Here is a 72,089-nt window from a genome sequence, read left to right as displayed (position 1 = left end):
TACAGCCCAATCACCTTTTCAACAACTTTTCCCCAAAAGGGAACATTGGAAATAGATCAGAAATTATCCAGCACCATTGGGTCCAGTGATGGCTTCTTGAGGAGAGGAGAGGCTGGACCATCTCTTCCTTAATCACAGGCAGGACCACACTTTCACTTATTTTCCAGGAGGCCTTAACCAGCCAGGTGGGACATAGATCTAATACCCAGGTTTAGTATTCAACACTCATAAAGACACACTAATGAATACAATTAGAAATAATTGTTATAAATCACTATTTGAAAATTATTCTATTCTTGTATGTAGATGAAAGTGGAAGGAATGCAAGATAACTTTGTTTTATACTGGATGTGTTGGAGTGAATTTTATGTAATGTAACATAAACTTTCTCAATTTGGTGTTCTTCAAATGGAAGTTACAGTCGACCACATCTGAACAGCATGTCAGGAAAGGCTCATGGACAAAATGAATATGTCTGAATCAACAATAGCAGCCAAATCATACACGAGGGTGTAGCTTTATTGTCGTTCCCATAAGCGATGCAAAGTCTAGGGATGCCAGCTGTTAAATAATCCTCTTATCCAAATATTAAACTCATAGGGACAAACCTACATAGTTGATTGGGAAATGCTATTCAATTGTTGCATAAGACAGTAATTCCTCATTTGATTCAGACACTGGTCTGGCATATAGCCTGGGTGTGGTGTGAATAAGCTTCAAGCTTATGTACACCCTCTTCATAGAATGATGAAGTTGGAAGGGACCTCCAAGCTACTGAATCCAAACCCTCCACCATGCACAAGTCCAAATGGCTGTTTAGCCTGCACTTGAACATCTAGTACAAGTGAGCCCACTACATCACTGGTTATTTTGTTCCATTTCTGACATGCTCTTGCTGTTAGAAAGTTAGAATTGTTTAAAAATAAAATCAGAATCTGCCTTCTTATAGCTTAAAGCCATTCTTCCATGTTCTGCCCTTTGAAATGACAGATTATAGGCCTAAGGCTTCTAATACTTTCAAATACTTGAAGTCCTATCATACTTATTTCCCACCTTCACTCCCACTGTACCAGTTTTCTCTTCTCAAGATTAAACATTCCGAGTTCCATCTATCTCTCTTATGAAGAATTTTTAGTCCTTTGGTCATGCTCGTTGCCCTTTTCTGAACTTACTCCATATTATCTACTCTTCTGAAAAGTGGTGTCCTCCTACCATCAATACAATATATGCTATGTGATCAGTTCCTTATATCATAGATTCCCATGAGTTGTTACCATTGTTTTACAATGAATGAATGAATGAATGATTAAGTATATTCCACATGTGATTGTGGAGGGGGGAAGATGGGTATATTTGTGATATCCACCTGTAGGAAAAAAAAGAGCATCTCCAATAACATCCCCTACTTGACTGCTATGGACATCATTGATCTGAACTAACCTGGAACTGTGGGATTTGTAAATCTCCATAACAAAGAACTCCTACCAAGCTTCAATTCATACAAATGTGTCCTTTTCTGAATGAATGGTGTCCAGAGAATAAGCACACAATAAACCACATTAATCAACTCCCTGCCCCAACCCCTGATTTCCCTTGTTAAATCTCTGTGAGGGTATGATCTAATGCCAACAAACAGTTTGATTTGTCTACTAACTGAAGTATGTTAGGTTTTTTTTATACATACACACACATATATAGTACATTTATCACATTTATATAGCCATCCATCTCACTCAGAGTGACTCTGGGCAGCGTATAACAATAACTTTTATGAGTGTGAACAAGAACTTCATGAAGCATTGATACCATAGCTCAGTGGTAGGGCCAATGCAAAGCTGAACACCTCTGATTTATAGGATTGGAGGCAAGAAAACTGGGAAAGATTCCTTTTAGGCCTCCAGAGAGCTGCTGTTGGTTGAAATAAACACTGGGTCGAGCAGAGCCTAGTTAATGTTCAATTTTCCTTTAATTAATAAATGAAGAAATAAATAAGGACAGGAGTTGTACTTGACTTTATTCAGTGTATAAAGTCACTGGGGGAGAAAGTCTTTTCCTTGACCTTTAAAGGTGTTATCTCTTCCACAGCACTTCCTGGAATGCAGTTTTGACTTCAACATCATTTGGCCACATGGGCAGTGTGGACAGTACCACAGAAGACTCCTCTGTGCAGGCTTTTTTAAGAATAAAAGAAAAGAGAAATGGAAGACCTGCCCATTTCCACAACTACCTCATACAGTGAATAACTGAAGTCCAACACCCTAAAATATTTATTTCTAAAAATATGTTATTAAAAAATCTATATACAAACAATCAAATGAAAATTATCCAGCAAAAGCAAACTATAAAATAGAGTAGAATTTACTGATTTGCAAATCCCTATTAGGGCCCTGAACTTCTGCCTCAGTCCTGTTGTGATGGTGCATAAAACTCTCTAGAACTTAATGTGTTTAATTGTTTGTATTTAGAATCTTTTTCCAGATCTTCATGCTGAATCTGCGGAAATGGGAATGTTCCTTCTACAGGGATGAGAATATTTAGGGCAAGACCAGTGTGCAGGGCACCAATTCTCACACATATGTATTAATTTTGGATGCCAGAAAAGGAGCTTAGTTTAATATGCTAAGAACTGCATCACGTAGTTGCAACTCACCTTAGCAACTTTATAAGTGTAGGCAAACCTGATTTGGCTTCTGCATATTGTACAAAACAGCCCTAAAATGCAGGGCTCAGCTTTGGCAAAGCTAAAATTAAATTTCAGTCCCACGTACAGAGCCACTGAAATAATATTCATCATCCTAAGGTAAAAAATGGTTTTCATCACTGTGACATCCAGATATGTGGATACCTACATATCCTACTCTGCTATAGAGAAAACTGATTCAGTAAACTTCATGAATTGCACAGTGTTCTCCTTGGAAAACAGAATTGCATAATATGTTGTTATACTACTGCACGTAGTAAAAAAAAAAAAAAAACTTGGGTCACGGAGCCAGAAAAAACAACACATGAAAGGACAAACTGACTACAAGTTCGCCGTTTTGGATGGAGAAGGGTATCTGGCAAGATCCTGCTGCTTTTAGCTCATGTGTTTTTCATTTGATTTAGTTCATGTAAGGTTCTTTCAAGGAGAGGGAATAGAAATGCAGTAAATCTCTGTAGGAATCAGAGCTGTGTGAGTCTGAGAAACTTACTGGGCAAATCAGCTTGTTTTGTCCATTAAATAAGAAGGGTTTGGGAGCCAACTGAGAACTTAATTAAAACGAATGCTTGTGTATGAGTGTATGGAAGGGGGAGATAGCTGAATCGAGAATTGGCATTTGAGGATATGGAAAAGAGGAAACTTTACAGTTTCTTCCTTTTATGTAGTTCTTTTTCTTCTCTTCATCCAAGACAACCCATAAAAATGGAACTATTTGGAAATCTTCCATCAAGCCTTCTGTTGTCTCCTCACTTTCTTACATTTCCCTGATAAGATCATACAAATATACAGTTGGAAAGAACTACTTAGGTCATGACATTCACCTTCTGGTGGAGGCAGGAATCCTCTCTTTTCCAGCAAACATGTATAAAGTGTTGCAGATGTTCATCTCGACTGATGAATGCCTATATTTATTTAAGGATAGAAAGAGACCTCAAGAGATCTTTCAGTGATGCCTCACTGATTGCCAGCTCAAACAAACCAGTTCCAGACAGCTGATCTGCTTCTATAATTTCCACTTCAAGCCTGGCTCACTCTAGATACGCTGGGACTACAGCTTTCAGAATTCCCAGCCAATATATCATGGTGATTGACAATTGTCAGAGGTATGGTCTCATCACATCAATAGGTTGGCAAGTTGGGAAAAGCTTCTATAATGAATTCTAATAATTAAATAATGAAAAATGTCTTCCATTCAAAGGCAAATAGTTCTGGTGCTCCATCACAGGGGGAGGGGGGGAAACAACCCTCCTTTTTTACAGATAAAGCTTCCAGTATTTGAGCAGTAATGCGGGAACTACAAAGTACCACCACCTGTTCAATCTGCAAATCATTCCCAACACACTTAAAATCTAACCCTCATTTTCCCACATTGTCCGTATTGTCTGCAAAGTGAAAACATATTCAGGATGGCATTGTTTATATGCCGGCAAATCTGGATCTTGCAGGGAACAGCTTCAGCCAATCATTGTTCACTCAAAGTTAAGTAGCTGCTGAGTAAAGACAGTGTAGTAGGCCAATCAGACCTCAGTCACTGAGCTCTGTGAAACTTGCTGCTGCCAAATGCAGAGAAGTTTCTGAGCCTTTCTTTAATCATGGCACAATATCAGCAGTTCTATAAAATGTTAATGCAGAACCTAAGCTCTGGTGACAACTTTGTAAGTAACTAAAACTTCATTTTAGGTTTTCTCCTTGGGGTTATCTTGATGAATGCAATTCAGGAACGTGTAACCTGCATGTTCCAGAATGTTTTAGTGTTCCCCAGAAAGAAAGAATGTGTGTGTGTATGCGTGCATGTGTGTATCTCTCTCTCTCAGGGTTGGGGATGCACCATATTCAGAACCCCAAGAGCTAATTCCTGTCCATGAAGATTGGGTTCTAGAAAAAGATAAATCATTCCCAGAAAGACCAAATTTTTGCATTCTGGGAAATAAACAGAACATTCCAGGGAATATAGAAACATAAGATCAAAATACATAGTTTTGCACCCAGTTAGGGCAATTTGTGCTGGGAGGCAGTCACCCGCAGGGGAAAACACCTACAAACATATGAGAACATGCATTATATATGAATCTTCGGGGGGGAACAGCTGATTTTCCAATAGTGGCTAACCCTCAGAACATTTTGCTATTTGTACCTTGCTACTGCTGATTTATCATCAGGTTTGTGCAACGGGCAGTCATGTACAGCAACAGAGATTCAGGAGAATGCAGAGAAGATTCAGAAACATCTAGATAGGCTTGAGCAGTGGGCTAGAATGAATAGGGTAGAATTTAACAGGGAGAGAGAGAGTTCTGCATCTGGATAGGAAAAATATAAGGCACAAATATAGGATAGGAGAAGACTTGACCATGCAACAAGACTTGGCTTAGCAGTAATACATGGGAAAGTGAACTGGGTACTTTTGTGAATCACAAATATGAGTAAAAAGTGTGGTGCATCTGCTGAAAAGGCAAATACTATCTTCAGATGCATTAACAGGATCATAGAGTCCAGATCACAGAAAAATAGTTGTTCCATTCTACTTTGCCTTGCTTCAGATCCCATTTGCAGTATTGTGTCCAGTTCTGACACCATGGTTCAAAAAGAATTTGGGTAGCCAATCCAAAGGATGACTGAGGAGAGATATGATGGAAGTTTTCAAATATCTGAAAGGTTGTCATATAGAAGAAATGGATTTATTCTCTATTGCTCCAGAAGATAGGACTAGAACCAGTGGGTTAAATTTACAAAGAAGGCTAGACAGCAGGACTAGACTCTCTCCTAAAGTAATCTATCTTTAAATATCAGGGGTCCCCTTAAATATGTGTACAGGTTTATCAAGCTCCTGTCCTACTACTGCTTCCATGAAGCTTAAACTACTACCACCCTGTTGTTTGTGTTTTGGCAAATGAGTGGGAAATTTAGATGCCCTCCTTAGAATGTAGTCAAAAGAGTGAGATGAAAGGGAGATATACATGGCAGAAAATCCATGGAATATTGGCCATATTGAGAATATATAATAAATTAATTATAGATACTTTGACATATCAGGTTTATGTAGCATTTAATTCTTAAATAACCAGTAGAATTAGTTAGAATGATCATCTCTATATTGTACAGAAAGAGAGAGAAAGTGGTTTGTTTAAAACTGGGCACATCACTAAACTAAGATATCAGATCCCCAGCCTCTACAGTTACAGCGTCTGTTGAGTCTTGGAAACCAACTGTCAAGGGGAGAAGCAACAATGCAGCATCTTTGCATTGAGGGAATGCAACAATGAGGGAAGAGATGCAGTTTTTGTTAAATTGTAACTGAAGTATGACTCCTGCCATGAACTTCCTGGTTCACAGGTCACACTTTTTTCCATTATAGCACAAGTTCACTCAATGGATCTATGTCAAAGACGCAATACAGCCTACCAAAGTCAATAACATCCAGCCTGGTATCATGAGATGATATGGCATTCTTGAGTCCAATGTCCCTTTGCATAGTTTACTGCTAACACTTATCCAGAAGATCTCTCATATATTTAGATTTAGATTCCCTGGTAGTCAGCATGAGAGAGGCACCACTTTAAGTCCTGTCAGTGCCATGTTACTACCACAGACATGGGAGAGGACACTGAGTTGCAGACTACTCCAAACCTGGGGCAAGCCCTCCACAGTGACTCTAAATAGATAATCCCCATAGTTGCAACAGAACCTTGATTCCCATTCCCATATATACTTTCAGGCTTTTCCATCCAGTCTTCTGTCTTACCTCAAAACAGGTAACTTTGTATCCAGAACATGGAAGTTTTTTCCCTAAACCTGTCATTTACTCTTATGGGAATCCCACACATCCTATGGCAGGAAGGAGAGAATAATAACAACAGGGATCTGTTCAATTTATGCGTCTCTTTTTCATGCACTTGCAATAAACTTGTTCATATGCAATAAAATATCCATTTATTTATCTATTATTTGTCTATCTATTTATACCAGTGTTTCTCAACCTTGTCACCTTTAAGTTGTGTGGACTTCAGCTCCCAGAAATGGTGCCATCTGGGTTCAATTCTTGGAGCTGAAGTCCACACATCTTAAAGTTGCCAAGGTTGAGAAACACTGATTTATACAAAACCCAAGAGTCCTTATGATTGGGTAATCTATAGATTTATGTAATAGATAAATATTAATCAAACCCAAATGATGTCAAAATGATCATATACAAAAGAATGGATATGAACTAGCTAGAACTAACCCTTTTGGATCATGCGACTCAGCACTCTTCTCATTAACACTGACTGAACTTACAAATAAACTCCATCAGGACGGTGCCCAGACTTTTCCAAACTAGGATAAACGAGATGTACAGAATATGTGATTCATTCCTCATTCACACTGAACACGCACAAACATTTCTTCTGATATGTATAGATAATATACAACGTGACCATCCAGAAGTTTGGATGAAAGTAGTCACAGTCATTTGTTGCTTGTATCTGAATAGCATCCAAACCTCTCCACTATGCATTTCTGATTATACAACCAGCCGTAAGTCATATCCATGAAGCAAAGGGTATTTTTAATTATTTATTTTGTTTATTTATATTTCAAATTTAGTCACCGTGACTCTCTGAGTGAGAGAGTCTAATTTTTTTAGGCTTGTGTCTATATTACAAAATTTTGAATTCCCAAAATTTCAGTAGCACAGATCCTACTGCTAATTTTGGTATTCTAGTTCATACAATCTTGAATTTAAGTTTCTAGTAAATATTATAATCCAACTTAATGGAATTCACCCAAAAGAAATATTAATTGGCTCTCCTAGCAATGCTCCATCATGTGCAGTTAATTCCCAATGTTATTTTATATTTAACCACAGCACTCCAGCCTGGATAGATACTTATTTGGAGAGCAGGGGGTCGGTCAACAAATTATTTGTTATTTTTCTTACATATTTCATCTTGGAAGGAAAATTAAGCTAAAAAAATCCCTTCTTGGTGCAGAGAAAGTGCCATCTCATGATCCTATAATCATCTTACGATCTCATTCTCGCCTTTCATTTTATTACAATTTTATACTGCAGATGAATTAGGAAAAATGTTTGTGAGTTGAGTTTATTGCTTGATTATTTGAATCTTCTTGGTTTTAGGAATTAAGAAGGGAGGACAAAGGTTCTAAGCCAAGACATGTTACAGGAATTAAAAAAGAAACCCAGTAACAAATTTAAGGTTGGGTGGGGTTTTTTGCATAGCATACAAAATCTTAGCATATGAATACACATCAGAAAATAATGAATTGTAGAAATAAATATGGGTGTGCAAATCATTCTGAGTTTAAAACATTCTGACCTCATGTTCTGGGGAGCTCAACATTTTAGAGTGTTCTGTTATGAAGTAAAAACACGTGTTTTGAGAGCTTTATTGTGAGCATGTAACAAAACCTGGCTGTTTCAGTTAAGTAGTTTGGAGTGATCCAGCTGGGTTTGAGCACCGAAATTGCCATTGTTTGGGAAACTCTATTGGACTGCTTTTTTTCATTTTTCTTCTCAGCCCAACCAGTATAGTAGCAGTGAACAATCCTATCCAGGGGTGTCCATAGCATATGGTCAAAAAAGTCAAGCTGTGATGCACATAGAAAAGAACAGGGCTTTGATTGTACCATTGTGGCTGCCATCTTGACTTTTCCCCCCATACTCTGCAGACACCCTTGGTTCTCTCCCTGCTGCTCTGGATTTAGACTGGAGGGGATGACATGGGAAGGACTATAGAGAGGAAAACTGCAAGTAAGCTGACTGGCAGGGAAAAAACAATTCTTTGTAGCCATATACCTTCTTCTGGTAAGCGGCTGCTGGTTTTTTCCCCTTAAATTCTTTGTTCTGGAGAAGTTAATGTTCATATTGGTGAGTGGTTTCTGTACGTGTTGTGCTGTGCTGTGCATTATCGTACAGGCAGGAAATAAAGAAATGTATGTGTGCATAGAGACGCTATTCTTCTTGAATGTTGCTAATGCTGCTAAGGTTATATAAATGTAAAGACTAGTAATATAATTGGTTTATTAAGCTTTGGCATACATGTGTGCTCCCACTTTGTTCACTTTACATTAAACTTATTCAGGCACTTAAGAAGTACCTGAAGTGATAAACATCCGTAAAGGATAACAGAGTTACTTTTCGCAGGCTTGCACTGCAGAAAATTGGCCAAAGAGTTGATTGTTTCAAAACATTAAGAAAAGCTCTGGGCAGAGGTACTTATTGAAAAGAAATGTTAAGAGTTTAGCTGTTCTGTTTCTCCTGTAATCCATTGGCTGAATGACCCAGAGGATTTATTTAAAGAAATCAAAATGACCTCTGTCTCTTCTTTCTGTTGGGAGGGGCCTTTTGGGAGAACAGATACTATTTGTTCAGTTGGTGAGACAACAGTATTCTACTGTTTCCTCTACAGATTCATTTTAATGTTTTAAAAATGCTTTTAAAAATTATGCCTTTGGCCAAATTTCCTGAAATGGGAGGTAGATAGTATTCTCAGGGAGACCACTTCAACTATACTTGCAGGCCTGGTGTGAAAACACTGCTGGTACCATCTTTCAGTCCTAACATATGTATAATTTTGGCTTAAATCTCTATCTCTATCTCTATCATCTCTACCTCTACCTCTGCCTCTTTATCTCTAGATATCTCTCTCACACAGAGACATATACAGGGCCAACTTTAGGTTAATGCTGAGGAGACACTGACCTAGAATGCCAAAGCTTAGCAGGTGCCAACATCACCCCTCCTTCCGAATCATTCTAAAAGTGCAAATCTTTGCATCAGTGGGAGCTGGCACTATCAATCAGTGTGGCCTTAGGGCACTATATGCTCTTAAGCTGGCACCGTGTGTGTGTGTATGTGTATGTGTGTGTGTGTGTACGTGTGTGTGTGTATAATATATATATATATATATATATATAGAGAGAGAGAGAGAGAGAGAGAGAGAGAGAGAGAATACACTGAACGGCACAACCAAATGACTGGCATTATGCACAGGAACATCTACACAGTGTGTGAGCCAGACCCTCCCAAGTCCAGATGGGAGATTCCACAGAAGGTCATGGAGAATAACAGGGCTAAGAGCCTGTGGGACTTCCAGATCCAGACGGATAGGCAGGTACTGGCCAATCAATCAGACATCGTGGTAGTAGACAAAGACCAGAAGACAGTGGGGGTGATAAATGTAGCAGTGGTACATGATAGCAACATCAGGAAGAGGGAATATGAGAAGCTGGAGAAGTACCAGGGCCTGAAGGAAGAACCAGAAAGGATGTGGAAAGTAAAAGCTAAAGTGGTCCCAGTGATGGTAGGAGCACTCAGGGCTGTGACTCCTAAGGTGAGAGACTGGCTCCAACAGATCCCAGGAAGAACATCAGAGCTCTCTGTCCAGAAGAGTGCAGTGCTAGGAACAGCTAAGATACTGCACAGAACCCTCAAACTCCCAGGCCTCTGGTAGAAGACCCGAGACTGAGGAAGACACATACCACCCATGGGGTGAGAAGGGAATTTTTAAAAATTTACACACACACACACACACCATAAGCCAAAAATCTTAGGGCTTCTATACATTATTGAGTTTATTGGGCTTATAATTGCTGGTAAGTTTCATGCATGGTGTTAATATGATTTACTGGATTACAGATAACACTGTGTAATACATTGATTATTTACTTAGGATGGCCAGTCATTGAAGTTTGTCCAGAAGAATGTCCTAGTATCCATCCATCCATCCATCCATCCATCCATCCATCCATCCATCCATCCATCTCAAGCTAAAAAATATCTTACCCTGAATGAAAACTTCAGTGTTGGCTGGACCTACTATGATGGCACAGAATGTGCTGTGGGTGGTGATGCATTGTGGGTGGTAAATAACAGATGCTTCTTGGTTGAAAGGAAATTCCTGTATTTGAAAACCCAAGCGTTCCATAGAGTGTGAAACATCACATGTAGTTTCATGAAGTGACTTGCCTGAGTCATGCTATGCCAGTGTCACAAAAGCACTGGAGAAATGGGGGGGAAAAAAGAGCAAATAATGACAATTAGCAACAGATTGACCAATTACTGACACAAAGGATGGAAAAACTTTGCTGAAGGGAACAAATTTTAAAGGCCATAGAAAACATTGTCCTGGACAGAAAACAAAGGGGATGGCTAATCATGGGTGTTAGCAGACATCTTACATACCATGATATTTTGTTCTTATGTCCTGCAATGATTTCTGTCTTTCTGATGGTACAAGAGGTGAAGACAAACAAATGGTATACTTGGCCCTGTGTCACAAAGCTTACTGCATTTGTACAATATGCAGCAAATTTTAGAAATTTTATCATTGACTGGTGCCTATTCCAAATTTTGGAGGGGGACAAGATGCCTTCAGCATAACCTTTCAAATGGCCCTGATCCTCCTCTCAGCCACTGGTAAAGTGGCTAAGTAAGTAAAGAATGGGAGTATTTTTGCTACTGCTACTCTCCAACTCATCCATCTATACTAGGGAAGCAACATCTTGTCTGATGTATTCCCTGCATGGTACAGAAGCCTGAGTGGGTGTCTTATCAAGACAATCCATGAGTCCAGTTTATTTTGGCAAATCACTGTCTTGCATTAGATAGACTGAAGCAAGTGGATAAAAGTCTATTTGATATAGCTATTTATGGAAAATCTAGCTGTTTCCCGGAGTGGAAAGAGATAATAGCACCAGCTGGATTGCTCCATGTCTTGCTTTTTCTCCATCCTGCTGGCAAGCTTGTATCTCAATAACAGCAAAAGCTGCAAAATGCAGTAGTGGGAACACCTGGACACTGGAGAATATCTTTTATTATACAACACTCTCTATCTCCCATCACTGCTACATCAAGAAACAAGTCATCATCTGCAGGGACACAGCTAGGCCAGGTAAGCTCCATTACCTGACGTTCTTGGCATGTCAATGGGGGCATCTTAATTCTGAGGTACCCATGTTTACTGGCCACACCTACTCCATTCTTTCCAAATTGCAGCAAGGGCCTGCGAGCATTAGTTGCAGTTATAGGAACTAAAATCCAAATATGTAGACTGCCAGTTAAAATACACATCTAGATGGACCAATAGACTTAACGGAATGGATGTTATAATTAGCATATATATTTGGTCTTTCCTCTTCAGGAAGTAAAAATCAGTCTAAATCCAGTCCACTTCTACAGGGCATGCATTCAAACATTCGTCTGTTAATTCAGCATTAAAAAAAAAAAAATTAAAAACCCAGCATTTATCGTAAGTTCTCCTAATTAATGCATGTTAACACTTCACTAGAATAAATTATTTTGTGTAGTCAGATTCTCAAATCTATTTGGTAAGTAAAGGAATTCTACCATACTTTTCTGTTACCAGATTTTCTATGTTCAGCCAGCATGCTTATCAGACAGGGGAAAGTCTTTGAATTGGCTATGCTGACACATTTACATTAACTTTTCAACCAGTGGATTCAAGTGTTTGCTTTGGTGGTTTCATGAAGTGCTTCACACTGTCATACTAAGTCTTTGCTGATGTCTTACATGGAAAAACACATAGTTGGAGCTTGCCTAGGATCTGCTAGAACTGAATCCCACTAGCAATTCAAAGCTGGCTGAGGATAAAGACAATAAATGTACTATATAAATTACTTGGTTGATTGGAATAAATTACTTTATTTTAGCCTGAACAGAATAAACATAGCAATATTGTCTTGATTTGGTAGATGTTATTTTTCCATATTGGTCTGTCACTGCTCTGATCCGTCAGATTCTTAGAATTAATAAACATTTCAAATAGACTTCTAGATGCTAATATTATGATATAATTAGCATACAAAAGAAGTGTAAATTGATTTTAAGGATTATATACCACACATATTGCTTGGTTACTCTATTTATGTCCCATGTGTTTGTGAAAGAGGCATGTATCTGTTAGCCACCATGCAACCTTTAAAGTAAAGAATTTAAGACTTAATAAAAACATTCATCTCAACTCTGTCCCTTTAATAACAAACAGAAGGGGAGAGTGCTATGCCCTAGCAGGTGGGAACACCTAGCTGACCTTGGCTGATCCAGAAGCTAAGTTTAATATTTGTTTAATATTTGGATTGGGGAATGCCTGGAAATTTCAGAACTGTGGATTAGACTGGGATCAAAAGAAAGAAAAGAAAATGTCCTGGAAGAAGACAACTGAAGCCATTTCTACAACCCTGCCAAAAATACTGTATGGATATGATCATCAGGACTCAAACTCAACTTTTGGGCATCTTTCCTTTTTGCACATTCTCACCAACTATGCAACTCTAATCTTTTGCAGCCGTTTTACACTGCTACACAAGTGTCTGCATTGTTGTACTCTGTCCTCCCATTCAGCTGACTGGTACTCCCTGTAGCAGGACAAACAAACCCAGAAGCCGAACAATGCTTCATCCCGTTTCTCGTTCCCATATTTGCTTTTCACAGTGAAAATTCCCCTGGATAGTGAGGGATACAGCTATAGGATAGTGGGGAACAGCCAAGCTGGGAGACAGGACAAGCAAAACATCACCTCCACCACAACATAGTAATGCTGTGAGGTCTTTAAAGAATCCTGATTCTTAACTCAAATTATTTCCAACAACTTATGGTTATATTTTAAAGGGAAGCTGTTAATTCTAATGCTTGTAATAAGATGTCACAGATAAAAAGGACTTTCTTCCTCATGACTTGCTGTTTAGTGCAAACAACATCATTGCAGACTTTATGCTATAAACAGCAATGAAAAAAAGGGCTGATATTCTCTGAGTGTAAAGATAAAATTGCTTTTATACGTGGACATTTCAGTTCAGTTATAGCTGAAACATACATTGGCCCTGAAAGTACATATCCAGAGATGGAGTTTGTCATCCTGCCAGTTCACTCAGCTTTTGCCTTCAGCAGCTTCTAGCAGAGAATATTTCCAGTCTTCTGAGAGGCTTCCAGTCCTTGCTTAAAGGATTGATAGCAATGAAAAATATGCTGTACGAGGGATTCCAGAGGTACAGGGGCAGTTTAGGATTCAGAGCTTGGTGGTGGTGAGTCATCATTGCTAACTTTAGAAGATTTCATCCAGAGGGAGAGGAAATGTGTCAGATACAAAAGCAACTAAGATATGCATTTAAATCATCCATTTGTTGTATAGGAGGTTTGGCTTGTTTTAGTTCATGATTATATTCTCCAGGGCTGCTATAGTGGTAAAAATTGCTATAATGTCAAGATATCATTGACCAGTTTCTTTTTAAATTGTTGCTGTTGTTGTTGATAAGATGAAGCAAGTTGCCTTTGATACACATATTATGTTATTTAGTGACTTCTGGCAAGGTGGACAGCATGTTCCAGTGCCTTTTCCAAGCCAGCAGCTTTTTGTTTGTTACATTCCAGATGTCAGCATAGATGGATGTCATCCTGTATGGATGTACAGTCAAACTGGGAGGGATATGACTGGCAAGAGCATTGACAGATTTATTAATAAAGGAGTTTTGTTATGTTACAAAGTTATAGCATGCATTCTATTATAGGAGCATGAGTAGATTATCTAATCAGCAGCTCCTACTGTTGTTTTGACATGAGAGAAGGGACAAGAAAGCTTGCAGCTGATCTATGCTTCTGGCAGCAAACATGTGACTAAAGTTCCCCACCACTATTTCTCCATGGTAAAAAGATAGGCTGAGAATATGATTTACATGATGAAAGTTGGGGATATGAGGCACTGTCCATCTGAATAGCAGTTTTCCTTTTAGCTACCCCTCCCCCCCAACACTCCCACTGAGAATCCCAAAAAACTGCTGGATGTTTGCATCCAGAAGGGCTTTTGTTTTTTAAAAAAGTATACCTTAATATGATTGTTGGGGTTTGGGGCAGAATACAGTTTAGAATAGAGGAAATCAGTCAACAAGGCAATTTGTTCACAAGCAAAGTGACCCTCTGGATCTGCTCATTGAAGCCACAAAACAGGAGCTCAGGAGGCCTTTGAAGCAGCAGAGCAGAGCATTCAAGCAGATATGGCTGCTTTATGACTTCGAGGAGTATCTCCAGAAGACTACTTTGCTTGCACTTCACTGAGTGATTTGCACAGGCCTAATACAAATGTAATCAATCAATCAATCAGACATAACAAAGCAGAAGCAGAAGAAAGGGAAAGTGTTGATTATTCATCTGTTCATACTTTCTCTCCTGCAATCCACCACCCTATCTGTTTTGGTCAAAGCACTTAGAGTCACAGAATCATAGAATGTGAAGGATTGCAAGAGACCTTGGAAATAATCTAGTCCAACTCCTAGTCCAATACAGGAACCCACTATTGCAGCATACCCAACAGATGGTTATCAGACCTTCAGCCAAGGAGTGTCTATCATCTCTCAGTGCAGACTATTTCATTGTTGAACAACTCTTTCCTTTAGATTTTTTCCCCTAACATTTAACTGAAATCTACCTCCTTATAATGTAATCCCACTGTTTTTTGTGTTGTATTTTGGAACAACCCTCAATAATGACAGCCCTTCACATACTTGGAGACAGCTATCATATCTCCCCACAGTCTTCTCCATTCCAGGCTAAACATACTGAACACTTCTTATTGTTTCTAATAGGTTTTCCATTCCAGCTTCCTTATCATCTTGGCTACCTTCCTTTGGACTCTGTCCTTCCTAAAATATGCACCCTGAACTGGTATAGTCTGACCAATAAAAAATAAAGAGCAACAGTGACTTCTCTTAATTCTGTACTTCTGTTGATGCAGCTTACAATTACTTTTTTTTTTTTTTTGCAGATGCATCACACAGTTGGGTTAAGATACCCAGGAGACCCAGATTCTTTTTTGCATATACTGTTGCCCAGTATGGTTCCCCTATTCAATACTCATGACTTTGATTTTTCAACAGGGACTTTTTGTTAAATCCTATTGAAATTTGTCTTGATCTTTTTTTGCTTGTTTTTCCAGCCAGTCAGGATCTTCCTAAATCTTGATCTTGTCTTCTAAAGTATTTGCTACCCCCATCTCTATATCATCTGCAAATTTTATAATAATATTTTCTGACCCATCATCCAAGTAATTTATAAATATATTGAACAACACAGGGCTTAAAAGAAAGCCTGTGATACTCCACTCAGCATTTACTTCCAGGCTGACAACTGATGTATACCTTTGGGGTTTGATTGTTCAACCGTCTCTGTATTCATCAGACAGTAGCACAGTCCAGCCCACATTTTATCATCTCCTCTACTAGAATCTCATGGGAGACTGCAGTGCTTTGTAAAAGATTTTTGTCATGGCAAGGAGATATAGTGTGCATGCATTTTCCCTCTGTCCTTTTGGATGAATGGATAGATGGGTGGATGGACAGATGAACAGACAGACAGAGACAGAAAGAAAGAAAGATGGATCTAAATATCTTTGTAGGATTTGGGTTTTCTTGAACAATTTAATGTTCTACATTGCCTTTCTTGGTAGAATCCAGCTGTACTTATCCTCTTATCTACTTCTGAGATTTTTTTTTTTTTTTTTGCCAGATTTGAAGGCTGGATACCTGTTTTTTGTAGAATGGAGCAACAATGTCATTCTTTTTTTTTTTAATATACATGTTTATTGGTAAGTATAACCACCAGAAGAAATGATAAGGTAGAACCAAAAATATAGTAATACTAATAAACTCAGAAAAAAATATAGAATAATGAATAAATGAGTGACATTTGTCAAAACTAAAAGTATATCCATAAAATGTTAATATAGAACTATCTTAATCCTTTAACATATTAAATCTAGCCACATAAACCAACTACTGCTCTGGCTGGTTACCTGTTTTGAAAAGTAGCCCAGTGTAGTTAGAAGTATATCCTTGGAAGTTGATAAGTAAAAAAGCCACAAGTGCAGCTAATTTGAATGGTGATTTACAGGAAACATTCACTATATAGATAGTCCTTGGGTTATGACAACAATGAGGACTGGGAAGCGTGACATCACATGACTGCATCACTTAGCAACAATCCCAGCAATCCTGGTTGCCACTGTAACCCAAGACATGTGTGTTGTTAAGTGGGAAGCAGCGGGAGTCCCAGGTAAGGAGCGTGGGGGTGCCACAGGGGTGGTGGTGGAGGATTCCTGACTGGTGGAGGGGGTAGCGGGGGTGCTGACCAATCAAGCTGACTGGACTGTAGATAGAAACAACACTTGCCCTACTTCAGTCATCTGGCACATTTTCTATGATTCTATTTCTTTTAAAGAGCATAGAAAGGAGCTCCAAGATTACATCTGTAAATTATTTCTTGAATGTAATTGGCCTTGGATGTAATCGGTCTGGTACTGGAGAGTTTCTTATAACCAGGTGCTCCAAACTCTCTCTTTACATACTCCCCACTTTTGGCTTACAGTATATTTCTCATAAAGCAGTCATCTTCTACCTGATGATTTTCGGGTATGTTAAGACTGGAACTCCCACAATTCTCAGCTAGCATAGCCTCAGCCAGCTGGAGACTCTGCTTTATTATATTTTCGTTTCAATGAATGCAGGTAAATCAGATTCAGATTTTGCCACTCAATGCAGCAATTTTGAGAACCAAGGAAGAGGGGCCAGTGTTTGTTGTCCTGTTCTTGCAAACATTGCAGTTAGTGACATTTCAAAAAACTCTTCTGAAAAGCAACAGCATCTTACGCAACCTTGAAATAGTAAAGACCACCAAGAGAAATGTGGGAATATCCCTTATCCCAGATAACCAGGGGTAAAATTAAAGAATCATAGAGCCTAAAAGGCCCATTTTGGATATCAAGTCTATTCCCCTGTTCAGTGCAAGAATTTGAACCATTTTGTGGAAGATATGGCAGAAGCATCAAGTATGCTATTTCAGACAAAAGGAGACCTCCAGTTTGGTGGTAATCTTGACTTCCAACTCAGTTGTCCCAGGCTGGAGGCCAAGTAGCCAGATTGCTGGTCCCCTTGATCCCAGACTGATGCCAGGTCTGTCTGCAACAAGGCTACCTTCATCCACTATTTCATGATGGATCAGGTAATAGACCTGACATATATTACCAAAATTTGGCTGGGTGAAGTCAACAATGCCTTGTCAGAAATCTGCCCAGCCAGATTTTGGGTCCTTCAGCAAGCTCAACACCAGGGTTGGGAAGGAGAGTTGGCTTTCATTGCATCAGTGCACTGTTATTCAGCAGCATTGTTTAGGGTGACCAACTCTATTAGATCAACATAGAGATCTTCTGCCTGGCTCTGGATCCATTTTGCACAACAATTTTCCAATAAAATTGTTCAGATTCAATTCTTGAGTCTGATGAGCAGAGTCCTTGGTGGTAAGTAGAGTACCATCTTGCCATATTACCTGGGACTCCTTTTAGCGTGTGGATAGGGTATGGTCTAGGTTGCCTTCTGTCACCTGCTTGTTGGACCCCTGCCTATCCTGGTGATTATGGGGAATGGGTGGAGAGGTAACTACTTGGATTTGGGAAATTGTCAATGCCTTCTTGTGGAGGAGAAGTTACAGTGCTGAAGAAGGTTGTGGCCCTTCTGAAAAGGCTGTCCCTGGATCCAGCAGTTTTAGATAATTGCTACCCAGTCTCTAGCCTCTCTTTTTATGGAAGGTTGTTGAGATAGTAGCGGCAGACTAACTTCTCTGCACCTTAGAAGAAGCAGACTATTTGGATCCTTTTTAGACAGAATTGAGGCCTGAGTACAGGACAGAGATGGTAGTGGCCACTTTCTTGGATGATCTATGCCAGAACTTAGATTTGGATAGCATACCACCTCCTGGGCCTGTTGGACATCTTGGTGGCTTTCAAAACCATCATCAGTGATATCTTACTGGGCTGCCTGCAGGGCTTGGGGATTGGATCAATGGTGCATTACACATAAAAAACAGGCAGAATTTCGATTGCACCATTGTGGTTGCCATCTTGACTTTTTACCACACCTTGTGAACCACATCTGTGGCTACCCTCTTCAGCTGTAGCATAAATGTGGGAAAAACATGTTTAGTATAATGTCAAGTGCCTCTCTATTTGCTTTATATCTAAAGCGCACAGCCTCACTGAACAGGGCTCTGTACAAACATACTGAAAAGCTTTTGTCTCCAGTTTCATCTAAAGACACCTTGAAAAAAAATCAGAATCCTCCCCAGCTAAAGCTTTGATTTCTTAATGTGCATGGCTCCTTCTCATTATAAATGATTTTAATCAAGGTCAATTGTATTTCATAATGAACTGCTTAAAGAAAAGCCATATGGTTGCAATATAGTTTGAAAAAATGTATTAGGACTGGAGAAATACTACAGCAGTAGTCCATTAAAATGTTAATTGATTCATGCTGCAAGTATCTTGAAAAAAAGAGAGAGAGAGAGAAAGAGAGGGAACTGCTGTGTCATGAACCATTAAAGTCATCCTGCCTTATGGCCAAGACAGTTTGCATGGCTTGCCTCATGTGCTTCTTCAAGATCAGTCTCACTGGCCATTCAGGACTTTGGAGCAGGTGGTGGTGGTGTCCCAGGCCTTTCCCACTTTTCTTGTACAGTAATTTGATTTCTTTGATGCTTGATGCTTTTAGCAGGGCTGGCCATAATGCACCCCAGTACAGTATTGCCATGTGTTTAACCTTATTCACTTGTGTCTAAAGTCCTGGTTTTTTCTTTTTTTATACTGCTGTTGTCATTAACTAATAATTATTCCCCTTAACAATGGCCCAAAGCAAAACTCTGCCCAGAAAAGTTCAGTGCCCCAAACAGATGAACTCAATAAGGCATCATGCTATTCCACTTGGGCTCAATGAGGTCCCCCCCCACACCCTCTGGGGAGCCTCTTTGAGGCATGTTCATTTCATCCTCATTTTATCAACTCAGAATTTGTCTTCTGCAGGGGCATTCATGGGGGAGAGGGAGGGAATCAAAAAATCAAGGTGGCAGCTGTGACCATGTGATTGATCCTGTACTTGGATGCGCATAAAAAGGGGCAAGGCTTCAAGCACACAGTTGTAGCTGCCAACCTGACATTGTTGACACCCCCCCCCCCCGCTTCCTGTGGACACCTCTGATCTGATGCCTGTTGCTGGTGTCATGATCTTTTTGCAGACAAAGCCAATCTAGTATTAGTAAAACTAGTAAATAGCAATTTAGTTGGTTGTCAACTATTTGGTCCTATTTCCTTCTGACCAGAAAGCTGTAAATGAAATGCATTCTGTGCTTGAGCAATAGCTAGGATGGAACAGGGAGATATATGAGTTTAGCTATCTGGTAAAGTTCTGATGAGACAACTTCCGTGAGACAAGCACTATAAAATGTTGCTTTGTTTATATGTTATAACTCAATGTATGGGTGGTAGAAATAAAATGCTAGTGATGACTTTTCCCCAACATATGTTAACATTTTCTGAGAATCACCCTGAAAACAAGGCAGCAATTTTATGAAAAGCATGGGTTTATCAAGAACAAATCTTTCTGACTAACCTTAACTTTAAAAAACAATCAGGAAATGACCTCAGTACATTGTGAGAATACTATAGATACAAAATGACTTGATTTCAGCAAAAGCATTTAACACAGAGATGCAAGCAAGATGTGAGCCTTGGAGGGCATGACAATTAACATCACTGGATTTAAAATCGTGCTCAAAGTATGCCAACACTGTTTATCAACAGTTTCTCACCAAATTCAAGTGAAGGATCAAGTGGAATGGCAAAAGATTCAGTCCTGTCTCTTCAATATTTTTATTACTAACTTGGATGAAGAGAGAAAGGAAATCCTTTTCAAATTTTCAGATCTCATATAATTGGGTTGGGCTAGCTAAAACCTAGCACATGGAAATACAAGTTAGAATTCTCTTCATCATTTAGAGAAAGGGGCTGAAATTAGCAGAAAGAAACTTAACAAAAACAAATTTAAAGTTCTTCAAATAGGAAATAGAAATCAAATGCATTGCTGTTAGCTTGGCATTAGTACTTATATTTTGAAATAGTAAATGAGCACAAACCAATAATGGATCAACAGTGTCCTGTAGTTGCCAAAAAAGGCAAGTATAATTTTAATCTGCATCAATGGAAGATAGTTTCCAAATCCCCAGCAATAATAGTTCAATTTTATTCTCTGCTTCCCAATTCTACATAAAGTATTGCGCCCAGTTCTGGGCACCACATTTTAGTGATATGGAATGTCACATACATTGAATGGAAGATGTCGGACAGAAGGAGGGCATGGCCTGTTTTCTCTTGTTCAGAATTCCAGGTACGGAATAACAGATCTAAGTTACAGGAATGTAGATTCTGACAGAATGCTAGAAAAAACTTCCTACTAAGAAGAGCAGTTTGACAGTGGAACTTATTACAAGAGAAGTGGTGGACTCATTGGATGTGTTCAACCAGAGGCTGAGTAGCAATAAATTGGGAAGGCTTTAATTTGAATTCTTGAGCTGAGCAGGGGGAGCAAAGGGGCAACAAACAAGCTTTTCTCCCCTTAAAAAGAAAAGAAAAGAAAAGAAATTGGAAGAATTTGGCTCATGTTAAAAAAAAAAAGACACTCCCGCTATTTAATTCTACCATGATTTCTAAGATTTTCTGTTCAGCTAACATCCGTGCCCTTCCATTATTATTCTTTCTGCCCACTCCTTCTTTTTCTCCTCAGCTCAGATATCTATTAATCTTTCTTTTTGATTCTTCTCCAACCCCTCTGATTTTTGGACTACAAATCCCATTATAGGCCATGCTGCCTGAGAATGTGGGAGCTGGATTACAACCTATCTAAAAGGTACCAGATTATGGAAAAACTGCCATACAGTAAGTGCTCTGTAGTGATTCTTTGCTTGCAATTGTGGCCCTTCAACAAAGCAGGGAAGCAAGGGTTAAATTTGTGACGTATCAGACTTTGAGTACTTTACAAATTAAAGATGGTCCTCAGAATTTAGAAAACAAAACAAATAATCAGGAACAGAACTATGAAATGACACGCTGGGCTATTCACCCAGGCCTTCCCTGCTTGACTGAAGTGGCAGTATTTGAGTTTTAAATGTTTGAATGTTTTCAAGTGTTTCATTGTTAAATGATTATGTATTTCCATTTTAATTGTTATCTAAAATTTTGCTGGGAAGCAGAATATATCTGAATTAATTGAATAGATAGGATGGCCCTTAATCTCATTTAACTTGATTCTGAGCTGATCTGTTTTATTGGTACAAGGTGTGGATTTAGACTTAACAAACTGGTTTGTTATATATGTCCTGCCTTTTCCATTGGAACCTCTAAATCCTGTGCCAGGGGGGTCAACAGGATGCCATCTCACCTGGGAACTCCTCTACCATCTTTCCCCATGCCTCTTCCATCCACTTCTGGCTTTGTGTTCTGTAGAGCTGCGTGGCATAGATATTTTTAAAGCAAAGTCATTTTTAGACAGGTTTTCTAAAGTCCTTGTTTTATGGGCTCTGGAGCAGGGCTCTGGCAAGAGATGGTCAGAATGGGCGGCGGGAGGAGTATTTGCAGACTTTGGTGGTTAATAATTCTTGGAAAAAAACTTCTGGCAAATTCACAGAATTTTCACAGAAAATATTTGTTGGAATGTTACCACTTCAAATGAGTTTCTTGTGTAAGTGTCTTTACCTAGTGCAAGTTCAAGTCATGAATTGGTTTTACACACAAAGTCCAAGAGTGCAGCCAAGACATACAGAGCTCTACTCTCTGAGATATTTTATGTATTTATTCTGGAGCTGGAAGACAGCTTGGAGCCACGTCTTTTGGCCAGCAATATTTTATAGTGGTGTTCACTGTGGTATCCTCTAGTTTCTTGACTGTGGGCTTACACTGTGTTCCTAGAATTTTATAATGAAACAGCATCAGCAATAACTTTGCATTGGTATTATCTGGGTGCGATTTTTCAATATCCCAAGAAAGGTAGCTGTTGACATAATTCATTAAAGATCTCAGAGAGAAATACAATGTGTTGTATGTGAGATTGTTTCTGGAAATAATATATCCAACTCTCTAGCTAGTTGTTATATTTCACAGGTATCTTGTAAACCATACTGACTACCAGTTAGTTACCAGGCTCAATTTAAAATTGTGGCTTTCAATTGAAAAACTCCCAATGGCTTGAGATAATTAAAGAACATCTTCTTGCATGTATCCATGTGAGTTGTCCATGTATAGCCCTTATCCCAAATATGTGCCTTCTAGAGCAGCAGGGAGCCCACTCCCTTTTCCATTAGTCTGCATAATCAGCTGGCTATGAGGGAAAGATTGCTGGTTTTCCTTTTGCCATAAATAGCAGGAAACTAACTAGTCTAATCTCTGCCAAGCAACAAGTCACCTAATTAACTTGCTAATGAGAACCAGTTGCTGGTCTCCCATTACTAATTGCACAAGAAACCAGCAATCTGCATTAAGTCCTAAAAGGAAGAAAGTACCTTTATTGTTTTCTTATTCATGGCTCTTCCTACAGTTGCTTGGCAGAGGGAGTGATGTGAAGGGAGAGAGTGAGTGAGTGAACACCTTCGTGTAGGTATAAAATGTTAAATGCACATCTAAATAAGATTGTATATGTCCAGCAACCTGTACAACCTACAGAATCAAAAATGTTTGCAAACATGGAGTAAATCAAACTTTGAAGTATTACTGGACTTCTGGGGGAGACATGGCGAACTGAAGACATCTCCATGAAAGTGGAGCCAACGACCATAGCAAAGTCCAAAGAACCAGTGAGTAGACTGGTTCGTTGGAACCTTTCTGGATAAAGAGAGGACAGGAGATTACCCACATGTGCTCTGGATAGCTGCTTCTCGTGAGGAAACCACAGGACAGCAGTCTTCTATGGGTTTGAGCACTGGCAAATGAGGGGATCAACCATCATGCTCATAACTGTGGCGGAGCCTTTTAAAGGACACTAAGGATGGGAGATTGCCCATCTGTGCTCTGGATGGCTGCTTCTCACAAGGAGACTGCAGGACAATGGTCTTCTTCAGGTTTGAGTCCAGGAGATGAAGGGATCATGCTTTCAAGTGTGGCGGAGCCTTTTAAAGGACAATAAGTTTGCAAGCCTCACTTTCTAATCACTTTCAGAAATTGCCTATTAATCAATTTAATTAAAACCTTAATTAAATTAATTAAAACCTTCAATCTTAAAGCTATTATATACCTTCTGAATGACAAGTTTGAGAAATCGCCAAGTGAATTTAGCTTCAACTCTCAACAAAAGAAAACTGAATTTTAAGCTTAAGAACTTAAAGAATTTGAAATAAACAGCAAAAAGTTAAATAAAATTTTGATCGAAGAAAGTTATAAATGGATTAAAGTTCCAGTTAAATTTGGAATATTGACTTTTACTATAAGATTTTGGAATTAAAAAATAAATAGCTTCTCGTGGGAATCTGACTTATTTTGGCTATCTTAGGTTCATAACATAGATAAGCTACTTTATGATTTTATAAATTGGACACTAGATGGGACTAAAGATTCTAAGCAGAAGGGGGAAAAAATACAAGCCTGTACCCAATGAGACAAAATGTCATAACACTTGAAATATTAAATAATGGAACCAGAAATTAGTAGCTACAATATCAACCGTGTCAGTAATTATGTCTGACTCTATGGATAGCCTATGTCCAAAAGATGTTAATGAGGGAATGACAGATGTGGAGCAAATTTTGTCTGACAAGTCAGAGAAAGTACTCAAAGTGGAACTACAAATGACAGGTCAAGAGAATGATTTGGAAAAGGACGCTTTATTGGATATACCAAAGAAACTGAAGTTTTAAAAATTAAAGGGGAATACAAATGACAAACCAAGAGAATAACCTGGAAAATGTTTTCTTATTGGATTTACAAAAGAGGCTTGTTAAACCCCTGAAGAAGTCTGCATGATGATAAAGAATAATTGAAGAGAAATCAAATCCTATGACAATATTTGAATGAATGCAAGGTTAAGAATGTTAGAAGTAAAAGAAAGGAATATAAAGTTGGTTTATTTGATCAAGATTAAAATAAGACTTCTGGCAACCCTTTAGGGATTTTTTGCTGACACCAGGATTGAAAAGTTGATGTTTAATGGATTTGCTTATAGATAAGGGATGGGATATGGGAGGAAGAGATATCGGTTTGTAACCTTATAGGGGGTGAAGAGTTACTAAATTTGCCTATACTTGTTGTGATTAAGGTTGGAAGTCACTTCATATATTTCTTTTCTTTTTCTTTATTATATTCTTTCTTTTCTCTCTTCTTTCTTCTTTCTTCTTGCACTTTTTATTCTTTATATTCTTTTTTCTTTCTTTAAGTTTAGTTTGTATTAGTTTTTGCTATTATAATAAAAATCCTTAATAAAAAAAATTATATTCAAATTTTAAACTACCACTCTGTGTGTCCCTGTGAATAACACACAATTATGATGGAAATGACCCAAAGAGGTCTCTAGTAATAATACCCGGATTGTGCAATGCTCAAAAAAAGTACATTTGGCAATTCATTAATATAAATTTGATTTTTTTTTCCTGGAGAAGATTTTAAAAAATTTGTCCATGTCTTTTAAAATCGATGTTTTTTATGTTCAAATGTGTTGATGGTTCTATCATCTGTTTTTATAACATTACTAGAAAGGCTGAGGGCAGGGGGAGAATGCTATAATTTATATTCAAATTTATTGCATTTTAGCATTCTATATTGTAATCTGCCCAGAGAATATTATTGAGTGACCTACAATGCATAAAATTATAAAAAGCACTGAAGACAAATATACCTTCAGGAAAGATATCTTTGCTGAAATATTAATTGTGACTGAGCTTCCACTCCCACTCCCCTTACAATCGGTTGAAAATCTGTACCTAAACAATTGTTGATAAAACATATCTGAAAAAGGAAGTTTCAAATAAAACATCTGTTGAAAATGATACAAAAATATTTGAAAACATATTACAAATAGTGTGGGGTTTTTTTTCTTTTTCTTAAAAAAAAGCTTATATCATGGAAATTTATGTTTAAAAAGAAAGATAATGAGGAAATTATATAAAAAGGAAATGCTGAGAAAATATACACTCTAAGCCTAAGGTGGATAGAGACCCTTGTTAGATGTGTTTTTGTCAAAATGTTTGCATTGAGTGACTGGATCCCATCTTGTTTTGTTTTGTATTGTGCTTTTATTACTTATTATATTGTGAGCTGCCCAGAGTCAGTTTGCAGTCAGGCAGTGCCTAAAATGAATGAACTAGCTAAATGAATATTGAAAAGGTAGTATTCAAAAATTTGCTTGTTAGGGGATCATAGAATCATAGAAACATAGAATCATAAAATCTGTCAGGCTCAGCCCAAGAACAATAGTGAGACAGTTCAGTTGAGTTAAGACTGAGTTTATTTGCTTACACCATATAGACAGAATCTTGCCAGACTAAATCTATACTACTGCAACTAGTGGATATACCCTGGGATATTCTAGGGAGTGGCTATCCTGAACCTCTTATGCTTCCCGTGCTCCCCCTGCGGACTGTGTTATCTTTTGTCTTCACTCCCTTCCTGGAATGCACCCCCTCCTTCCTGATAGCCTTGCTATCCACCACAGAATCATAGGGATGGAAGGGACCTTGCAGGTTTTCTAGTCCAACCCCCTGCCCAATGCAGGAATCTTCATACCATCTTGGACGAATGGTTGTCCAATCTTTTCTTGAAAACCTCCAGCAGTGAAGCACCCACAACTCTGGGACGCAAGCTGTTCTACTGCTTAAGAGTTCTCACTGTCAGGAAATTCCTCCTTATTTCCAGGTTGGATCTCCCTCTGATGAGCTTCCACCCATTGCTTCTTGTCCTATCCTCAGGTACTATGAAGAATAAATCAATGCCCTCTTCCCTGTGGCAGCCCTTCAAGTATTGGAAGACTGCTATCATGTCTCCCCTCAGTCTTCTTTTTGTTACACTAAAGATGCCTAGTTCCTTTAGCCATTCTTCATAGGATTTAGCCTCCGGACACCTTACCATCTTGGTTGCTCTTCTTGCACTCTTTCTAGGGCCTCAGCATCTTTTTTGTACAGTGAACTGGACACAATATTCCAAATGTGGCCTCACCAGAGTGGTGTAGAGCGATACTATCACTTCTCTTGATCTTAATACTATCCTTCTGTTGATGCAACCGAGGACTGTGTTGGCTTTTTTGGCAGCTGCAGCACACTGCTGACTCACACTTAAGTGGTGGTCCACCAGGACACCTTGACCCCTCTCATAGGCACTAGTGTTGAGCCAAGTACTGTCTGCCTTGTACCAGTGCATCTGGTTTTTCCTGCCTAAGTGCCTTAGAAAAGTACCTTACTTTTCTCTCCACTGAATTGACTTTGTTGGATAGGGCTTAATAAGAAAGGGAAAGTTATGAATAAGAAATGGATGCAATTTGCTTGTATAGATTTTTCTTTTCTCCTGGAAAAAAGGATTGTCCTTACATGGTCAGTAAAATGGACTGGATTCTTACAAGTGGTGGATTTACACCTCTCTGCATACCCCTAGGAGGCAGAGGTATGACTTTCTCTCATAATCAGTTCAATTTTCAGAGCACCTTTATCTGGTTAAGTACAAACCAGAAAGAACTCTGTTCACATAAAGGGAAAATAAAAGAATACTTCAAATTCAGCTGTACCAGAAGAAAAACTAGACTTTCCTTTGGCATTTCTGGATGGCCACACACTAAGCCAAAAAACCCTACCCCTTTTCCAGAAACATGCCTCACAAGAAGAAAAACTTTCTAGTGGAGCCCTAGACTCACCAACTACCACTGAAGTGCAAAACCAACAGTTCACCCGGCACTGAAAACTCCAAGGACTCTTTTTAGTCTTGGAAAAGTATCCAGACCATATTGCAAATGAAAGAAGCAGTTTTGCCCAGATGTATTTCATGCCTTCTGTTGTATTTCGAACCAAATACCGCAACAGTTGCATGCAACCAGTTCCATTGGGAATGCGGGGGGGGGGGGGATCATCCTATTATAACCTCTTAATGGCCACACCATTTCCACATTTGAATCTCACGACAGGTTCCTTTTTTCCCTCTTCTGAGGGCTTTTCAATAGAAAAGTTTGAGATATTTCACACTTATCATAGACAAAATATAATACTTTATATTATGTATTTTATTGTTTTTATCTATTTTATTTTAAGCTGCCTAGAGTCACTTATGTGAGATCGGTGGCTATATAAACCAAATCAAATGAATGAATAAACCCACCCACATATAAGCATTGTTTTAGTCATTCTCTACTTTTTTTGACATAAACACAAGAGAACCCGTCTGGTTTAATCAACTTCACATCCATTCACAGAGGCTTGCCTTTCTTGTTTTACTTTTAAGGCTAACAGCACATATTTAAGCATTTAAACTTCCCAGAGTTTGGGCATAAATTGGCTTATCTTGACACCATATTCTGAAGCCTTGAACCTTGTTTGTGTCTAGTTAGGGAGCATGTGTTAGATTCTTTTCTTTTCTTTTCCTTTTTTTTATGGTGGGGTGTCTGCAGGGTTATCAAAAAACTAGGATGGCAGCTGCAAGCATTCTAATAAAACTCCTGCCTCATTTTTATGTACATTTCCATCTTGATTTTTTTGACCTTCCTGGGGATGGCTCTGTTTTATAGATAGCAATAAACAGCCAAAAGGCTTTTCCACAGAAAATTTACTACATTCCATGATTAGTTACCTTTATTTTCAAGATGTACAATATTCTACTTCTGAAATTCATTTCAGGAGTAGATAAGATAAAGACCTCAGGCACTTTGAACACTTAATTGGTATTTATACAATCAATTCATAAAAATAATACTGAACACAATCTTGAGAGAGTTTTTTGTATATTGTTTGTATAATGTCACTGAAAAAAATTATTTCCAAAATGCATCAGGTCCAAATAAAAACCTTTTAATTGGCACTTGGGACTCCCCTCTCACTTTTTTGTAACAGTTTTGTGAGCCAAATAATATTTTACTTTTTCGTTTTCAACTGAGAATGCAGAGCACTTAGTTTTGCCTCATGTAGTACCTAGAACTGTAAGCTGGACTGGGCTGGAACACTCTACATTTATTTACCTGTATATAAATGCAACTGCATATGGTAATATTTGATTCTGAGAAAATGTTTACATACAATAGCATGATGAGAAAATCTGAGTTTGTCATTCTACTGCATGAGTTATGTTGAGGAATAGATTAAACAAGTATGACCTTATCGTTTCTTCTCTTCCTCTCAATAACTTTCAAAGTCATTGCTTTTGGTATCTTTGTAAGTCATCTTCTTGGAATGGCTTCTTTGCTATCCTTCCTGATGGGGTGAAATCAAGATCAAATTAAAAAAAACATAATAGGCACAATTAAAAAGTCATTATATAAACCGTCTGATATTTTGCCAAAGATTTGGTTCCTTTTGTAGCTGAAACGCAGTGATACATTCCACCATTACAAGCCGCAAGGCATATTTGGAAGGTGCTGACATAGAAGTATAATTTTGACCCTAGTTCTCATAATAATTCCATTCTCTTGAATAACCCCAGTTTGAAAACTGAAGGTGAATCTTTTCTTAGAGTTCCTGGGCTAATAGAGGTATTAATACTTTGAATCAGCTTATTGTCAGTCAAGTTCTCAAACTATTCAAGGTATTACAAGAGGAATTTAGTTTGTCTAAAACTGCAGAATGGCAGTATATTAAATTAAAAGAACTCTTTTTACAATTCAGTTGCGATATGTTAGCAGCTTATAACATTCCTTAATTATTATTAGCACTGACAACTGTTTTGAATGATTCCAAATCTACAGAATTTTATAGACAATTAGAGTGTTATTAAAGTGGATGTTGATAATTTGCACAAATTCTGGAATAAAGAGTTAGAATATCCCACATTAACAATTCAACAGTTAAAAATCTCAAAGAAAAATATGTTTCTTCTTATCTTCAAATGAAATTAATTCAACAAAATATTTTTTCAGTTTATTGGTCACCTCAGAGCATGTTTAGAGAGGTTTGGCTGTCAACTTCATTATGCTGGAAGATGAAATGATGGAGGGGTCACTTACACCCATGATATGGACTTGACATACTATTGTCCTGTTTTAATAAAGTTTGTTAATATGGTTTAGGAGGAGAAAAGAGGTCTAAAGATCTGAACATGATTTCAAATTTATTTATTTATATTTCAAATTTAGTCACCGCCCATCTCACTCAGAGAGCAACTGATGTTGAATTATATACTTAAAAATATAATTATATAACTAAAACCTGGAATTTTTCAATCCATGATGAATTTCTTGAGCATGAGGTAGAGCAAAGAAGTTTATTTTGCTGCAATGGAACAATCGTGCCACCAGACTTACAGTGCTGGATTGATGATACATGCATACTTTCAGCTTATAAATTGACAGTCTGTCAACATTATGCAAAGACTGAGCAATATTGCCCCAGGTGGACAAGGTTTAATGCCATGTTTAAAAATGGAGTTGTTTTCTGTATGTCTGGTTATATTTTTTATGTTTTTGTTATTTTCTCCATTTTTCCTTTTTGGTTGCCTTATTTGTATTTTTCCTTTACTTTCTGCTTCTTTCTAGTAAGTAAAACAAACATCTTTAAAAAAAACAACTGGTGATATTTGTATTGGAGAGGGCGACCATCTACAATTCTTTAATTTTGTTCTATCCCCTGACCTCTCTAAAACATGCTCCTGATTGAGTCTACTCAGTTGCTAACATGGTAAAAGTTTTCATGAATTTCTCATTCTGAGAAATATAAAGACAGATGATTCTCAGAGCTAGTCTACATAATGGATCTCTTCCATTTACAAATGGACATCAACAGTCGTTTTAGTCCCTGTGCATCCCAGATAATCTTCTTTTGGACTGAAGATGAAAAGGAAGATTCCATAATCCACAGGAATAAGCACAGTAACATTTCAGAGGTGCATTAAGAATAGAGAGCTAAAACATTAAAAGTCTAATAGCCTTTAAGCAAAGTAAAGAATTCTACATTTGGAGTGCTGTTACTGAAAAGCTCTGCTCTGTCCATTAGACACAGGACTTCAGTGATATTACAACACTTTTGTCTCCCAATTCTCCTGGGCAGATGTTTAGGGTGTGCCATGGCCTGCAGAAGGCTGGGGAATTCTCCTTCTGCCTGTTCTGCTGGATACCATCCAGTGTCTTATAAATTAAATATATACCGGAAATAATATTTTCCTATCCTTATTGGAGCTGCTTCTTGGAAATAAATCAGCCCTTTAGCATCTGCATATGCTATTAAAAGACATTTTATTGTAGATGTCACAATTTTTATGCTTTGCATAATCTTACAAAAATTAAAAGAAAAAGTCCATTCCCAGTTGTTTGTCTCACACTAGAATAAAAACTGAGAAAAGTACAAACTAATAAATTGTGCTATTTCAAAAACAAGCCCAAGAAAACACTACCTCACTCCAGCAGCTTATATAAACCCATCAGCAATGTGGCTGAGATGAGAGGACAAAGAACTGCATACCTTTGGGCTAGCCCATAAGAAAGCATCCGCAAAACAGCCCCAAAACATTAAATTGAGTCTGCAACCCACCCCACAATATGACCAGATAAATAGAAAACAAAATCAACAAGCTACAAAGCACATCTACAACCTTGATTCTCCTTGGAAAGAGTGGGACTGAAACCCATATTTTAGGAATTAAATTACAATTATTCTGAGGAAGGCAATTCAGAAAGAATTCAGAAAGAAAAAGAGATACTTCTCACATGGACATATAAAATGACCCTGATGTTGTGGACCTCTACTAATTCATCCAAGGCTTCTGGATCACCCTAGATCAGCCATCTCTAGTTTGGGGCTATCCAGCTGTTTTGAGAATACAACTTCCAGAATTTTCAACATGGGGAAGGCTATCCTACAGAGAAGAAAAATATGTACCACTTCTCATACCAAAAGCCATTCCAAGTACAAAACCTACCATAATGTAACAAACTCTCAATCCAGCATCTAAATCTTAACATCTAGGAACAATGATTGGACTTCCTTCCTCATAGGAATGGAAACACCAGTATGCACTTTAGGCTTGTAGGGTCTAAACAGAAAAAATATTTTAAAGCAGGTTATTATAAAAGGTTGCATTTGTATAAATAGGACATTTAAAATAGTTTCTCTTCATTGTGACCACATATACATTTGGCATTGCATGTAAAGCAGGCCATTCGTTCCTCTGTCTGTAGGATTAATTTTTTATGTTTACCTAGAGATGCTAAGCACTGCGGTTAAGATCTTTTACAAGCAGAGCATGTACATTATCACTGAATTATAGGTCTTCTCCTTTTTGCCCCTGAAACATCAGAAGCATCTTTAGTTCTCACCTGACTTAAGAACTTGGTGCCCCTTTTGGAAAAATATAGCCAAACGTGGGCTGCACCTTTTCATTTTGGGGTAGTGCAAGCCTATATTTTTTTGCTTTGCTTTTAGGAATAAACCAAAGATCAATATCCTACTGTTTGCTGGAATACTATGGCTTCAGAAGTAGGCACAGAACTAATCAGAAATGACAAACCCTTGCTGTAAATAAGACCTAATGTTGAGTCATGTTATGATCATGGCTTTTTTTTCCTAGCTGAGATCCTGGGCCTTTCCTCATTAAATGAAAGACAGAATGAGCAATCAATGTTTTTCTCTGCTACAGAAATTAAATGACAAGGAGAATGATTCATTGTCCTTTTGCCTGCCATGGAAGTGCACATGGACATGCACTGTCAGAACAAGGGAACATTGCAAATCATCTTCTTGAACTTCACACCCTTCAAATATCTCAGTGTTTTCCTTTCCATGTTCAGGCAGGCTTTCAAAGAAACTGACTCCAAGTTATCAAAAAATGATAGCAATTAAGACATAAAAGAATTGTGCAGGCATTTACTCTGAACACACAAGAGTTAAACATATTTTGAGAGTTTGGCACAGAGTCAATAGAGAGCTATTTGGCCAGGCTTTAACTCAAAGGGGGCCTCAAATTTTGACATGTGCTTTTAAATTTCAACCAACTGAAATTCTCTCTTACTTATGGGAAGTTGTACTTTTTATTATTTTCATTGGCTGTCATTGCAAAATACATATTATACCCAAGAACCTAAAATTGAAGTCTTTCTAGATCTCTGAGAGGTCATAAATGAGGGTTGTAATGGGATTTGCATACTCAAGCAAAGTGCTATGGTGGATGGAGCCCCCTGGCCTGCATCCTCTATCAACACCCGAGAACTGTCTGCTTGGTAGACACTGTCACTATCCATTTGATTCCAGAGTCAGTGCTTCTCTGCATCAGTTTTCTCAGCAGGAAGAAAGTGACAACTCTCCTTCCTCTGTTTTCCTTCCTTTCCTGTAATTTAACCAAGCAGGGAAATGCACGCTAAAGTCAAAATCCTTTCAGAATGAGAGAGCTGATTTCAGTAAGAAATTTATGTCTTTATTATGAATATCAAGGTTAAGGTACTAAGCCAGAGTTGAAGGCAGGAAACAAACGAAAGCAGTAATTGGCATCTGCAAGGTTTATCTCAATGGTTGTTCCCCGAGCCAGAAACACACAAAGAGAGAGAACCAGAGTAGAAAAAATACAACATAGAATAACCATGGCACCACAACATTTTTCACAAAACAAAACTCAATACTCTAATTCACACCTAATTTCCACTAATTCCAAATTGTTATATATTTCCTAGACCTCCCCCCTTCATGGATCACTGTCATGTCATGGCAAAGGGACTTGCGTAACTCAACGAAGCCATGAGCTATGCTGTGCAGGGCCACCCAAGATGGACAGGTCATGGTGGAGAGTTCTGACAAAACGTGGTCCGTTGGAGAAGGAAATGGCAACCCACTCCAGTATCCTTGCCAAGAAAACCCCATGGACAATGTCAAAAGGCTAAAAGATATGACGCCAGAAGATGAGCCCCTCAGAAGGTGTCCAATATGCTACTAGGGAAGAGTGGAGGGCAATTCCAAGTAGCTCCAGAAAGAGTGAAGTGGCTGGGCCAAAGCCGAAAGGATGCTCAGTTGTGGATGTATCTGGAAGTGAAAAGAAGGTCCGATGCTCTAAAGAACAATATTGCAGAGGAACCCGGAATGTAAGATCTATGAATCAAGGCAAGCTGGATGTGGTCAAACATGAGATGACAAGATTGAACATCAACATCTTGGGAATCAGCGAATTAAAATGGACAGGAATGGGTGAATTTAATTCAGGTGGCCATTACATTTACTACTGTGGGCAAGAAACCCTTAGAAGAAATGGAGTAGCCCTCATAGTAAATAAGAGAGTGGGAAAGGCAGTAATGGGGTATAAGCTGAGAATGATCTCAGTGCGAATCCAAGGCAAACCATTCAACATCACAGTAATCCAACCACTGATAGCAAAGAAGCTGAAGTTGACTGGTTCTATGAAGATCTACAATACCTTCTAGAAATAGCACCAAAAAAAGATGTCCTTTTCATCATAGAGGATTGGAATGCTAAAGTAGGAAGTCAAGAAATAATCAGAATAACAGGCAAGTTTGGCCTTGGAATACAAAATGAAGCAGAACAAAGGCTAATAGAGTTTTGTCAAGAGAACAAGCTGGTCATAGCAAACATTCTTTTCCAACAACACAAAAGATGACTACACATGGACATCACCAGATGGTCAATACCAAAACCAGATTGATTATGTACTTTGCAGCCAGAGATGGAGAAGCTCTATACAGATAGCAAAAACAAGACCAGGAGCTGACTGTGGCTCAGATCATGAGCTACTTATTGCAAAAATTAGGGTTAAATTGAAGAATGTAGGGAAAAACCACTAGACCTTTCAGGTATGACTTAAATCGTATTCCTTGTGAATACACAGTGAAGGTGATGAATAGATTTAGGGAATTAGATTTGGTAGACAGAATGCCTGAAGAACTATGGATGGAAGTTGGTAACATTGTACAGGAGGAAGCAACTAAAACTATCCCAAAGAAAAAGAAATGCAAGAAAGCAAAATGGCTGTCTGATGAGGCTTTACAAATAGCTGTGGAAAGAAGGAATGCGAAAAGCAAGAGTGAAAGGGAAAGATAAAAACAACTGAATGCAGATTTCCAGAGAATAGCAAGGAGAGATAAGAAGGCCTTCTTAAATGAACAATACAAAGAAATTGAGGAAAACAATAGAATGGGGAAGACTAGAGATCTCTTCAAGAAAATTGGAGATATCAAGGGAATGTTTAGTGCAAAGATGGGCATGATAAAGGACAAAAAAGGCAGGGACCTAAAAGAAGCAGAAGAGATTAAGAAGAGGTGGCAAGAATACACAGAAGAACTATACAAGAAAGATCTTAATGTCTCTGATGTCCATGCTAGTGTGGTCACTGACCTTGAGCCAGACATCCTAAAGAGTGAAGTCAAGTGGGCCTTAGGAAGCATTACTAACAACAAAGCTAGTGGAGATGACAGAATTCCAGCTGAGCTATTTAAAATACTAAAAGATGATGCTGTTAAACTGCTGTACTCAATATGCCAACAAGTTTGGAAAACTCAGCAGTGGCCATGGGATTGGAAAAGGTCAGTTTACATTCCAATTCCAAAGAAGGGCAATGCCAAAGAACTACAGCACAATTGCACTCATTTCACATGCTAGCAAGGTTATGCTCAAAATCCTACCAGCTAGGCTTCAGCAGTGCGTGAACTGAGAACTACCGGATGTACAAGCTGGGTTTTGAAGAGGCAGAGGAACTAGAGATCAAATTGCCAACATTCGCTGGGTCATGGAGAAAGCACGAGAGACTAGACCACCTTACCTGTCTCCCGAGAAATCTGTATGTGGGCCAAGAAGCAACAGTTAGAACTGGTAATGGAACAACCGATTGGTTCAAAATAGGGAAAGGAGTACGACAAGGCTGTACACTGTCACCCTGCTTATTTAACTTATATGTAGAGTATATCATGAGAAATGCCAGGCTGGAAGAATCACAAGCCGGAATTAAGATTGCAGGGAGAAACATCAACAACCTCAGATATGCAGACGATACCACCCTAACGGCAGAAAGTGAAGAAGAACTAAAGAGCCTCTTGATGAGGGTGAAAGAGGAGAGTGCGAAAGCTGGCTTGAAACTCAACATTAAAAAAACTAAGATCTTGCATCTGGACCCATCAATTCCTGGCAAATAGAAGGGGTAGAAATGGAAGCAGTAACAGACTTCATTTATTTGGGCTCCAAGATCACCGCAGATGGAGACTGCAGCCATGAAATTAAAAGACGCTTGCTCCTTGGGAGGAAAGCTATGGCAAACCTAGACAGCATATTAAAAAGCAGAGACATCACCTTGCCAACAATGATCCGCATAATCAAAGCTATGGTTTTTCCAGTAGCAATGTACGGTTGTGAGAGCTGGACTGTATGGAAGGCTGAGTGCTGAAGAATTGACACCTTTGAATTGTGGTGCTGGAGAAGACTCTTAGGAGTCCCTTGGACTGCCAGAAGATCAAACCAGTCAATCCTAAAGGACATCAACCTTGAATGCTCATTGGAAGGATTGATACTGAAGCTTAAGCTTAGATACTTTGCCCACCTAATGCGAAGAGAGGACTCTTTGGAAAAGATCCTGATGCTGGGAAAGATTGAAGGCAAAAGGAGAAGAGGATGGCAGAGGATGAGATGGTTAGATAGCATCACTAAAGCAATGAACATGAAGCTGAGCAAACTCTGGGAGGCAGTGAAGGACAGGAAGGCCTGGCACAATATGGTTCATGGGGTCACGAAGACTTGGACATGACTTAATGACTGAACAACAACAACAGACTTCCAGCTCTAGTTCCCTGAAACTGGAGTGACACTGACCTGGCTCTGAGCCAGCTGGGAACAGATACTTTGCTTATCTGTTTACATAAGAAAGACAAACAACAAAGACAAAATGAAGCTGGTTCTTCCCTTTTTAAAGGCTCACTTGAGAGAGGAAAACCTTCTCACTCTTGATTGGTCATTCAAGGCTTTAATTTTTCGTTCTTCAATGGTCTCTGTCCACTATCTAGTTTGACAGGTTAGATTTGACAAACAGATCAAGTTTAGGTTTTCCTTTAACTCTTTTGTGTCTGAAACTCTTATGATGGGATATTTTCTTCTTCACCACACCACGTGCAAATCTCACCTCATGTCTCCCTATGTGTTACTGATGGGAAAGCATTTCCCATGACTGGGAGCAATAAGAAAACAGGGTCCTGATTATGGGGAGGACTGTAAACATTTTGTCAATAAGTTTACAATTTTTCTGCAGATGTTTCTGCTGAATGTGCGCAATTATCTTTTGTGCTGAAGGTGATTGCCAGTTTTCTTTGAAGGACGTTACAGAACTTCACAGTTCGAATCTCTTGGTACAATATCAACAAGATATTGTTCCCTGACCTAAAAACAAATGCTGTCCTTGGGTAACAGAATTGCCCCCTTGGGATTCCCTTAAAGTGACCCAATCTGTTTGTCTTCATGAATGAACGTTGGGAGAGAGTTTGGACTATAACAGAGGAAGAACTACATCTTTTTGCTGGTTTCATTAAGTGTCATTTGACATTATGGGTTGTGTTTTCCAGTAATTAGGTTTCTAGTACTGTCATAGAACTGATGGAAGGGGCAAGATCTGTGTAGCTTCCTTAAGAAATTTTAGTATAATCTGAATGTTTGGCAGATAAAACGGTGGGGGGAGTCTTGCTGAGCTGAGTTGGAATTGTTGAATCCTCACATTTTATATGTTTGGGACTAAAAAAAAAATCCTAGAAATCTCACTCCCAATGAATTTGTGAATAGTGAATCTGAAGCCAGTTCATACCTAAAAGAATTGAAAAATATAATGGAAAAGGCAAATATAATTTATTTATTTTCTAGAAATAAATTTTCTAGATTTTCTTGATATTTGCAGATCATGAGTAGAAAGAGTTCTGTGAATTTGGAGTCAAGGCCAGAGCACAAAAATCAAGGTATCTGTCCTTATCTATTAACTGACAAGGTGAGTGAGGTAAGCATATTTGTCTGCAATTATAGAGTCTGTGAAGTTTCCTAAAGCACTAGAATCCATTGGGTCTTGCAATTTTATTGCCTGAAGAATTTATGAGTATTTATGAGCCTGAAGAAGAACAGGAAGGGCAAAATGCTGATGCAAATAATCAGCTGCCTGGTTCCACTTAATTTCTGGGTGTCCTCACCTTCAAGCCTGGGACTACCCATTTCTCAAAAGGCCAGCTCTACAGCACTTGGGGCATCTGCTTGCAAAATGTCCTTCCTTGTTCCTCAAATACAGCATTTTGCCACTACCTCAGACCTGGGGTAAGTGAGTGATGGAGTATCAGACTATTCTGCAAAATAGTCAGATTAACCACAATGTAAATACAGCCTGTGTGTGCACTGATGCTACTTTTCTTGCAGATAGGGAAACCCTGCTAACTCTGAACTGTATGGGTTTAACACCTGAAGTCTCTGAGTAGCAGGCAAAATGTGGGGAGGAAGAAATGAAAGAGAATAGTGGCATCTTTTCCTCCCACCTCTACTTTGTCACAAGTCCTGGAATCTTTCAAGTATTCCAAAACAGAGTTGATTAATGCAACCAAAGTTTCTCAGTTGCCCTACCAAATGAATATGCCCCATAGTTCATCAGACAAGCCCTCTGGTTGACAAGACTTGTTCATCCCAGTCCACTTTGTGAGCTAACAATTAAAAGACAGCTAAATATGCACTCACCCAACTTTTAACTTATGATAAGCACAGGATCTTGGAGTTGACTATCACCTGTTTGGAAGAGGATCATCAAAGGCATCCTTCAGCCATGCTATAATTGTCCATGTCTGGGTTGTTTGGTTGCAGAAATGGGTTTGAGTTGCCCATTTTTCACTTCTTTGGTCAAAAGGCAATCATAAATTCTGCAAAAGAGAGATCTGTAATAAATTATTCAGGTATAATGCACACTGTGTTAGAGAGGTCATATATTTTCCAGGATTCCTACTGCATTATCAGGTAAAGGGGTAGATGTTTGTGGTTGAGAACTGCAGTGCTGCAGCTGTATCTGCTACTGTAGTGTTGGCTGGGTCCTGAGCTTGTGAGGAAGGCAGCAGTTTTGAGCTAATAAATTAATTGTCTAGGTTAATTCCACCATTCAGGACCCCACCTGGTTCTGATGTAGTCTTATTTGGTTCTAATAAGATGTTGACAATTTGATCCACAGTCAACTGAGTCACAAGACAGTCAGAAACCATGCTCTGGGTCTAGGAAACTTGATGCCATTGAACTCTCCATAAAAGTGGAAGTAAGGAGTAGCTGATTTGCCATGAGGTTTTACCCAGTTCAGTACTTAACTAGAAGGCTTAATATTCCAGAAGAAAGCTTTGATAAGCTACTTTGATTGCAGACACCAGAAAAGCCCTAAATAATAAAGAAAACTATTGCAATTCTAGGATTCAAATCCTTTGGGCAGCAGTTCCACAGTTCAAGTCCTATCTCACAACACATGGACAGACTTAACCATAGTTTCAACTGGGAAACCGTCAGCATCTTAGACCAAACTAAGTCCAAAAATGCAAGGGAATTCCTGGAAATGGCAGCTATCAACAGGCATATAGAGATAAACAACATCTACACACTATTCAAAAGAGACAATAAAAAGGAAACAAAAGACCAGAACATCTCCTCACCAGCAATCATCACCCAGATAAGCAGAGATTAACCCCAAGATTATCACCAGACATACAATCAAGCAGTAAACAATACCCTAATCAAGGCAACTGGGGGAGGGGGGGAACCACACACACACACACACCAATACTGGCAGGGCATGCCACTGTATATAAACAGAGAGCAAACCCCACTCCATTCTAGCACTAAAGATGTTACCTAGCCAGGTAAGAAAATATTTGCAAGAAAACAACCAAGCTCAGAGAGCCCCAAGGACTCCACAGTTCAACCTTGAGCTATACTCTTCTATGTCTTGTATACACCTCAATATTTAAATTTCCTAACTATATGGAAAATTGATATTGCAGTCATGATGAGGTAGCAACAGTCACAGCATTCTGAACTTTCAGTAGTATTAATGGAGATCAGCCCGAAGAGATGGAAGAACCCATTATCCACACCTGGACAATATAAGATTGGTATTAGTTGAAAGGGGCTTGTATGAGTATGGATATATTTTAGTAGGGATCCTCAATGAGACCAGGAAACATGATGAACTAGGCTTCTGATTCTGGTATAAGGAGCCCTCTCAATATATGTCTTTTCTCATCCAGTACCTGATACCAATCATATAAATGTGAAGCTTCATACCACAAGCTCAGTTGGCCTTTTTGAAGGTCAAATGTCCATTGATAGGAAGGCCTGAAGAATAATTATGCTTCCACATAGACCAGTGGAATAATTAGCCACTAATTAGTTTCAGATACATCGTCAGACACATCCTATCTGATTTTAATATTTAAGTTTCTTTTAATTAAAAATGTGCAGTTAAATGGGAAACGATGTGCTACAAAGCAAGGCACCAGCTTCTAGCATCATATTATGTACTTACTTATTTTTCATTTATATAAGACATGCTCTGAACAAACAGACCAATCAGTACGCATCCTTAGAAAATAAAAAGGGTGAACGGCTACAGTCCAGTGCTTTTCTGGAAGTCTGCCAGATGAAAGCCCAGAAAAAAAGCAAAGATGAGAGCAGGTCAGGGATAAAGGGCACCTTCTGATGAATGGATGTTTGTAGCAGGCCATTCATGAATTGGCAAATCACTATATGTCAGCCATTTTGTACATTCTCAAAAGATGATCCAGGCCCCAAATGTTTGGCCATGCATGCCATTTAGCTAGCCCTTTTAACCTATAGTATCCCCAACATAATCACAACAGGTCAATTCTTCATTCCCTATAGATTGTATCATAACAGCTGTAATCACTCACTGTTTTCTCAACATAAGACAGGTAACTCCGGTCAGCTGCGCTCCTTTAATCTATTCAATTTTTTGAAAATTAAAACTAAGGGCAATAAAACAAAATTAAGTAAAGTTTATTGTTTAACTATGTTCTTTCTCTGGCAACTCATCTAAAAGAAAAATCCGAAAGTACCAAATAAATCAAGTGGTAATTCTCATAATACTCCAGGGTTTTATCATTATGATGTTTAATTCATGATCTATGGATTTGGCTGAGATAATGATCCCTCTCTGAGCTGTTATTTTTCTACTTTTATTGTTGTTTACTTGGGATCTCTTAAAAAATAAAAGACGCTAGTTCTTGGTAAAGGGCTCCATCTGTTTTTAAGCAGCTTCCAGAAAGCTTATGTCATGATCTTTCCTGTTTTTGTTTTATTTCAGGAGTGTTATCTGTACTTTCTTTAAAATAAGTGGATTGTAGTGGTTGCCAGGGCTAAATTTTGGGGTAGGTGACCCAGGCAATAGCCTGAGGTTCTACGTGTTAGGTACAGTAATTATGGCTGGGCTACCTATTCAGATATTTATGCAAAGGTTGATTAAATGATGTGAGCAATTATATATGGTATGTATAAATGTGGATTTATGGAGCATAGCAAGCAAATTCATTGTTCTCCATTTAGGAGAAATCATGTGTGAATATTGGACCAAAGTTGTGCACTGGGCTGTAAAACAAGGGGCATTTCCACACAGCCAATGATCCTCTTCCTTCCGCTGTACTTTTCTGTCACTGCAGAAAAGTTCTCAGGGCTTCTTCCCGGGACCACAGTGAATGAGGGAGGAAAAACAGCTCATCCAACTGGATAATGGGAGAGAAGGAAAGCTGGTCTTTAACCAGCCCTCCACCCCAACTTTGCTTTTTTCTTTGTGTTTTCTTTCACAGTGATGGGGAAACAGCAACAAAGATACCCCTCTCAGCATTCCTGAAGACAAGGAGGGAGTTATAGTGTCATGGGTTCAGGTAACCCAGTAGAAATCTTAGGAGACAAGACTTCCTGCCACTGATAAGTCCCTTGAACCAGAATATGTACTACAAAACTGTTTATGCAGTTTCTTCTGGAGCAAGAGGTGTTCCAAACATTCACTGGTTTAGCTTCTCCAGCCTCAGGAGATTCCCACATATTGATTTTTAAAATATTTTTTCAGTAATTATACGAATGAGTGGAAGGACATGTAAATGACTTAGGCACCATATATTTTAATATGATTCTGTTAGCTGCCTTGCTGACCAGAAGCAATAAGGACTTCTTCTAGACACATAGAGATATCTGTGCAGAAATCCTCTTGAACCTGCACACACAAAAAGTCTCTACCCATGCAGTAATCTTTAGAGATGGAATGTTGAAATACTCCTCCATCCAATTATGGGCACACTTATTGTTTTCCTCCTGATATATTGATGTTTCAACCACTGCTACTGCCACTGATTTTCTGAAAGGATCAGAAAATGAAAGTCCTCTCATTGTTTCAGCAGTTCCTTCTCAGTGATCTTGAAGCCAAAACTGCAGTCACAGTACTTCTTATTTATGTACATCTAGGAGCGTTTGTATGCTCAATATCACCTTGGAAAATCACCCTTCTGCAAAGTTTAGGAACACACTAAAACAGTATTTCCAAGTCCTCACTTTTGTGGACTATGATATCCAGTTCCTTCGCATTATAGCAGAAAGTATTTGTGCCTCTGAACTTACGAGAACTACATCAAATGACTTGTTACGTTGTGCCTAATTGGATGAGGACATTTAAAAGTCTCATGGAGGCAGTTTCCCTAATACAAAGTGCTAACTTTTTATTTGAACAATCCTCACAATTAAACATAATCACCCTTGCGCACTGAAAGCATTTCTCCAAAGATGACTTAAGCACTAGAAGCAAAGGTTGTTTGCAAAAGGCCACACAGGGCGAAGGCCAGGTTTAGAAAGAAACTTAGAAAGGCATTTCTGAATTTCAGTGCTGTATCAGACTCCTAGAAATGATTGTTTCTGTAGTGGTTATAACTCCAACCAGCAAAGCCAAAACAATCAAGGATATCTTGGCACTGACGCCTGTGGATAGTTTTAGTGTTTTTATTCTATATTGTAATCGGTGGTGGACCAGACATCACATCTTTCAAGCCACATACATGGGGTTTTGTACCACAAAACATTGGCTAAGTCTACAGGAAGCTAAGCAAAGAATATGTACATGGTAATCTGAAAATTAAAAAGCCACAGTTTTACAAACATCATATATCAGATTTATTCCTCAAATAAGTATCACTGAGGTTGTTCTGTTAAGGCCTGGAAGATGATGTGAGAGAAATGATGGAAGATTCTACTCAGTACCTCATTGTTGCCTACTTCAATGTTATTTATTTTATCTTCAACTTTGATTCTACTTTCAATGGTAAAGTTCCAGGGGGTGATTTAGGACCAATATAAGTAACAATAAAAATAGAATATTGTGGGGGACGGGGGGGGGGAATAGCTAATAAAAGCAGTGCTTACATAACTGAAAGATTTTCAAATCTGAAAAATAAATTATCTGTGTGACAAATGAATAACATTTAGTCTCCAGGTAAAACAGTTCCCTTCCCCTTCCCCCAGTTGAAATGCATAAAGGATATTCCAAAAGCAACTTGCCTCAACCAAGCAAGCTCTCTTTTCACACACAATTCACTTGAATTTATGGTATCACTCAAGAGAGTACACCTGGAGATGACCTCATTGCACAGGCAGGTTGACACAAATCTACTATAACAGCGTCCCAAAGCTCAGCAAGTCTGTTTGTCTTTCACCTTTCCCATACTCTCTTTCTGGACTTTCCATCATATTGCTTATTGGAAATGGGAATAGAGTGATGGGTAGGTAGGTACTGGCTGTATTGCCAACTCTCCCAATTGTCTGAGATTTTTCAGCAGGTTGCACCTGGGCCGGTGCTTGAGTCAGGCTAGCTGCTTGGTTGGCAGTGGTGGTAAAGCCAGCAGGACACACATAATAGCATGCCACCTGCAATTCCAGACATAATGAACAGCAATTCATTCATTAGATTTAGATCCCGCCTTTCCTACAGGAGCTCAAAGCAGTGTACCTAGTGCTCCCTCCTTTTTTCCTGGCAACAACAACCCTGTGAACTAAAACTAGTTTGGGCTGAGAAACAGCGACCAGTCCAAAGTCACTCAGTGAGCTTCCATGGCCAAGGGTGGAGTAGAACCTCAGTCCCCCATCTCCTAACTCAACATCTCAACCACTACACTACATTATACCGGCAATCAATCAATCAATCAATCTTAGTAGCTACTAATTGTAGATAAAATACAGTACATGCAGGTTTTGTTGTATATATTTTTGAACATCTGTGGCAAATTCTATAAACAAGGCAAAGAATAAGTTCAAACCATTAGCCTTTATTGTTTGCCTAACCCCTACTTTTAAGTTAAAAATACATGCTGTTTTTTCATCCATTAATTTGTTATGAGAAATGATGGTTTTTATTACCAAACATATTTTGGAAAATGGAAGATCAAACCATAAGCATTTTGAGAAACCATAAACTTTATCAGGTGGTCAAGAAATTGCTTGCTGGTTATTTAATACCACAGAGTACCACCAGATTGTCCTTTCTAAGGGGCAAAACTTAGAATTAAATTGCCCATGACAAATATCCACCCACATTAACCACTGGACCACACTGGCTTTCTTAGGCAAACTTCTATAAATCCTTACTTCCCACTGAGTTAGTTGTTCCAATTAATTGACCATGGATATATAGATCTATAGATATCCCATAAAACATTGGTGCTCAAAGTTTGGCAGCAGTCCAGAAAGAGATAAGTATCAGTTATTCACTGTGAAACTTGGTTAAATCAGAGTAGAGATAAGGCATTCAGCTACAGCAAACTAGTAATCATCTGGAACTAAGGATTTCAGTAGTCCTTCTGTAAGTTGTTCCACTTCTACAATTCCAAGAAAACTCTTGGAGCTTTGAAATGACCATGTATTATTCTCCAAGTTAGGAGTTCTGGAACTTTCTGCTGTGCTGATGGGAGTGTGGTAGTAAAGTTGTATCATCCTTCATTACCAAGAATTATGAGGAGGGTTGGAAGTGTAAAGAGCTTTTTTCTCATGCTGGATATTAGAAAACACTGCTGCTTGTCGGACCTTTTTATTTTATTTTATTACTGGGGTTTCTTTTAAGGCCATTTCTTCGGCATTTTATCTGGGTAAAGTTCCTGTAAGAAAAGAACCAAACTCAGAGAACCCCAAGGACTCCACATTCAACTCTGAGCTACACATATTCGCCTCTATTGGTAAAGTTCCTGTATTCAGGATGTCTTACTGTTGGTGTCTAATGGTAGAATTTTAGTAATAAGTGTAAAATGTTTGTCTAATCTGAAGTTACAGAAATCTGATGCTAAGGATGCCCAGATTAGTCAGTTTTACTTTCTCCCACATTCATTTTTCTAAAAATAATCTGATCTACTTTCCATCCTGCTTATGAAGAAATGATAGGCATTTTAGTAAATGCCTTTCAAAACATAAAAAGAAGAAATTTCTCACAAACACCCAATCTATGTACCACTGGAATCAACATTCACACAAAGCAAAAGGAGAGTCACCTTCTGACTCTCCAGACATGCTGCAATAATGGTTGTAATTTCGATAAACTGAAGTTCAAAGTAGACAAAATCAAGGTACGTTTGATGGGCAGTCATCCCTATAAATGTATGCTGTGGAGCAGGTTATATTCTCCCTAAAAGATTAGTTTCAAAGTTCAGAGGGCTTTGTAGGTCTGCCTTTCCAACTTTGATTGATTTGCTAATACGGACTTTCCCCTACTAGCAAGTTACAGTGTTATCTGGCCCATCCTTGAGTTGGCCAAAACTATATTGGCATGAAATGTGCTGTCCCATTGCCAGTCCCCTTCTTGCCTCTTTTTGAAGTCATTGCCCTTACCTGACTTCCCTCCAAAGAAATGGATTACAATGCCTAACATTTATATTCTTTGAGGATGTCCTTGGACATAGTCAGCATAAGAGGAAAACTACTACTTCAACTCCATTATAGCTAAGGACAGTTTGTCTCACTTATGGGCCATAAATGAAATGAAAGTAATACCACCTGAACACTGAAGGGGAAAAAAATCATGCCAGAGTATTCTGATAAGCTCTTGCCTGATTACTGCCATACACTTTGGACTGTATTGGCAGGTGACCCAGAAACTGCAGTTCATCCAAAGCAGAGCTATTAAACTATTCACGATGACTAGCTCACTTATTATGGCAGAATTTTATTCTCTTGTCCATTTCTGGCTTCAGTTGACTTTTAAAACTTTTTATTATTTGGGGCCATATTATTTGAAGAATCATATCATTGCTTCTGTGTGAGATCATCAGAAGTCCTTTTTTCAGTGCTCTTGTAAGTGGATATTTTAAGCCATATATCATGTAATTGTAAATGATACTCTTTGAAATTAACCAGATTTCCCATTATCTATTGCCTGATTTAAATTTGCTCTAGTCTCTCACCCATTATCTTAATGGTTTTACTGCAGTTTTATTTACTTGCATTTTTATTCATGTTATTATTTTAAATTGCTTTTACTATTTTCTGCATATCACCTAAAGAATAATCAGATTCTGGCTTCCTGATTATTATAATAAGTCAATAAGCTAGGAAAAAAATGTGACTTGTGGTCCTTCCAGACTCATGACTCCTGCTTCAAGCCTCAGGTAAAAGCCATAGCCTTACCTGGGCCAGGATGCCTTGACATCAGTGACAAATGCCTTCATCAGCACCCACTTAGACTATTACAATATGCTATATGTGGGGCTATCTTTGGCAAAGTTGCAGCTGGTACAAAATATGGTGGCTAAATCTTCCACTAATGTAGAATTAGACCTCTAATAAAATCACTGCATTGGTTGCCAGTAGGCTTCCAGGCCCAATTCAAAATGCTGTTCATTCCCTTTAAAGTCCTATATAGAGATGTACCAGGATAGATCAGGCTTGTGTCTTATCAGAATTGAATCTCCCTGCCCAGTCCAATCATCTAGAGAGGGGCAGCTGGAAATCCACCCAAAGTACCCAGGGACTGGGCATGATGGCAGGCCTTCTGTGTAGGAGCCCCCACTCTGTAGGATACCCACACCCAGAAGGACTTGCAACCCCCACCTTATTGCAATACCATAAGTAAGTTAAATCTGAATGATTTCAGCATGCCTTTGGCCCCAGCGGATTGATTGTGGATAACTATCTTGAGTTTTGGTTTGATATCTGATATTGATATTATTTTTATGTGTTGTTTTCATTCAGATGTCGTATGGAGTCCTTTGAGATTGTGGTGGATTATAAGTACCAAGGAGGGAGGGAGGGAGGGAGGGAGGGAAGATAATAGATATCAAATGGAAACATAGGCACACTACAACCCAACCTGGAGAGCCAGTTTGTTGTAGTGGTTAAGGCATCAGGCTAGAAACCGGGACAGCATGAGTTTAAGTCCCACTTTAGGCACCAAGCCAGCTGGTTGATCTTGGGCCAGTCACTCTCTCTAAGCCCTAGGAAGGACGCAATGGCAAACTGCCTCTGAAATCTTACCAAGAAAACTGCAGGGACTTGTCCAGGCAGTTGCCAGGAGTCAACACTGACTTGAAAGCACCAAAACAAACAAACAAACAAAGTGCAGTAGGTTTAAGGAGCAAAGGTGCAAAGCAAGTGTGTGCATGTCACATTTCTTGTACCATTCATGTATAAAGCAGAGTTGGGGGGTTGACTCTTAAATTAAATGGAATGGATGAGGAAAGCACAAAACCACCTTCTTTCCAGCTTGATATCATGGATGGAATCAATGATGTTGATTTTTCCATGCCCAGTTTAAGAAATGTGGCTTGGAGAAAAACATCTGAAACTATGTTGTGCAGCAATGTGAACTACCCCCTTTTTAGATGGGAATAGGGAAGAATGTGATTAATTACTATTCATGTGATTCCTTTCCTGCAAGAGAAAAGATGGTCTGCACCTACTGGGCGTCCTATCCCCATCCAGAACCAGCTCCTCCTTTTTTGTGAATGAGGCACGCTAGCAGTTATTAGGAAAAGGATAAAAAATAAAGCTGCCAATAGCATCATTTTTTTTTTTTTATCTGCACTCAGTCGTTACCGACTCTGCAGTGATTGCTTTTAGACGAGTCCTTTGCAGTTTTCAAGGCAAGATGTTTTCGGAAGTGGTTTGCCATTGCCTCCTTCCTAGAGCAGAGCCCAGCTGGTGAGCGCAGGAGGCAGGGTTTCCGTTGCTTCGCACCTTTTTCGGGCGAGCGCGGCTTCCGCACTACCGGCAACTGCTCCCGACTCCTTTTGCAAGGCGCTGCCAGCATTTTTCCTCCCACCGGAGTGAGGGTACCCATTTATCTTCTCACATACGTTTTCGAGCTGCTGGGTTGACAGGAGCTGGGGAGGAAGCAGGAGCTCACTCTGCTGTGCAGAGCTGGGCTCGAACCGCTGAAGTGTCGACCATTTCTGGCCAGCAACTTTCAGCGTCATTAAGCCACTGCGCCACCACGTCCCCCCAACAGCATCATGCCTTCATATAAATTATTAAGATAGAACCATACTTGGAATACTGTGTACTGTTCTTGTTGCCCCATCTCAAATGGGAAAAAGTGCAAAGAAAGACAACCCAGGTGATCCAGAGTTCTCCCCAGTTGTGTTAAGAAAAAGTTCCCCTCTTCCATCAAAATGTTGGCTAGGAGGAAGAGATATTGCAGTGGGGGCAGTGGCAGGAAGTGTGACCCTGCCCATTCTTTCTTGAACACCAGTAATTGAAGGAGCAACAATGATGGAATTGGATTTTCATTTGGCTGAACTATTGGTTTCACATCTGTTTTCTCTCTAAAGAAAGCTTTGGGCCTGTAACATCTTTAATACAAAGGCTAAATATCTCTAATACAGAAATCTCAAAAACTACAAACTATAGTTCCCAGAGTGGAAAAGTAAAAAAATAGCCTACCTAAATCTGTAGTGTAACAAAGTCTTTCTTGCATCTCCAAGCTTCTTAGGGGCACTGAGAATTTTGCCTTAAGCTCTTTCTTCCATAGCAACGCTGAGGTGACCTAAATAGGAAAAATAATGTGGAAAATATATTCTCCCATAAGGCCCTCCCCTTCCATGGCCTTAATTTATTGGCCCCCCAACTCTCTTTCTTTTCCTTTTTGTTTGGGTTCAAATTCACCCATTTATTTGGCAAGCATTATAAACACTGTACTTCAGCAAATGTGTTTAGCTTCAGTATATGAAAATGGTCACAAGTTAATGTGATTCTGCCTGGCAGTGTTTCATATTTGAAGGGATACACACACACACACACAAACACACACACACACACGCTAACATATAAATGTATACATACCTCTTACTACTGCTTTCTTTTTCTCTTTTCCCAAGTCCTTTCTCTTCCCTCTGAAATTGTGACTAGTTTGCATTTGATGATCAATATCCCCTTTTCCTTCCTCTGGTTTCAGTGTCTCACTTAGCAGTCTTAGACAGATAGTGTCCTGACTTTACCTTACAGCTTCTCTCCCTACACATTCAGTTCCAACATACTGTTTACATGAAATGCATTCCCAGCATCACGCCAGTCTTTACCAACTCTTTCCATGTGTCTCAGTATCATTCCTTCTCTCCAATGTATTGCTATGTGGGTACATGTATTCAAAATAGCTAGGACCTCAGTGAGTAATAGCCACAAGTTCTACTATTTTTCTATTTATTCAGCTGGTCATCTTCTTGTAGGACGGCTTTTTTCAACATTGAAGAAATAGGGGGCAAGTTATATAAGGGTGAAATAAAAATATGCCTTTTGCAAAAGTTCAAGCATGATCCAGAAGGACTTCCTTCTTCAGATAGTCTCCACTTAACAAAACCTAAGGCTATGCATTATGCTGTGGTTCTTCAGATGGTGGAAGAAGTTCAATCGTAGACAAGAAACCTGTTCTGCCATGGTTTGTGTGTTGGAGGTAAAAGTGTTCTCTAAGCATTCCTGAGCACCTGAATCTAACCTGAGCAATGATTAATGAAGCAGCTTTTATAACTATAATAGAAAAGGAGATTTATTTAAAGAAATGCATTATAGAGATAGGCAAAGGCTAGCACCTAATGAACTATATCCTGTTAGGAGAAGAGTGAAAGAGCATCTACCCTGTGCATGCATGCTGTGGAACAAAGGCAGAAGGAAGTGACCTGAGATTAGCAATCTCTTAGAGGAAAAGCAGAGTGACAAAGAGGGGACACAGAGTAAATCTTTAATTCTCTATCTATAGACACTGCCCCTCGTGGTCAGTAGGTCATAAGGTGCTGAAGAGTCAGTATTATTCAATTTGCACTTTCAACATTGTGGTTGTGAAACAGGACTTCTGGATAAACAGGCAAAACACAAGGTGACTGTTGGTGCTCTCCATGGGATATGGCATTATGAAATATCAGCTTTGGCAGTTTCCCATAACAAAGTTAATTGTTTTACAGAATTTCAAATAGACAATTACTGGGTTTTTCCCTCTGACATTGCAAAATGGTAACTTCTAAGGATGAATTTTGGCATTGGATGGCAATTACCAGAGGCAAGAAAAAAATGCTGTTTCTTACATGCTTTGGGAAAGTCCAAGGTGGGTCTTTTTTCATGCAAGGCTCCACAGGCATAGATTGTCTTATAATGGGAAGTTCCTGAAGCCTGCTGGAATGTCAGGAAAACATTGCAGGAAACAGTGTTCAAAATTGGAGGGATAAACTGCTGAAATGGTCCACCTTCTGTGTTTAAAACACACTCATGAATATACAGTGTTCATTGTTTAAAAAATTAAAAAATAGAAGATATGTTACAGATGAGTTTCAGCTTTGCACAAACATGCATACTTATAATTCTAGAACAGTACCAGTTTCAGTATTAGGGCAATGACTCTGTCCCTCTACATTCAGTGTTTCTTCTTTTTCTTTGTCTTGTTGAACTGACTGCTAGGAGTCATTTTAAAAAGTCAGACCCCTCTATTAAAACTGCCCTACCATGTCTAGAGTGACACTTTGCTGAGATATTGATGGAATAGTAGAAAACTGCTGATTTTGGGTCATCACAGTCAGAGAACTCTCTGGAGACTATCTGAAGGCTGCATGTGGCTACCAGAGTTCTATACAGATCACTCACATACTATGAATTTCAATGCATCAAATCAGAGCTATAGCATGTTTCAGCTCCAGTTCCAAAAAAGTACTTTTGAGCATTTGGGGGCATGACCATATCACCTGTCTGCAACTCTTTAAAGCAGAAGAATCATATCCTGGGATCCTGTTGCACATCCCAACACACCATGTCTATAGTGCAGAAAAGTGCTTTGTGGAATAAATATTTCCAATAACACAGGAAGACAGATACAACCCAGTAAAAAAAATGAGGATGTGTGTATTTGCCAGTTTGACAAATCCTCATTCCAACTAAGGCATTCAGAGACTGAGTCTTAAAAAATTCACATAACTTCAACGTTTATAAGAATTTTTTTTATACTTTTTAAAAATATCACTTGAGGGTGGTGGACAGTCACCACCATGTGTTTTTCATCTTTCATCTGATATCCACTAGAAGCAGCCATATCTGGAGCAACTAGCATATTATAAAACATATAGAATTATGTAATATATTCACCTTCTCCAATAGATGTCCTACATCTGTAGTGAACTTTAACATTTCCAACACATCTGGAAGGCACTAGATTATAGAAGGCTAAAGCATACAGAATAAACCTATTCTCTATTATAAAATGCTCCACACCCAAACATCTGAGCATTTAATGCAGGAAAATGTTGACCAAGAGTAATACTCAAACCTGATCTCCCACCTGTATTATTGGTAGACACAATTGCATGAACATTGTATCACTATGTGCGGTTTTTTTTCCCTGAACAATTAAATAAGTTCCAAGAAGATTTCTGTACCAAATAACTGTTTCCACTTTCAAGATCTGTGAAGATTTTGTTTACTTATCTCCTTTTGCAAAAGACCACTCCTATTTTTTTCAATGCATCCCATTATTCTTGAGTCATGACAAGCCACACCATACATTTTACTGTGTCCAACCAGCAGCACAGTATAGGTACACCTCATCAGTCTGATACAAGCATCAGACCCTACTCAGTTCATACACAACCTGTGACCAAGGGCTACTTGCTTTCTTTTGAATAATATGGTTCAGAGACGCCTTCCCCAAATTGCTGCAGATGTAGTATGTATCTTATATGTGTGTTAGAGGGGGAGGGGCAGGCATGGAGGGAAAATGCTAAATACATAAGGACGAATCATAAATAGCTAAAAACACCAGATTGACTCTAGGTGCTTACATGAGTACATCCATGCAATTTTCTTGGCAACAGTATGGAAATATGTTGATATGGTCTTCTTCTGGACTTCTTTAATTTTTAAAACTTCTAAAACTAGCCTATAGCCCTGGGATTTACTGGTAATCTCTCAATGCACTATGATTAATTAATTTTAATATGATTTAAATTAAAAGAAATCAAGTTTTTGTCATAGTCCTTCCCACTTCTTTGTCCTTGCCCCTTTTTGGATGGTCATCCAAACCATGCCCCTCAAAGACCCAAAGCAGCATTTAGCTTGTCTACCCATTCATTAATAATGCCATGTCTCTGTCATTGGTATTTCAATCCTCCTGAATGAGGCCTCATGCTGTATGAAAAGGCAAGAAGACGAAAGAGTGGGGGCTGCTGATCAGCCCCAGAATAGCTCTAGAGAAGTCTCAGATGTTAGCTCTTGCGATGGATATTATTGTCAGAACTCTGGATGGCCGCTCTGGCTGCCTTCAGCTCAGCAGCAAAACAAGAGCCAGTGGGTCAGGCTATGATTTGAGTCCCATTAAACAAACAGCCAGGATGATATTTATTGTTAGGGTCATAAATGAGCAACACAAAATATTTTGATGTAAGTGAAGCATTTGCCAAGACAAAGATTGAGGCACATAAATAAGATTTAGAGTATTTTCTAAGTTTCTACATCTAACAAAAAGAGATGCAACAACAAAATAATAGAACAATTAGAGAAAACTTTAGTATCAAAAACATTGTTTGCTATTCTCTCTTCTTTCACAGTATAAATACCGAAGGGTGGCCAAATGTCCAATACCTCTGTGCAGCATCTTCTTAGCTAGTCAGATTTTCCATAGTAAAACCTTTCCAAATTTTGGTAAGACATCTGCCTAATGTAACTATTATCCTTAGCTGTTATTGTGCTCTTCTCTGTCAAACACTTTACACAATAAAAGCATGATGCATCCAGTCTGATAATACATTCATATCTTCCAAATAGGAATTAATTTTATGTGGTAACATAATAATAAATATTATTAAAGATCGGATGGATGAGGGAGGGATTTTTGTTATATACACTGAGGTTAGTATCCTGCAAAGCAACAAATATATATTTTACATGCCAACAAAATAGTAGTAACAGGAGAAGAAAAAAGGGAACAGCGGTAGCAAGGCATCTGGTTTGAAAAATTCACTTCACCATGCATTGGCACCAAGATCATAAACTGCATATTCAATAGAGCTAAGGGATGGATAGATTTCTTTCAACTATCTAAGGAGTCATCTATATCAGTATTTCTCAACCTCAACAACTTTAAGATCTGTGGACTTCACCTCCCAGAATTCCCCACCCAGCATGCTGGGTGAGGAATCTTGGGAGTTGAAGTCCACAGATCTTAAAGTTGCTGAGGTTGAGAAACACTGATCTATATAACCTTCCAAACTGGTGAGTTCATTCCTTATTGGAGCTGCCTCATGGTGGATTAAAATTGTATTATTTTCTAGCTAGTGCTTAGTTAAGTGTGTGCTGCTTTTTAAATAATCCCCTAATTATAATATGTCCATTCTCCAAGGTTTCTCTAAGCCAAAATGCTCACGACATAAACTCAAGAAGAAATTTGGGAAGAGTCCTGAAGCTTACAGGCCATCTTTGCGCTACGTTATTTGTTCTAATGCAACCATTACTGTGCATTTTTCTTTGTTGTGCTTTTTTTTCTTTTAAAAAAAAAGCTGGTTTATAGGCCAGAAATCAAATCACTGTCTTTCAATTACTGTAAAAATAGTCTATATTAGCCATTCCTAACTTGGCATCTTCTAAAAATGTTGGACTACAGGTCCCAGAATTCTAAGCCAGAATGACAGAAGTTCAAAAACCACGCAGTCTAGAAGTTTTGGGAAATGTTACCTAATGCGTTGGGGAAGACTGGTTCATACTGTAATTTGTAAAAACTGAGCACTTTCAGCACAGCATTTTCCACAAAAGTTTCTTACATCTACATCAAAGAAACTATGAATAATATGTTACTTCTCTCTCTCTTCTAGAAAGAAACGAAATGTCTCAATCTTGAAAATGTTAGTAACATACAATATTGGAAATAAAAACAAAATATGTGATAAATGGCCTCAGTTATTACCAAAATAACTGAGCTGGAAATAAATGTTAATTGCGCTCTGCATGTACTTCTCTTCTGATTTATTTGGGCTTACTTTAGATTTCTGAAAAAGCACTGGTCAGATAATCTCTGAATATGTAACCAAGATGTCAGAGTATGTGAAGGATTTAAGGCCAAATGCCAAGCCAAATACACTAAACGTGGAAAACAATTGACTGCAAAATGTGGGTGCCAATATTAAAGCACCAGTATCCATATTTATAGCCTGATTCCTAGTTGTTAATTTAGCTGTAAGCCCCAGTCATTTCAATGGGTTTTAAGTTCTGTTAAAATAGCTCCATTTAGAAAAGAAGCCCTAAGTCAGTCCCAAACACCTGCTTTCTTTGCAAATGGTTCTACAGGTCCCTCAACATATGCAATATGTGCCAATGTTCTTTTAGCTTGGCTGTGGCACAGCTCGATTTGTAATAGGGAACTTGGGTTTGGACAATTTTCTCATTTCCAGGAACTTTTGCTTTACTTTGCCTTCTGCTGCCTGAACCCAGAACTCTTTAGTAGATTTCCCAGGCAACTTTATCAACAAACTCAACTTAATCCTTCTTTTCTATTTCTAGTCAACAATATCTCTGTTTGGTGGCAGTTTTTTTTTAAAACCCTCTGGCTTTATTTTGCCTGCTTAATAAGCAGTGGGCACCAAAGACTTGCCTCATCCAGTCTTTTGGGCACAAGGAAACTAGTGTTCCTTCCCTGAACCTCTCTTCTCCCCATATAGAAGTATCACACTCCCCACATAGAAGTATCACACGATTGTAGCTCTCGGAAGAAGACCTGGCAATTTTGTAGGCAGGTAGCTTCCCCCTCATACCAATAGTTCAATCATTTTGTAAAACAGCCAGACAATATGCACAGTATGTACTGAAAATGGGGTATGGGGCTACAGTTTATTCTGGGAATGATGGAATTTTTATTATTCCAGGTGTTGCCCAGGAGACAGGGCCCTTGAGTGAATGACAGTTTTTTGCACTCATTGGAGGGAGTATTCATTGATTCATAGTATTCCATGATTGCCCTTGGTGAAGATGATTGCTCTGGAAGTACTGAAGTGAAATCCATTACATGGACAAACAGTTTGCAGGATTTGGGAAATGGAAACAGTGCAGGGTGGAAGTATCCTCTATTTGAAGCAAAAGAGAATCCACCTTGTCTTCCTATCAGGAATGTTTTTCTGTTGTCCAGCCAAAATCTATTTCCATTTGTAATAGTAATATATAAAACTCTTCTTGGCTGGAGCTGTTTAGATAAAAAGTCAGTAGCCAACTGTTAGGGATTCTGTAATAGTGGATTCCTGCACTAGGAAGAAGGTTGGAATCACAGGCAGCCACTTGAAGGCACAGTGATATCACGCACACCATGGCATCATTGCACAAATGATACAAATGATGTAATCTACATCAACTGTGTTGTGATGCAAATGACCTGTCATGCCTGTGATGACATCTTGACACTTGCCCTTCCACAGTCCACCCCCCCAGGCACACACAGATAGACTATAAGGTCTCCAAGGACCCTCCCAACCCTTACAGTCTAATAATAATTTAAAATTGGAGTAGCAGTTGGACTAGCAAAAGAGAATAGGAAATAGAAATCAAAACAAGATGGGACAGAATAACAGTAAAACAGTGTTTACTAAAATAAGGTGAGATGTATTTATCTAGATTTATTATATATCCTTGCAGCAGTGAAACCTCTGGCATTGATCAGGAGAGGCAAAACTTCACATTAAAGTATGCTAAGGAAGGGCCCTGGATGTAGTAGTGATTGCTAAGTGTGTATTTCATTGTGATGAATCCAAGCTTTCCCACATCATTTATTTGCAAAACTATTCATCAGGCATACCCAGACCAAAACTTACCTAAATCCTCACACCAGGCTGATTTTCCCATGAGTCTTCCATTAAACCAGTGCCTTAGGAATCACCTATAAGATACCTGATCATGTCATTCAAAATCTGATTGACCCATTTGAGTTTCCCTCCTTGAAGGCTGCCCAAGACTTCTACAAAAACCTTTTGTTTAGGGAATTTGTTTCAGCATGAAGAGCTGGCAGACAGTAAAAATAGTCCCAGCAATAAAGCCTGTAGGATCCTCAAAAGATAAAGTTCCAGATGCATTTGAATAGCTAAATATGAAAAATGATGCACAGGTTATAAATGTTGCTTCCGAACTATTAAATGCACTCTGTTCTCCACTTTCAGGAAAGAAATCAAGATACTCTTTTTCAGCGAGAACCTTCTCAGTTTGAGCTAATTTAATAGTGATTTCATAGTTTTATGATATTTTAAGTGTCAATTTATTATTATTGTTATTGTTAGTTTCTTTGAGCACTCTCTAGTAGCATGAAATCAATCAGTCAGTCATTCAATTTTTAAAATAAATATTCCGTGTGCAAATTTCTTGCCTGATCGCATTCAATATCCATACCTTCCTTTCCCCTTTATAGCTATTACATCTGATCTGGCTATGATGACATTGATAAGATTACCCCAGGCACTGGGATGGGGATATTAATATGGGTATATATGATTTGTGGTTTTGTGCTTTTACTGAGCCTTGATGTAGTTTTATTTGGGTTCTTGTTCAGTAGAGCCCTTTGTTTTTATCTTGTTTTCCCCCATCCCCAAGTTTCTTGGATAGATGGGTAGCCATATAAATTGTGTTAATTAATTAATTAAATGACAGTGAGGGCAAGTAAGGATGAAGGCAATGAGGACAAAAAAGGAAAAGGATGTGGTGAAAAGGATACATACATACACACACGAGTGTCAAAAATCATACTAAAACAGGTTATTCCAGTTTATAACAAAATGTGCATGGGCAAGTTTCAATTTAATCTTGATTGGAAATCAGTTCTAAATGTATCATTATTTTCAAATAATTTATATCACTTTCTATAAATAAAGTCACATTATTTTTTCTGTATCATTTCCAGTAATGACATGATCCGTTGAGGTTAAGCAGTACTAAATCCAACAAACAGGTTTTCTGTAAAGAGTAATATGGATCCTCTTGGGCAAGTCATTTTAAAAAATATATTTTGAGTTAGGGAGTGGTGATTCATTCTCTCAGTTCATGTTATGGACAATTCAAAAGGCAAGTTATGAAATTCCCCTGGCCAAAAAAGAGTAAACTCCTAGAGGTTTCAGACAAGCTAAAAAAACAAAGTATTTGTGAGAATCTGTTCTTATTTTTCATATAGATCTGTTATAGATCTGAATAAAATTTCAGGTTTCATTGAGGACTTTTCCTATTAGAACAATACGTTTTAGAACCCTGGAATAGGGAAGGGAGAAGGAAAATGCATTTGTAATTTAAGAAGGAAGGCAAGAAATGTAAGAAAGCAACATGGGCCTCTTGATGGACTTTCTTGTCTTTGCAGCTTTTTCCCTTCTACTCCTTGGCCAGTTTTTCAACTGGGCATCTGCCTAGGCGGTGGCTCTCAAAAAGCCTTACAAATTTGGCAGTTCCTTTTCTTTCTTTTAGCACAATGCCAGGCAGGCAGGCAGGCAGGCAGGCAGGCAGGCAGGCAGGCAGGCAGGCAGGCAGCCTTACATTGAATCTGATGATACATTGCTACACAACAGCTCCATTATACAATTAAGTCTATAATCCTCTACCTATTTGCTTAGGAGTGAATCCCATTGGCAATGATTCATTACCTCAAGGAGACAGTGGCACTGTAAACTGGTAATTCTAAGCTTGCTTTCTTTTTTATTAAGCAGACTTTACCTCTCAATAAATGAGCAAACAACTAATGACAGCTTTCATAAGGCAGGGAGAAAATATAAAGGCAGAGTATTTTGTTAGAGGAAAAAAGGGGCAAATAGACAAATCTATTTTTCCTGTTTTAAGTTCATTTTATTATCTGTTTATCCCATCTGCAGTTTATTTTTAAAAAATCAATTCAAAATTCTATGTATTTGTGTGCACATTTCTCCCAATATATGCAATACAGTATGTGTATTACAGTACTGTGTTTTTTAAAATATATACTAATACTACACTTACATACTTACCAGTTTTCACTATGAGTTGCATTTTGGCACGTTTTTCTCTACTACATTTTTCCATGGAAAGCTGAACCATAACATTCAAAGTGTGACTGAACATATAAATCTGCTTAATTAATGCTTGAGAAATGTAAGCAATCCTGCCAAAGCAGCTTTCAAGCATTATAACTAATCACTGATAAAATACAATAAATAAGATTTAAAAACAAATCAACAAAAAGCTGATGGCAGTGGCCCATTGAGGGAGGGAGAGAGAGTCCAAGAACAGCAACTTTCTGTGATGGCTTCACCTGCCTTCATCTCTTTCTTTTTCTCTCTCTCAGGCATCCTTTCCACAGGTTACTTGATAGTAGTAATTGGGGAAGGAGACAGGTTCCAACTGGACCAGACACTGGTGAAGGTTTTAGAACTCCAGAGAAATATTTAGGTATTCGTATAGGCATTTGATTCTGATGTGTATAGGAATCTCCAGTATATATACAGAGCCCCAAGGAAGAGGATCTCTCCTGTTGCTCTACACAGTAGAATCTGTGAGTCTGTGAATTTTGCTCAAAAATTCAAACCCATAAAGGCATGAAAACCCAGGAGGAAATAGAGTGTCTTTAAATATTGTCCAAGAATCTGATTCTGCTGAAGTTTAAAAGTAATAAACTTGAATTTTAAATTAAGACATGTCATAGTATAAGGGCACATGTATATTAGGTGCTTGCTCCATTCTCAGGTTAGCTGTTCATTCCTATGATCCTACACCATCATCATTCTTCATCAGCTAAGTCAATTAATTTCTGGTTCAACTATAGCACAGGCAAGGCCATTTTTTGGCACTAAAGCTGGAGCCTGGTGGTTTCTCATTGTCTAGAACTCTTGTCTTTTCCTGGATGGATATTATTATTCTTGATGATTTTATCACTGTCCTGTTTGATTAATTCTTGCTTTGTTGTTTACCATTTAGAGCAGTGATGTGGAAGTGCCCATAATTAACTTTCAGATGAATTTTCCCTGCTCTTCCTTGTGCTAACTTCATAAATTTCAGGATGCATGCCAGTTGGGAGGTTAGGAGATCTGAGGGGCTATAAGTTAATTATTGAAATGAACTTGTCATATTGGGCAAATATTTTCTAGAATAATACCTGGCTCTCATCTTGACTCAAATCACTTTTATGGGAAATGTCTAAGGTAGAAAACCTGATGTTTACCCAAAATAAGGGCATGCATCAAATAAATAAAAATAAACAAAACAAGTTTTGGGGTTTGCTTATTTTGTAGCTGTGGAACAATTAAACATTTAACAAGTCTAACAAGAAGTGGGGATGGAGAAAAGTAACCAATTATTTCCCCAGAATAATCAAATCAAATATAACAAAATTGATGAATGTTACCAAACAAATCAATAATGCATTTCTACATATTGCCTCGGCAATGTGCAGCTTTGTCTTACATTGCCATTATATATTAATGTGAGAATACACATCAGTCTTGGAAAATAAATATGTATGAATTAACCAATGGGAATCACTGGAATTTTATTTTCTTAGTGTTGTATTGGTAGCTAACACATTTTCAGTTTGAACTGGTAGAAGGGTGTTGTTTACTTCTAGGTCTGTTTCAGAAAATGTCTGTTTGTTTATTGTTTTGGACTAAGCTGTGAAGGAATGTCTGTGCTTCTTGCATGTTAAATGGTGACAGCGAAACTCAGAATTTGACTCAATTAGCAACACATTGGCTTATTTCCAGAGTATTTTTCTGCTGGCTAAAAGGAGTATGAAAAAGAAGTGCTAGACAATAGGTGGTATGTATTCAGAGGTGACATGAGGCTAGCAGAAAATACTTCTGCATGTAGGTGATGGGTCATAAGATGGTCATCCATGATGTCCAGTCTACCATAGATGTTCATGCCAAGCCTATATTGTTCCAGAAGTTCACTAGCCTCAAGAGTAGTTCTCTTCAATGATAGGATAGATTGCCAAACTTCAGTGCCCCATTTTGCATGAGCAGAACTGTTTTCCACTAGCATAAAGTCACCTTATGACCTTTTGTTCCTACATTCAGCAATGATGAATGAAGGTACAGCTGGGTCAGAGAAGTATAGTTTTCTTCTCAGTTTCCATCACTGAATGTTTATATTCTGTCTTGTTTTTGTTATGCCTACTGAGTCTTGTAAAAGGTTTCAGACTTTTCACCTGAAATCTTATGATTTGGTGATCTACTAAGATTTCAGATAGAGATATAGAAATATACAGTATGATAGATGATAGATACCAGATAGATGACATATGACAAATGATAGATGATTGATAGATGATAGATATATAGATATATAGAGAGAGATGTAGATGCATGCACATGCACACACACAGACACACATCTTGTACATCTATCAGTGACATGACTCTGCATTGCCAATCTCCTTTGTACTGTTTCTAAATTCTACATTTCCTTCTGGCCCTGGAGGTCAGGGAAGCAATTAATAAAATATTTGTGACGAATAGATTAAATGAATGCATAATAACATTGTCTATATCATATTACACCCTCCTTTTTAAGCCCCCCTGCCCCCCGAATCACACAAATCTGATCTTCCCATATTCACGAGCCTTTCTATGGTCTCTCTGCCATCTGTTCCTTCGTCACAGGAAGATTAAAGGCTTCGCTGACTCAGTTGGAATTCTGAGCAAGGTTATTGTGTAGGGCTATGCTTCATGCATGGTTCCATGCAATAAACTTTAGATGAGGTTATATTTGCTTGTATTGTACAGGCATGTCTTCTTAAAATAAATTCCTGTTTGTTAAGAAATATCTTCCTCAAATGCTATTGTGGTTGTGCAAAAATAAAGAGAAAGTCTGGCAAAGTCTTAGTACATGTAACTGAAAACACTGCCAGGGTAAAGTGATTTCCAGAACCATAGGTATCATGGATTTTATATTTCCTTTTTGGCATTTTTTTCCAATACCCTAACAAGCATGTATTCAATGAAAAGTTCATGCAGTTTCCAAAATAAGAACCAGGATTGAAATGGAACAGTGTGTGCACTTTAGACTAATTTTTGGCACAGCAATGTCCATGAATTTCTCCCATCCAGGCAGCATGCCATTTATTTTTTAAAAAATGAAAACAGGTTATTGGGAAACAGCCATTTCATTATTTTTGTAGAATGTGTTACTCTATCCCTGTTTGATTTTTTTTAAACACCAAAATAATATGAAATTGCCTCCTTCTCTTCATTATAATAAAGCATTTCTTAAAACCACATTCACTTTCCGAGACCATCTAACAATTCCCAAATGTACAGACTGGCACTTCTTGAACACAGACAACTTGAGTTTCATTCTGGGACTCCTGGGCCATCCAGATCTCCTGCCCTAAATGTACTGTTCCCTGCAACAACTCTTCAGTTAATTGGACCACTCTGAGAATTTGGGGATTTATACCCCAAAAATATATCTTTCATATATATGGAAGAGTAAAACAAAAAGTTAAAATGGGGGGGGGGGAAATGGACTAAAAGGTTAAAATGTATAACTCTGCTTTTGCCATAACCACTCCCTCACCACCAATCATATTATTCCATGTTGAACACACTTCATGTACTGGATCTCAGCTAAGCTGATGCACTGTTGATGAAACAGGCTAAAGGACAGTAAACTGAGGCATTATTATTTACACACCTAGCATTTTCACTTACATGTTTTCTTTTTCTTGAAGAACAGGCTATCCTACCATTTCCACATTCATCTTTTAGTTTTAATAAATGTCTATCCAGTGGATAGCTACATTCGGATCTCATTAGACCAGGAGGCACAAACCAACATTTGCAAATAATATATTTCTCAAGCATCCTTAGAAAGATGGAACCTCTCCATCATCCCAGCTGCTAGGAAGAACATAATGAAACCCCTGCTGACATATGAGTAAATGGCAGGTCAAAATAATTGTGTGCTGAAATCTGCTGTGCAGTTTCTCAGATGTTTTCTTTCCTTGCTAAAAAGGCACCAGTTTTATTACCTTATTCTCAGGTAGATAATTACTTTAAATTTCTTTCAAATTTCTATTGCTGATTTTTTTTCCAGCTTCCTATATTGTTGGAAATAACAAAGGATGCTCCTCTTGACATTGTTTTCCATTATAAATTCTTCCACTGCTCTGACTGCCCATATTAGTCAGTCAGAAAAACCAATGGGAGGAGTTTCTTTATGTTGTCTTCCTTTGGAATTTAATTGAACTATGGAAAGCCTGGGAGGCTACAGACTACTAGAAAGACGATTAAACAATGAAACAGAACACTGACACACACACATCTCATGACTAAAACAGTACAGGAACATCACACTAGTTTGCCTTCTAAATGTATTTTGCTGATAGAAAAAAAAACACCACATTGTTGCTATTTTGTTACAGTATCCATAACATCCTCTCAAAATCCCTAATGGACCCACTGGCTTAAAATTTTTACTTACCTCTAATTTATTAGGTTGCAACCTGATTTGTAGACAATTGTTTCTTTAAATTAGAACATAGCAAATAGCATCAAGTTGCACTGTGTATATTCATAAAGTGCTGTGCAGGTAGTTAGGTGCTATTGTGCCTTTAATTAGAAGCTTCTCCTTGTTGCTTTTTTTACTTCGTGGTAAGCAAGGTAATATTTATTTACCAATGACTTCTCAATTTCCCTCCTGTAATGAATTGTTCTCTCATTTAGAGTCAGAAGTAAATCCCACAGGATTATAGTTAAGTGTATATATTAACATTAATTATTGATACATGTTTGTATTCATTTTTTTGCTGTAAGGAGATGTGCACCTTTTGTAGGCAGAAGGTAACACTTGCCTTTAATCAGCCACAGATCAAAGTGAGTACAGCTAGAAAAAATATTAATGTAATGTAACATAATTTAAATTAACCAAAACATTTATTTTAATGATTCTCATTTTCTCTAAAACTCAATATATTAACAACAAAAGAGTTTGGGGAACAAAATGCAGCCCTGAAATCTCAAATTGTACACTCCTATTTTAAAAACCTCTTTACAAACCTGCAGCCTAATAACATTCAAGATTTCTTAACAAAATTGATTTAAAAAATAAGTTGAATTTAAAATGTTACTAAGAAAATAATAGATAAAAACTGGAAGCAAATAGCTCATACAGTTAATAAGATTTTGCTTATAATTTCTCTTTTCTTTGTACTGAAAAATGGCAGATTTTGCTATAAAAGTAAACAAGCAAAATAAAAATAGCAATAACGAGAAAAGGCAATAATTTAAAAGCCCTACCAAAACTTAGGGTTGCTTCTCAATAATAATTTTTTTTTCCATATCTGAGAGAAAAGAATAATTGATACATCAGTATTGTAGCTTATTGATTGGCATTCTCAGTTACCAGTTTGTTTTGTTTGTCTTTGATATGCACTAATTTTTTTATCATTTTTAATTTATAAGCCACCCAGAGTCATTTTGTGAATTGATCAGCCATATAAGTTGAATGAATGAACTACAAGAAGGTAACTACAAATTAACACTACAGGGCACATTTTTTTAATGGGATTGCCTTATGAGAAAATATTACGGAAGAATCTTAATTGTAGGGAGTACACTCCATTGCTCTATAAAATATAACTATATCATATTTTAACTATATCATATTTTTATATGATATAGTTATATGAAATATAAGTGTATTTTTGGCTGGTTGCCAAAAAAAAGAAAAGAAAAGAGAAAGTTTTCATTTTAGAACCAGCTTTTTCTGTCATAGTACTTCTTCTGTATTTGTGTCAGTAGAGGAAACATCTCCTCATCTCTGTTTGTTGACCTACAGTTCCACTTTAGTCCATTATTTTGTACCTTATACTAATTCCCATTTAAGCATTATTTTACTGGAATTATCCTGGTGGCAGTCATGAGATTTATAAGGTTATGGGATGGGATAAATATGGCATATATGTTTCAAATAGGTATGGTTGGGATCAGTGTTTTTCTGGCTATGTTAATTTTCTTTTATAATTCTGTCCTATGTTGCTTTGTTCATTTTTAATTAAACATACAGAAGTTGTGTTTAAACAGCATCATCTTGTGGGACCCAGAAAACATGCCTTCTCTGTCACAGCACCTACCCTCTGGAATGTCATGCCCCTCTCCCCCAAGATTCATGCAATTCCCACCCTAGTGACATTTAAGAAATCTTGCAGTTTTTCTTTTTTATTTGTGAGCCATCCAGAGTTGTCCAGAATTCATGCAGCCTCTAGATCTGGAAATAAATAACAAATAAATGAATAATATGACTAGTAGATTTATTCTCAGTGATGAGCACCTGCTGGGGAAAAAGTACTACACAAGCAACCACTGAACACATACAGAGAGAAGGGTTTGCAGAGTCTGCAGTTATCTATTCTTTTCCCCCAACAAGATATCAGAAACATCCATAAAAAAAAAAAGCCTAGAAGAAATAACATTTACTTTAGGACTTTCATATCTGGGCTGCAAAACTCTGGATAACCATGAGAAAAACTCCAGCTCTTTGCTGCCATCTGCTGGTCCTCAAGATGTTTGCAGCTCTGATCTAGTAGACCTACTTGTCATTTCTCTCAAGATTTTCTTAATGGGAACAAACTCATGTGAAATACTTGTTGCCTCCATGGAGATGTTTTCTCAACTGTTTCTCAAACAGGCACTGCTTCATGCAAGTTGTCAAGCTTTGCCAATATCAGATGTGCTGAAAGTAGTCTGTGTTTTTCTTGGATTTCTTCAGCAAGTCTGGAGGAGCATTTTACCAGAAATATTGAGGAATGCTGAACTGATCATTCACATGAATCATGAAGCTATACCAGGGGATATTAATCACATCCTTGCAGGATGTGTTTTGTGTGTGTGTTCTGCCTGAAGGACAGAATTAAGTAAATCTAACCTTAGCGACACAGAAAGCTGCCTTATGCTAAATTAGATTATTGGTCCATTTTATACAATATGGTCAATACTGAATACTAGAGGCTCTCCATCAGTTATTCATAACAGGTATTAAACAAAGTATGTGCACTACAGCTGAGTTACAACCCTTCTTCCCTTCTCAAAAACTCAGGATGTGTTAGAATCTGTGGACACTGAAGATCTAAATCTGATCATTGGGCCATCTAGCCCTATAATGTCTTCTTTAAGTGTCAATGACCAAGAGACTGAGCATTCTTGTCTGGAGGAGCCACAGAAATGGCAGTATCTAGAAACCATCTCAGTTCAATTCTTTAATCCTGAGAAAAGAAATTACAAAGACCAGCTTAATCATAAATGGCTATTGTGGAAACAACCAACAGAAGGAAAATGTTCTATGTGTTGGGTAGATTTCAGAGTATACTCATGTTAGCAGGGACACTCCATGCAAAACTGGCAACAATGCCTCAATTAATGTACAGAATAGAAGCATTTTCCCCAATCCTCATTTTCACATATGATCTGAAGATCTTCTAATATTTCAGTGCAGCTTTCTTTAGGGCTGTGAAGGGATTTGGGAAGAAGAAAACTGGCAAACATTGTCTCCTTCCTTGTAGTGATTGGTAAGACCCTGCTATCTCAAAAGCCTTCTGCAAATAGAATAAGCTCCTCCATTTGGGGACCAAAAGGTCCAGGTCTAACAAAAAGCATAAGTAAAAAGCAGAAACATGCAATCAGAGGATTAAGGAGTCTGCAAGTTGACAGATACCCTCTGGAAAGGAATTTTCGCTTCTAAATCACATTAGGCCTTAATAAATTTAGACAGTTCTGAGAACTGTTTAACCTGATGTCACTTGTAAAATCCCTCTTTTTATAAATAATAGCATATTTCTACATATTTCAAGCATGTATTTTCATACATATGTATTCTCCTCTCTATACTGGAAAGCTTAGAAGACCTTATGGGCTCACAAGGTTCTGAAGGAAGCACTGATCAAATTCACGTTCCCACAAGAAAGTCTATAGCGTGTGTGTGAAACTACACAATAGGACAGTGCATGAAAGAGAATATGTGTTTTGTTTCAAGCTTGGAACAAAACAGTCCTACCTAAAACATAGTTAAAATTAAAATAAAAACTAAAAATAGTTTCAGTATTCCATCAGAACTAAATTTGCAGTATTTTGAATTTCTAGCCAGAAAGAACAATGTAAGCTCAGGACAAGCTACTGTATTTTTGTTTTTCACCTTAGGAGCCAACAGCAAGTGAAGTTGTGTTAATGATGAGTTCCATTTACCACCCAAAGTGCAGAAAATTTGGCTGAAAGAATTATTTTTAAAACATTTTAGAAATATAATAAATACCTATGAGAACTCAGCTCTGCACTTGCTCATAGATTAGTCACACACACACACACACACACACACACACACACACACAATTAAGTCCCTACTGCTTTTCACCATATATCATCTGGATTTCTCTGACAAAAAATTACAGCGAAAAAGGAACAGAACTGAAGAGCTTTAACAATATTGCTAAAAGGCCTCAGGTACCCAAACAAGCTGCCAAGGGAGACAGGTAAAAAAACAAAACCAAATCCAAAACAGTGAGCCGTTGCTCTGTAAACAAAACAATCAACTACAATATAGTTGAACGGCTGCAAAATTGTAAGAAAATGGACAAACTTTTTTTTAGATTTTTTTATCCCGCCTTTATTATTTTTATAAATAACTCAAGGCAGTGAACGTACGTAATACTCCTTCCTCCTCCTCTTTTCCCCACAACAACAAACCTGTGAGGTGAGCTGGGCTGAGAAAGCGGGACTGGCCCAAAGTCACCCAGCCGGCTTTCACGCCTAAGGCGGGACTAGAACTCTCAGTCTCCTGCTTTGCATCTTTGCACCTGTATCAAGTTCAAGAAGTGAGAAAGGTTGAAAAATATGGTGATACCAATGGGAATCTTTGCAACTAACTCTGCGCTCTGATGACTTTGTGAAGAGTCTCTGAAAATGAGAAGGATATGCTTGAAAACGGATGTAACTGGGATTTTGCAATCTGCCTACAGGAGCTTCCAGAGTCTGCCCATCTCCAACAAACTCCCTCATCCCTTGCAAGCCCTAGCAACAAGAGTTTATACTGCCTAGGATATTTTATAGCAGTATCCAATGGAGAAACAGAGAATTTTAGCTTAAAGTATATGTGCTACGTGGTCAAGCAAATATCTGAGCCAAGAGTCATATCTTATAATAGACTGAATGCATTGTGCAGAAGATGTCTCCACAGAGCCCCGCAAGGAAATAGGAATTTTAAAAGATTTTTTCCAGTAAAAGTAAGCTTAAGGAAGGAGCTATACAATCCATTTAGCCAGAGTAATATCAGTCCCATTACTCCCCAAAATAAAAGCCAAATCAGAAAAAATATTCCAATATGAGGTGACTGAACTTACCATTGAACCAATGAATAGGGCATGCCAATGGACCTATTATCCAAGAAACATGTGAATTTGCAAATGCATTAAATTTAGAAATTAAATGCATACATAAATAAACCCTTCTACTATTTGCAGATGCTCAAGCATTTTCACTTTTTGGTGCTGCTGGTGGCGTTTGGCATATTCAGTTAGATCCAGATCATGCCAAATTAATTATATTTATAAGACCATTTGGTTGATTCTTCCTCCTCCTCCCCCACCTTCCCTGCACCGCCAGCTTAGAATAATTCTTTTTAAGCTTTCTAGCCCTCCTAAGTAATTCCAAAGGGAAACATCTGTATTTCTGCAACACTTAGAGAGGTTTTGGTTTTCATGGAAGACACTGTGGTTTATGGCCTTACTGAGAATGAGTACAACAGAGACTGTCTATTTCCTAGCAACCATAAAGGCCCCAGGCTTAAGACTAAATAGAAGTAAATTCCTTCAGTTCCTGAAAGAGCTCATGTATCTCGGACATCCTTGCTCAGATGAACATAGAGTGACCTCAGTTCCAAAGGAAGTAGAAGCTCTTTAGAGAGGAACCCCCCAGAAGCTAAGCTAAGGAGATTTGAGGGGTATGCTGCAGTCACTTGGAAGTTTATTGAACAATATTAGGAATTAATTCATCATAGAATGGAACAAATTTGAAAGTCATAATCCCATTTTAACCTGAGCTATTTTTATTAAACTTCACCAAGCCACACATTCTTTAAAATGTATTAAACTGGCATTGTATAGGATAACAGGTACAAGGATTTCATATGCTTTTTATTGAAAAAGATCTCTGATCCCCTCTATGGAAGAAAGGTTAATGAAACTGTGGGGAAATGTTTTGAAATCTAGACTGGCTTTATATGTAAAAAGTAATTCTTATGTACAATTTACTCTTACGTAGAAACTATTTCGGGACTATAATTCTACACATGGAATTGTGCCACACCCCAAATTTGGGTTCTATTTTAATTGGACATATAATATACACATTATTTACAATATTCTTTAATATACTGTTCACTATTTACAGCTTGTCTTTTTCCTCTTATTGATTTTAATTGTGTTAACCAAATATTTTTACTGTTCAATAGAGACATCTCTTGACTAGAAATTGACTAGAAATGTCTTAAAGTATTCTAGTTATTAATGGTGCATTAGAATATATTAGCCATATATTTTTGCTGGTTATTTGCATTTGTAGGGTATCCATCTATATTCTACTACTTATATTTTTTTCTTCCTTATTATATTCTATATGTTCTTTTAAGATATGTATTTGCAACAGCTTTATTCCTTTTCTTTTTTTCTTAGAATTATAATAGTAAAATGTTTAAAAAGGAAGTTTTGTACCACTGTTGGCAAAGGTTCTACAACCCTTAAACATACTGCTCAAAATAGATACCATTGCAATGGGAATATACACAAGGTGAAGTTCTCAGGAGTGTCAAACAACTTAACGAAACCAGAGTGTTAGTATTTTGTGATGTCAATCAGCATACTGTTGTGAGTGCCAACATTCAGTTATGGAATAGGCAGAATATAAATCATGAAGAACAGCTGCAACCAATACCTGTGGTTCCTGAATACTCATAGGTGCAAAAATGCAGTATGCTCATATGTAAATATTTTTATTGACTGGAATCCTTCAAGACTAGAATCAATTGGTTGTCCCAATAAATTGGAAAGGTTTAGGCTTGGTACCCATGAGATGTTAGGTCATCTCTTTCAAAAGCTGAAATATAACCCTCAAACTGAATGTTTTCAGGTGAAACACTTGTAGTGGTGATTCTTTGACCTGACAACCTTAAAAATCCTTTGATCAAGATTCAGTTTAACTTTGAGAAGTGGAGATCACTGGCATCTGCTTGCAGGAGGGAGCAATATGTATCATGATGGGCAGGATTTGCATCATGATGTCACCACATGCAGGTCATCATTTTGAATGTGGACTATGTCATGGTGGAGACTTACAAAGCAATATTTCATTGTGTCTTCAGCATACAAGTAATATTGAACTTTATACAAAATGGTTGGTCATCCCATGCATGCCCTCAGCCTATTCTTTGTAAGGAGAGAAAGACTAAGGATATTATGCAGACTAATTATCTACAGTGACAGAATTGTTATTCCAGCTGACATGCAACAAGAAGTTTTGAAAAGACTTCACAAAGCCATTTAGGCATGACTAAATGCTTAGAACATATATAGAGATGTTTCTACAAGTTCTACTGCCATAATTGCATTAAAAAAACATAATCCCTAGATGCGTCAATGACAGTAGATAATACTGCACAATTCACAAAGAGTTGTATTCTTTTCAGAGAAGTATAATCATACTGCAACCCCCGCCACCCAGAAGATATGAGGAAGCAGACTGCAAAGCAAATTCTAGCACAAGAGAATCCATTTTTAGCTTTACTGAGATACAGAACAACTTTCATGCATGCCTAAGAATAAGAATAACCAAGCAAAACTAATCATTGGTTGGCAGCTATGAAACCCAGTTCCAAATCTAAGTCTTCAAATTTCACAGGCCTGATTTCAAGAAAGAATGTGCCTCAGATGCAAAAGCAGCCTACAAATTTCACTTTGATCACCTTCATGTTTTGCCAGAATTGCATCCAGGATCCCAAATATAAATTAAATTAGATTAGGGTTAGTAATGTTTGACACAGCTAGTTTCAGAGAAGCAGCAGTCCTCACATTCACAGGCAGTTCTAGAAACAAAATTAAGCTCAGTAGGTTTGCCAACAAAACTCTGAATGAGTTAGTGACACCAAAGGATGCTGACATCCAACCACCATCTCCAAACTCATGGTTCATGGTTCTTGTCTTCAGTTTTTGAACTTGTGATTCTAGAGGAAGAATTATCAGAAAGCCAGTATGTTATAGTGACTAGTTTGTGTAAGTAGAAATAGTAACCATTTATTCAGTGGAATAATTCCAAATGCTATCAATGATTGGGTTAAGAACCTGAAAACTAATGGTTACTTTTGATTGTGTACATGTAGTTTGCATATAAACTCACAGAAGAGGAAATGTAGTGAAATTCACCCTAATCAGTGAATAGGAGATGGAACTGCCAATACCAGACAGAACAGAAGCAGAAGCTAGATGGGGAGTAAGGCTTGCTACTAGGATAAACAAACTAAAGACTGTAAGTAGTTTATATATTTGTGTTATTCTAAATAAACCAATTTTCACGAGAAAATTATGAAGTGCAGGATGTAGGACAGGTCTGAAGTTTAATATTAAAGATGCATGATCAAGGAATACTTCTTTATGCCAAGGAATATTTGGAGTTTAAGTCTCCAGGATCAGATCAATTGCATCCTAAGATACTGAAATGAGTAGCAGATGGTCTGGTGAAGCCCTTGTGTATTATCTTTAAGAAATCGTGGAGAATTGGTAAAGTGCCAAATGATTGGAGGAGAGCAAATATTGTCCCTATTTTCAAAAAAAGGAGGAACGGAAGATCTAAGAAATTACAGACCAGTCAGTTTGACATCAATACCTGGGAAGGTTTTAGAGCAGATCGTAAAGAACTCACCCTGTAATCACCTTGAAAGCAATGCAGTAATTACCAGAATGCAGCTTGCATTTGTCAAGAACAAATCTTGCCAGGCTTATCTTTTTTCATTTTTTGATTGGGTAACTTTCTTAACAGATTGTGGGAATGCAGAAGACATAATCTTGACTTCAGTAGCTAATAAAGTACTCCATGACACTGCTGATTAGCAAGCTAGTTAAGTGTGAGCTGGATGGCAAGATAATTCAGCAGATATATAATTGACTGGAATACAATATGCCAACAATTCTCACCAATGGTTCCTTATCAAACTGGAGAGATATATCAAGTGAGGTGTCACAACGATCTGTCCTGGGTCCTCTACCCTTCTATATTTTCAGTAGAAGAGAATACCAGCATATGTAGCTCAGGATTGAACTGTGGAGTCCTTAGTGCTCTCTGAGCTTGGTTGTTTCTTGCAGGCGTTTCTTTACCCAACTAGGTAACATCATCAGTGCTAGTAAGTGTGGTTGCTATTGTATATAAACAGGGAGCAAACCCCACACTCACTAGCACAGATGGTGTTACCTAGTCTGGTAATGAAATGTTTGCCAGCAAACAACCAAGTTCAGAGAGCACCAAGGACTCTACACTTCTATATTTTCTTTAATGATTTGTAAAAGGGATGGATGGAATGCTTATCAAACAGGAGGATAATATAAAATGAGTGGAATAGCTGATACTCTAGGAGACAAATAGCAGATATCCAGGTTTACTTCTTATCTTGTTGCCAAAACTGGCTAGTTACATTTCTGGAGGGCAGAAACAGACCTCACCCACTCACCCTGGAAGCATGCACATTTCTCTGCTTCATTTCAAAAGCACACTTTTCCTCCCTACATCAACATGAGTGCTCTTCTCCGTGAAAATACTAAGTTAGTGTTGTCCAAACTTGGCCACTTTAAGATGAGTGGAGTTAAACTCCCAGAATCCCCCAGCCAGCAATTCTGGGAGTTGAAGTCCACTCATCTTAAAGTGGCCAGGTTTGGACAACACTGTGCTAAGTGCTAGGCTACTTTCATTTTGCTGTT

At 38.1% G+C, this 72,089-nt stretch overlaps 2 long non-coding RNA genes across 2 annotated transcripts; one reads left to right on the top strand and one right to left on the bottom strand.

Annotated features, from left to right (window-relative positions):
• The first annotated feature begins 16,211 nt into the window (after positions 1-16,211).
• On the top strand, positions 16,212-53,611 carry LOC148214702 (uncharacterized). The gene is made up of 3 exons (XR_015797710.1): positions 16,212-16,290; positions 21,383-21,459; positions 53,506-53,611. It is a non-coding gene; the product is annotated as an uncharacterized LOC148214702 (long non-coding RNA).
• LOC112542622 (uncharacterized) lies at positions 38,452-49,294 on the bottom strand. Its single transcript, XR_003086305.2, has 3 exons — positions 48,978-49,294; positions 48,579-48,681; positions 38,452-38,542 (listed from the first exon to the last, which is right to left on the bottom strand). It is a non-coding gene; the product is annotated as an uncharacterized LOC112542622 (long non-coding RNA).
• Positions 53,612-72,089: the final 18,478 nt, after the last annotated feature.

This window comes from Python bivittatus, unplaced genomic scaffold (assembly GCF_059951505.1).
Source record: "Python bivittatus isolate LINGU-HERP-01145 unplaced genomic scaffold, Pbiv_v1 ctg000580_np1212, whole genome shotgun sequence".
NCBI lineage: Eukaryota > Metazoa > Chordata > Lepidosauria > Squamata > Pythonidae > Python > Python bivittatus.
Note: the sequence above shows the minus strand (reverse complement) of the source record. Positions and strands in the feature narration are given on the sequence as shown.